At 37.4% G+C, this 68,909-nt stretch overlaps 1 protein-coding gene across 1 annotated transcript; it reads right to left on the bottom strand.

Moving 5' to 3' along the window:
- Positions 1–45,346: 45,346 nt before the first annotated feature.
- LOC143551612 (uncharacterized) lies at positions 45,347–53,354 on the bottom strand. Its single transcript, XM_077042009.1, has 2 exons — positions 52,593–53,354; positions 45,347–45,355 (listed from the first exon to the last, which is right to left on the bottom strand). Exons 1-2 carry the CDS (start codon positions 53,352–53,354, stop codon positions 45,347–45,349), a joined length of 771 nt encoding a protein of 256 aa, XP_076898124.1.
- Positions 53,355–68,909: the final 15,555 nt, after the last annotated feature.

The raw sequence follows: 68,909 nt of genomic DNA on the forward strand, positions 1-68,909 counted from the left end.
TCTCCAAATCTGTACGTTAAACGACTTAAAAAGATTAACATAGTCGAAAAGCTCAGCAGGTCCATTGCTTGGTTTTGGCGGTTGGTAACTTGTGATGTCAGTGTTACATACCACCTCCACCTTGCAAGTCGAAGTATTGAAGACACGCCTGTTGGGAGTCCCAACAACATAACCGACTAAGATTCCTTCATCGGCTACTTCTCCAAATTTCGAATTTGTCTTCAAGATCGAACAAGGAGACCCGAATGGTTCAAGACCACTCAAGTTGGGCTTCCTTCCATGCATAAGCTCGTAGCAAGTTTTACCAAGTCTCTTAACGGTTAACACTCTATTCAGAACATAGCAGGCTGTAGCGACTGCTTCAGCCCAGAACATCACAGGAAGCTTCGAATCTGCCAGCATAGTCCTGGCTCCTTCAATTAAAGTTCGGTTCTTCCTTTCAGCCACTCCATTCTGTTGCGGAGTATACGGAGCGCTGTATTGATGTTCAATTCCTTTCTGAAGACAGAAGATCTCCATTTCAAAATTCTTGAACTCTGTCCCATTGTCACTTCTGATGAACTTAACTGTTTTACTCATGACGTTCTCAACTTTAGTAATCAAACTCTTCACCATTTGAGCCGTCTCATCTTTCGATTTCAGAAAATATACCCACGAGTATCGCGAGTAGTCATCAGTGATCACCAAGCAGTAAGAAGTACCTCCTATACTTTTTACATTCACTGGACCGAAGAGATCCATGTGAAGCAGTTCTAGAGTACTGGCAATTGAGTTGACCTTCTTGGTGAGATGGGATTTCTTGTGTTGCTTTCCCCTTCTTGCATGCAATACATTTGTCTTCAAAGTTAAAACTTTTCAAGGGAACGCCCATCACAAGCCCATTTTTGACAATGTGGTTCATCTTCCGAAGATGAATGTGCCCCATTCTCCTGTGCCATAGTTCGGATTCTGATTCGCTTTCTTTCATCAACAAACATGATTCTCCCAAGGCCATTTCAGTAGACCTCATATCCATCACATACGTATTTGTATCACGTGGAGCTGTCATCACTATCCACTCTTCTGGTATCTGAAAACCAGGCTTCAACACGATCGCCTCATTCTTCGTGAAGTGAACAGTATACTCCTTATCACAAATCTGCGACACACTCAGCAGATTGTGCTTCAGCTCTTCCACAAAATTCACATTCTCAAGTGTCATATTCCCATTGGACACCGTTCCTTTCCCAGTAATTCTTCCTCCACTTTCACCAGCAAAACTAACTCTGGCTCCCTGAACAGGTTTTAAGTCGTGCAACAAGTATTTGTTGCCCGTCATGTGCCGGGAACAGCCGCTATCTACAATCCAAAGACTGTGGGCAGCCCTGTTCAACTGTTCCTTCACAATAAAGCAAACGATTAGAATCTAGGGACCCAAGACCAATTGGTCTTGGATCTATACATCCCGTACTTCTGCTTTCTGAAGTTAGCATTTGAATAATTCCTGTCAGTCCTAGTAGGAAATCTCATTGGAGATTGAATGTGAGGCCTTCCAAACCTATGTGTATTGAAAGTATTATATCTTACGGTTTGGTGATTAGCATTGTAAAACTGAGGTTTGTTTCTGTGAAAACCTGAATTAGTTATATTTTGAAACTTTAAAGGGTTTTCATTTTTAACAGTATTAGAATTACCAGTAGACTTATGCTCAGTTTTAATAGGCCTCCCACCTCTGAATTTCGGCGTCAGAGGACAATCTGCAACAAGATGTCCTACCTTATTACACCGAAAACAACACCTATATTCCATTTTCTTTTCAAATGTTGTTTTGGATGTAGAGGCAGTGTTACCAGCCTTTCGTCTCACATAAGGTGGGACGTACGGGTTGAGTGGAGTACTCTTTTTAGAAGTTTTATCTTTATCTCCACCAATGGGTAACACTACCTTCTCTTTTGTCTTACCAGATTCGGACAACTTATCCGAATCCGATGAGACCGGACTCGTAACAGAAATATTTACACTTGAAACAGGCGAACTCGTTTCGCCACTACTAACACTACTAACACTTGGTTCTTTACTTGTAACCTTGATAGGAACTGTCTGAGGAACTTCAAAATCAGCAGATTTCTGTACACTAGGGTTAAAAGTGTAATTGTGGTTATACGGTGGTGGAACCTCGTGATAACCAATTCCTCCTCTCTTTGTAGAGGTACCTTGATCACTAATAAGGTGATCAAGAATAGCTGAGGAATTTCGGAACTGCTCCAGTTTTCGGTTCAGTTCCACCACTTTCACCTGGTGGTCAGCAATCTGCTTTTCACGTTCAGCAATCAGTTTAGTCTTTTCTTCTAAAACCTCATAACTAAGATCAATAACTTCAATTTTCTCAGCAAGTTTAGTTTTTAAGCTTTTAACATCTTTTTCACATGCTTTAATTTTAACTTTGTAACTGTTTTCTCTTGCTTTTGTGAAGTGATGATCTTCTTTAAGAGTTTTAAATTCAGCATCTAAACAAACATACTGATCAGTCATGGTAGCAAGTTGCTCAGACAAATTCTCACATTTAGTACAAATAGATTTAGAACTTACCTCGGAGCGTTGATCATCGTTATCTGCCATGAAAGCTTTTTCCTTACCAGCAGCTTTCTCTTCTCCGGTAGTCTTCTCACGTTCTTCATTCTCAACCTTAGCCATATTTGCCTGTTCATTATTTTCATTCAAATGCAGGTTACAGTTGTATTCACCTGCTTCTCTGGACAGCATGGCATTGACTTCTTTAGTACTTCCAGTGTGCTGTGGGGACCGGCCCTGACCACGCTCAACTCTCTCGTTTCTGCAATCTTTGGCAAAGTGCCCGTTTTGTTGACAGTTATAGCACCTTACCTTGGACTTGTCGAACCCTGGCCTGCCACCAACAAACTTTCTCCCCGTCTTCCTCATGAACTTCTTCACTCGCCTCACTATCATGGCCATCTGCCATTGTAAATCCATCTCCTCCAGATCATCAGCATCGATCTGGTCATAGTCTTCATCAAGCATTGCCGGATCAACTACCTTTCCTTGAATATAGTTTTCGTATGAAGCAATAAATGAAGCATAGAGGCCAAACTGCTCTTCAGCAGATTTGACGCTCATTGGCATCTTTGAGTAATTATTGCTTGAGGAACTTGAAGATCCACCACTCTGGCTTGCGGTCTGTTGAGTACCACTTGATCCACCCGCAACAAAGCAAACATCCCCATTTGAATTTACTGACACATGCCCCTCCTGTGAAGAATTGGCACCCGACTCACCTTTCGAGTAGTAGGCGGCAGAGTCAGTTTTTGAACTTGTATTGGAGTTCACTTTCGCACCATACATGCTTGGATCTTGAACCTGATCCATAGATGTTTCTTTCCTCACCATATTAAGCTCAAAAGTTCTGAGCTTGTTGACAGCGGTTTCAAGATCATAAGTAGAGAAGTCCTTGTCTTCTCTCATTAATACAGTATACATCTCCCATTTTGGTGGGAGAGCATCGAGAAGTTTTTCTACAATCTCTTCTTCTCGGTAGGAAATGGAGTAGTTACTCAATTCAGTCATGAGATGATAATATCGAGTGATAATATCATCAAGAGATTCGTTCTTTAACTACTTAAAGACTGAAAATTGAGTTTTAAGCAGCTTTATCTTTGAGGCCCGAATGCCTACATTTCCTTCGAATCTGCTCTCAAGAGCTTCCCAAAGCTCTCTAGCCGATGTATACTTTCTGAATGTATGGAGGATCTCCTGCGGAAGAGCCATTGTGATTGCAGCATGAGCCTTGCTTTCGGCATCGTACATCTTCTTCTCCTCCTCTTCCATTTTACTGTATTTCTTTATTTGGTCTCGACCCTCATACTGCATGATTGGTGGAATATATCCATCTTGGATGCATACCCACATTTTTGCATCCTGGTACTTAACATACTGTATGAACCGATCCTTCCACGAAACAAAGTCGGTTCCTTTTAGCAATCTTGGGGCCTTTGTGGCTGACCCCGCTTCAACTTCCATCTTGACAAGCTCTGAGATGTTGATTGACGACATACTTCTTGAAGACTAAGAAACCCGAAAAATTCTGAAATGGGCGAAGTTAGAAAAATTTCTTCGAAACAGTACTGTAGGCGAAGTTAAGTATAACTTCGCTTAAGTAAAAACTTCGCTGGATCCTTTGTAAATTCGCGTAAATTGGCGAAGTTGAGAATAACTTCGCTTAGGATAAGCGAACTTAGAAAGTAAGCGAACTTGAAGAGAACTTCGCTGAACGAGGCGAACTTGAGAAGAACTTCGCTGAGTTAGGCGAAGTTGAGGAGGTAGGCGAAGTTATGAATAACTTCGCTTCTCCTTATATCTTCGCTGAAACCCTACGAATCCTGACGGCAACTTCGCCTGATGAACAGCAACTTCGCCTGATGAACTTGAACTTTCTGCAGATCTGAAAAACGGATTTTAACGACGATTTTGACGATTTGAAGGCTTAAACACACTGGTAGGAAGCTAGAATGAGCAAAAACACCACAAACTCGTCCCGGTAACACCCGAAATGGAACGAATTATACACCCGCGTGAATATCCCGAACCACACAATCGAGCAAAAGCTCTGATACCAATTGTAGGTTCCCTGGACGGATCTTACACGAGATATCCCGATATACACAGGTGCGGAATCCCTGTGTAGATCGTTACGGACGCAGAATATTAGCTCACGAACACACGTACACACAATACGAACAACCACACGTTATATTGATAACTCACACCGAGATGCTTACAGACTCACGTCAATAGACTCACACGTAACTGAACTCGATCAACCAAAACCTAAAATGACCAACACTGAAACAGTAACCCGTAGGTTACTTAAATACACGACAACTTCGCCTCAGGCGAAGTTGTCAATAACTTCGCTCGTTGAACAAGTTCGCCTAGGCGAACTTGTCAACAACTTCGCTTGGTTAACAAGTTCGCCTAAGCGAACTTGTCAACAACTTCGCTGTTACACAAACAATTACATAAACAATATTACAGACTCAATTACAGACTTTATACATATGAACTACTGACATCTATGCACCAACAGACACCCCCTTGGCAGTAGCTTCATATCTTGATCTTTCAGCTCTTGTCTTGTAATCCTGTATCTTCATGCGTGCACTCCTTCTCTAACACACACCGTGACTACTCGCTGATATTTCCTTGCTTCATCCTTCCAAGCAGGAATATAGAATATCTTCTTTTCGTTCAACGCTTGCAAATCAGCTTTCGATAAGTAGTTCATATGTATAAAGTCTGTAATCGAGTCTGTAATCGAGTCTGTAATATTGTTTATGTAATTGTTTGTGTAACAGCGAAGTAAGCGAACTTGTTAACCAAGCGAAGTTGTTGACAAGTTCGCCTAGGCGAACTTGTTCAACGAGCGAAGTTATTGAAAACTTCGCCTGCGGCGAAGTTGTCGTGTATTTAAGTAACCTACGGGTTACTGTTTCAGTGTTGGTCATTTTAGGTTTTAGTTGATCGAGTTCAGTTACGTGTGAGTCTATTGACGTGAGTCTGTAAGCATCTCGGTGTGAGTTATCAATATAACGTGTGGTTGTTCGTATTGTGTGTACGTGTGTTCGTGAGCTAACATTCTACGTCCGTAACGATCTACACAGGGATTCCGCACCTGTGTATATCGGGATATCTCGTGTGATCCGTCCAGGAACCTACATGTGGTATCAGAGCGTTAGGCTCTTATGCTATGGTTCGAGATCTGCGTTTTGGTGTTTCTGGCACGTTTCTGTGCGTTTCTGGCCGAACAGCGCCGTAGGCGAAGTTATTGTTCATCAGGCGAAGTTGCCGTCACTGTTCGTAGGGTTTCAGCGAAGATATAAGGTTAAGCGAAGTTATCCACAACTTCGCCTACCTTCTCAAGTTCGCTTATCTGTCAGGCGATGTTATGGACATGCGAAGTTATTGACAGGCGAAGTTTTAGCCGGGCGAAGTTATTGCCAGGCGAACTTTAGGCGAAGTTAACGAGAAAAAAAAAAAAAAAAAAAAAGTATTTTGGTGTTTTCGTCTGTATGGCCAGGTGTACACGATTATTGTGATACCGAAGATGTTGTTCCGTCAACGAGTGATCTTGTTATCTCTTGGTCTTACGTGCGAACAAATACGTGTCAACTCTGGATTTGGAGTTGAGGTTGTGAATGGGATATTGTTTGAAACTGGATATTGACACATATTTGGGTGTTTGTGGGCAATGAAATTGTTGTTGTTCGAGGTTGACCAATTGAAGAAAGTCAAATTGAACTGAAGGTTTTTGTCATTACTGGATTGCGGTCAGAGCATATTATTTATGTTATTTTCAAGGCGTTCGAGAATTGGATCCTGAAACGTGATGCTTATTTATTAGAGTGAAAATTCGGGAACAAGTTGGATTTAATCGGGAACTAAAAGTGTTTATGTTCTTGATCATTATCCCTGGTGATTGAAGATGCTTCGGATTAATTAATGGTCATGTGTTAGATTCTGTCAAGGTGGTTTTGTGATGAAATTGATCACTTGATGTTGAGTAGTTGAAGATTAAACCTTATCGTATGCCGACGAGTTGGTGAAGTTGTGGAGGAAGCCCAACTTCATGTGTTGGTGAAGTCAGATGGACTCACGTGATTGGTTGAGATGATCTATTGGCACGAGGATGCATGCATTTCAAAGACCTCAATCGTTATAGTCGGAGAAGCTTACACTGAAGGGGAGATCTGATATGGAAGACGCTGGGTGATTGGTAGATTTGTGAAGCTACAGGACAGTTTCAGACACGGCTGGTTGATGAGCAAACAGAAGATCATCAGTTAAGAGGGAGTCTGTTGGTGCATGTTTTGTAACAGATGATCTTTTGTGTTTGTTAGAATTGAGAGCAACGGTCAAAGGGGAGACTGTTGGTGCATTTTGTGACCGTCGCTATGCAATTCAGACCAGCGGAATGCCGCAGGCGAAGTTAGCACAACTTCGCCTTAGGCGAAGTTATCACAACTTCGCCATAGGCGAAGTTATGAACAACTTCGCCTACTGGCCCAAGCCCAAGCCCGAGAAGATGTTTTGTCTATATATATGTGTGTCTTGTTTAGGTTTTGTATCCAGAAAATAAGTGTAATTGTGTTATAGTTCATTTGTCTAGAGAGTAAAAGAGAGGAAGTGTCGTGAGGGACGACCCGAGGTAGAGCTCACCTCGGGTCGGACGTGTTTCTGTTTATGTTACGGTATGTAACGTGTTTTAATTATTATTATAAAGATCTGCAGATTTGATTATCTCGTTCTTGTGTTTGTTCGTGTATTTGTTCGTGTACGTGTTTGTGTTCTTCGTCTTTACACCAATAAACGAGTCTAGGAGGATTCCGCACTCCTAGACCTCGTGCGGATCTCGTATCGATCAGCGACGCCCCCGGGGGGACCTACAGTTCTTAGCGATTTTATGATTTTATGTTTTATTTGAACTAGATTTTGACCTGCGTGTTGCGCCGTGTTGGTTCTTGGTTATCCGTATGTTGTGCTTATTATGGTTAGGTTCGATCATGCTTTCGTATTTGTATTTGGAGATGTGCAGTTAAGGTTTTTGTTGTTACAGTCATAACGTAGAGCTACAAAATAGCAAGAGCAAACCATATATACATTAATTTGATAGAAATAGTGAAGGAGTGACATAGACAAAGTTTATACAAATAGTTTACATAGTTATATGGTAGCATTTGGCGTCACGGCGTTTTCTTGTCATGTCTGCGATTGCATGTGTCTTCAAAATGATTTTGTGCCGGCTTGCCTTATGTGATATGATTATGGGTCATGCTTCTTGGCTACTCAAGTCCTATACCAAGGTTGTCCTGTAATATATAGTTATAAGTGTTTTATTATGTTTGTGTGTAAGTTATTTTGTTTTAACCTTAGGTTGTCGAAAAAAGGTTTGTTTGGTGGGGCGGGATCAGTTCCTAGCCTCCTTTGATGGAGGCGTTTCGTGTTCTGCATATTTATTTATTTAGTTTTTTTTTGTGCTAGATCAGTTCGATGTTTGTAAACAATATTGAAGTTTGTTTGTTTGTTTGTTTACCTGTTGTTTCTAGTTGAGGCCTTTTGTTGCATTATTTCGTTGGTGTTGTTGGTGGTAGTTGTTTAGCTGGTTGTTTGTTGCTAAGTGGAGTGGCTAGTGTGTCTTTTATGCGCGTGACGATTGCGGAGTTTGGTTTCATGTTGATTTCTTTGTGTTTTTGCAAGCGAAAGTTTTTGCGGAATCCTTTGATCTGTTGGAATGGTTGTGGGAAAGTTGCGGGATCAGTGTACCCTTCTTTTTTAATGAGTTTTTGGCAGCTTTTACCCATGAGTGATGCCATTGTGTCATCGAAGAAAATGGTTGTGGTTTTTCCGTATTCGTCTTCTATGGTTGCTAATACGCAATACCTGTGTTTACAGATAGCATGTTTGTGAGAAAGTTTATGAGTTGTATATGTTTATTTTCGGTATACCTTAACATGACGTCAGTGACGATCGCATGATCTTCACATTTGTAAAAGTCCTTATTTCCCCAACTTGTTTTCCTTTGTTAGTTGTGTCAGCCTCTAGTTTGAATGCTTTATTTTTGCACAGGTTGCATGATCTGTAATACCAGGTATTGTTGTCAGCGGCGTTGATTTATGTGATTGTTCTGATGTAGCTTACATGTTGTTTCTGTGTGAGTTAAAGGAAGTGTAGTGTTGGTGTCGTTTTCATCACTTGATTTTATTTTGTAAAACCTATCAAAGTGTGTACCGTGGTCTGTTTGTTGAATAGTTCCATTGCTTCAGCTATTGAAAGTTTAGGTTCTTGTTTACTGGGTCTGTTGTGTGTGTATAGTTGGAGCGGTTGTGTACCCTAGGTCCCTATACCTGTAATTGGTTGTAATAAAAGCAGTAGATATATATTTTTGTAGAATAAGGAAATAGGCTATAGTGATACATTTTTCATATTATATATGATTTGTCATCACCGTAGAGGTTTTAAGTTGTTTACGTGTTTATTAATTTTGTTAGTTCCGGTATAGGAGGAATTATGACTATTGTGGTGGAAGGAGTGGAGCCATGCTGGATATCACCTGTTTGGGAAAATGAAATTAATTAGTCATATTGAATGAAAAATAGTTATCCGAAGCCGAAAAGCCGATAAATTTATACCGAAAAAACAAAGCCTAAACAAATAGATGGTTTGATTTTATGTTTTTGTAAGAACCGAACTAACGGTTCGGTTTTGTTTTTGTATGAAATTGAACCGAACCGAATTACTATTTTTAAAGTACTCTATAAGAATAATAAAATACCTTTATTTGTTAATTTTTGCCAAATTTTTTTGTTCCTAAAAATTTAAAACCATAATGGCACAAGAAACCGACGCGTAAAAACATAAAGCAAACGGTTTTAGAAATCCAAAAACTGAATTCATGTTTTTCGGTTTCGCACCACACATACCCCTAGTTAGGAGGTTGGAAATAGATAGTTTGGTTTGTTTGGTATTTGTTAGGTTACTTACGGATTAGATGCTGCCTTGTTGTTAATGTTACCGCGATAACAATTGGAGGTTCTCGGTTTGTTATTTTTGATTGATCAAAGTTGTTTGCTATTTTGGGCCACAATGGCACAATAATTGAGTTGTTGCTGGTAATAAGTAAATAGTTGTTAGCTTTAGTGGAGAATTTATAGTTGTGTTACCAAGGTTATTTACTTGTCATTTTTTTATGGTGAGCAATTTTTTGACCGCCTTGTTTGTCTCGTGTATTTTTTACGTGCATAGGACTTCCTATATAATCTGTCATTTGCCAGTTTTATTAGTTTATTGTTGCTGTTTAGTATAAGTGTGTTACGTGTGCATGTTATGTGTGGTACATGTTAGTAGATCGTGGTTGTTTGTGCGGGTACGAAGCATGTTGTGAGGTAGGAAGATAAAGTGGTAGCGTGGAATGTCCTCTTTCTCTATTAGAATTGCTGATGTGTATTGCGCTAGTCTGATTGAGGCTTCATTATTGACTGTCCTCATTGTGTATCGTTTTTTGGTGCAGATGTAGGTTTGTACTTGATAGCATTGCCCAATGTGGAGCGAGTTGATAAGAAATTCCATGTTTTTAGCAGCTGCTACTGCTTTAATGGCGTCACACGGAAACCAATTTTAAACATAGGAAGTTGTCGTTAGCAAATGATTTTTGTTCTTACGGAATTCAGTGCTAATGTGATCAAGTAGTGGTGAAACAGAATTACTTCATATACAATTTATCTTACATTCATATCTATTAGCAGGAAACATGTTTCTGGGCGCTTGAATAACTGCCATTTTTTATTATTCTTATCTCAAGTGGTGCATTGTTGCTGCCGTCATAGATGTCACGTATTTTCTAGAACCTCATCTTTTCGTGGAGTGCTTCTCAATCCTCTGCTGCATATGAACAACAAATTTCAGAAAACATACCAAGTGGTTTTATTAAATGCAATGGTAATTATGAATATGTTGTTCTTAGTTAACAGTAGTGTGTTGTTTTAGCAGTTTGCAATTACCTAGGTTTTATCGATTTCATCAAGAAAATATCAGAATATACAATGTTTTTCGTTTCGTTATTATTGTTTTCTTGGGGTTCAATTAGTATTATTAGCGTGCCGGGTGATGTTGCTCTTGAGGGTGTGACATCTAATAGACCATGGCTAAAAACTAGCGACGGTAGGTAAATACCGATGCTGTTCAACGATTGACCTTGGCTTTTATTTATAATCATTGCGTAACATAGCTTGATTGAGAAGTGTTTTCTTTTGAAGATGAAAGGTTTGTCTTTATCATTGTGGGAAATGCAGATTTTAGGTATATAGAGTTTGTGGCCTATTGATGTGCCCGTTATTACTCGTGTGACACTCGTCAATTTCAGGTTAACTCCGTTAACCCGAACTCCGTTAATTCAAACTCAAGATCACATGAACTATGTCATACCAGTTAACGCATTGCTTATTGCATTTAATTAGGGTTTAAATTAAATGTTACAATCATTAAACAAATAGTCTTTCGGAGTTTCACTGAACCACACACGAGTCGACTCAAACCGTTGGTAAACAAACAATAGTTAATATGAACAAATACTTGGTATGAGTACATATTATGTTATGATAATATATATGCTTATATGTGACTATGTGCCTTGTTTGTGCTAGAATTTGGTTAATTAGAAGGTTAGAGGGTAAGTTGTAACATGCTGAATATATAAAAAACTTATTACCCCAACCCTAATCCCTCCCCACCTCTCTCTCTCACGGCAACCCCCTCCCCTCTCCTTGATCGGCCGAAAATACCACGTACTCATACACCCAAGTTATTTTCAAGCTTGTTGAAGGATCCAAGGTGTTAACTAGGTAATTAACATTCTCTTTAGCCTTTCTATCAATTTTAATTGCATCACTAAACACGTTAATCAAAACCCTAAATCTTAAAATTGATGAATAATGATGAGTTGGGGTTTATTTTTATGTTTGTTGATAAACACTAGTGAATTGATTACTAGTTGTGTTGTTATTGATTGTCAATTGCATGTTGTTTGAAATTGAATCTTTGAGTAAACCCTAAATATGCATGAAAAGTGAAATTGAGATGCATGGTTGATGGATTATGGGTCTAGAGGGTTGTATGCATGATTAATTGTTCTTAGGTTATTACTTTGTTGGATTTTGTTGAAAGCTGATGCTGGACAGAATCATAGATGTGTGTTAATATACCTGTAACTTGATGTTAATGATATATTTTAAAGTAGTTATTAATTCCTTGATGTAGTATGTCGAGTCTAGTTTCCAAGGAATCCAAGTTTGTAATATTTGGACATGTGGAAGTCACTTTTTATTAATTTATAAATTAATTGTGCAGTTTTGATTCGGGAAGACTTTTTATAGGCTGATTTGTTAATAGCATATCTCACAAACGACAAAATTAATTGAGTTAATTCCACTTCTGGAAGTTAATAAACCGAGTGTGGAATTTAACCCAATTGGTCTTGCATTAATTGGATTAGTCATGTAACGGGACTAGTCAAGAACTTTTTGTTGCGCATACTAATGACTGCTGTGTACCTACTGTGTTGTTTTGATTCTTTTGATAAAACCGTATGTGATAAAAATATAATAAATTATTTCCCGAAACCTAACGCACGTGTTATTCTGTGGTAAATTTTGGCGATTTTATCTGCATATTATTAATAGTGAAATAGAGTAATCTTTGCATGTTAAATTATGTATCAGAAGACTTAGCTGCTGAATTGTTATTGGAATGTGTAAAGTTAATTGTTTGATTGATGTTGAGTTGTGTTTGACATATATGCCCTTATAATTGATGATGTACTGAAAATATATCATAGTAACATTAGATGCCATGAGTGATAACACCCATAACTTATCACCAACGTGTTGTCGAGTAGCACTTGTTTCACAAACGTAACACGAACACATCTCATGCATAACCTTTATGTGTCGAGTCTACAGACTCACTCATGGTTCAAAACACTTAGAAATCTCATTTTTTAGAGCACTAGTGAGGACTTCATTAACTTCGCAAACAGTGAGTTTCACGACCCCTTTTACCCTTTTTAACGTTTTAATTAGGGGGAGATAACATACTCCAACGCTATATATTTTATTTATTATGTATATATCACTTGTAAAACTAAGTGGCAACAAACCAACTAAGTCAGTGTTGAAATAATCGAACCGGTTAATATTGGATGACACCGAGTTAGTGTTGAGTAGTACTACAGGGTTTGACAAACACCACCGACTCTAAACTCGACTGTAGGTAGAGTGGGTATAATTTATGCTAACACATTACCATGGTCGTGGTTGACATGGTGGCAAGGCAAACGTATAATCAGTCAGCTTCGGTGTTGAACACTTAGTAATACATGCTTGATAGGTTAGCTACCTGTTGATATATATTGATAGGTTAGCTACCTATTAATTTACTTAAACCTGTGACCTCGCCAACCTTGTGTTGACACTTTTAGTATTTTTATCCCAGGTAGCCGAGGCCGGCGGATTAGGACATGCATGCACTATACTCTTTTGATTTAAATTTCTTTTTAACTTTATCATATCTCCTGTTGCTTTAAGTCATCCTGTGTTGACGCAACAATTTACATTACTATTTACGCTTCTGCACTTATTTTAGACTTGAATGTTTTTGTTGGTTTTTAAAACTTTGGTAATGATGTTTGATATAACTAATGACATCGATCCCGTTAGTTCACACCTTCTAACGGTAGGATTCTGTTAGTGGATTTTGAGGGTGTGACAACTTGAGCTTCGATCAGTCTAGGTAGGAATTGGATTATTAGAAGTCTGGTTCCGTTGCATAATCATATTTTTTGGTTGATGTTTCTTAGCAGAATTATGGGAACATTAACTTTCAATTTCAATTCATGTGGTGGGAAGCCGGAAATGTTAAGTGTATTAAGATACTCGGATGGGTATAGAATTCGAGATCTGAATGGTTTTTAATGTGTGGAACTGCCAGATCAGTGTTGTGAAACGTAGTTGGTGTGCCTGGCAACATATTAAGAATGCCATCATTGATTAAATAAGTTGTTCTATTTTCGGGCAAACTATTGCTTTCTGTGCAAGTTCTGAAGGGGTTGGTGATTGAAGGGTATCGTTATCGTATGAACTGCACAAGTTTCAGTATGAAATCTTTGTAATACAGAATGATGTATCTTTATGGTATATGGACAACTTTTGAATCGTTATTCATTTGATCGTCAGGACAATGGCATAAGCCGTTGCCTATGTCCAACAACCAATTAGAGAAATCAGTGATTTTAGCTACGTCTTCGGGGCTCATGTTTGGACGGAGAACACAGATGTTTTGGGTAAGCCTAAATATCTTGAATCTGGACCATAAGTATGACCGAGGTAATGAAGAGGATATAATTTCTGACTTTGAAGCATTTTTTCTAATAGGAAGTTTTTGTCTGAAATCACCGCCTAAAATAATTGATTTTCCACAGAATGGATCTTTGTCGTTATCAAGTATATCTTTAAGTGTCCTATCTAACGCCTCGAAGCACTTTCTATCATTCATAGGTGCTTCCTCCCATATAATGAGCGCAACCTCCACTAAAAGCTGAGACAATTGAATGTTTTTGCTGGCATTCCAATTCGAGTTATCCGTTAGGTCGATCGGTATTTTGAATCACGAATATGTTGTCCGACCTGATGAGAGGAGTAGTGAGGCAATACCAGATGCTGCAACTATCAGCACAACCTTTCCTTGGGATCATAGATAACTTTTTTTGTAGTCCATAAAAACGTCTTTCCAGCACATCCATGTCCATACACGAAAGCAGGTACTTGATTGTTTCCCTCTAAAGATGTCGTTACATGGTCATAGACTTCTCGTTGTTATGGGTGAAAACTTTGTATGTAAAGATTGTGTGAGTTCTTCTCGGTCATAATTCTTTTCCTCCATAAGTAGCTTGTTTTGTAGGCTACGGATTAAATTTGCATTGGGCATTGGAAGACCATATTTCATAAGAGATGAATCAGCTGCATAAGAATTTAGTAGGAATTCTAGCTCATCCAAGACATATTGGTGCAATGTTTCATCTGGAACATAGTGGTGTGTTTCAACAGCAAAGATTTTGGTATTTCTTGTGAAGGCTTCAGCCATTGACCTCCACAGATTCTCCCACGGTCTAACCAGATTCGATACCTCATAATGAAGTAATATGTGGGCGAAAAGTGTGCATAACTCTTTAGGTGTTGCCCAAGACTTAGTTTAATCAAAAGCTAGCGACCATTCATTGTCGTCCATAAGAAAGCCCAATTTTTTCACATGTCGCACGATAAATGTCGTATACGGTCCCATTGACGGTTCAAACATCAGTAAAGGATGTACATCCGGCTTGGAGACATAACAACATGCGAAGGTAAAAACTTTCACCACAAGAAGGATGTACGTATACAGGTCTACCAAGGGTTGTAACTAATTCGTATAAGCGTCGTATCCAACACTTCCCATTTTCGTACCATCTAAATTCAGATAGGTAATCGATGTACCGTAGATGACGATCGCTAGCGTCAAGTTCGTTATTAACGAACCATTAGGTTAGTGTAGTGCGCCTGGCTTGTGGGTAGTTAACAATGTTTTCTAGCTGTTGGTGGCCTCTGAAACTAATAGTTTGCATGTTTTCAACGTGCACAGCTAAAGTTTGAAACGCGGGGTATCTATGGTGTATAGGAAAACTTAGTATTATCTAAGTAGCTTCATGAGGGCATATGTATCTCCCATCAACGAAATTATCTATTTTCGTTGATGCTAGGTAAAGTGGAGCTCTGCGTGGATTGAACAGATGGGTCATTTTGACTTACTTTAAAACGAACACGATCGGTACCTTTAGATATATAGCTGAATAAGTGTTTAATCAGCATGCCCCCCGACAATATTCTACATTAATATGCGCATTAAAATGCAAGCAAAGCTTTTTATTGTAATGGACAACATAAGCGTTATCAATATCTACACCATTTTTCTTTACACAAAACCCATTGGCAGGCCTCTTATAGTGTACATATCCGTTTTTGTCGAACATGGTCCTAGGCTGATAACGCTTTGGGAAGCTTTTAGTACATGTTCCCTCCTTCATACACACTGCATTAGGTTTTGCTAACCCACAAGGCCCAAGCATCATTGATTAAATAACAACTTTGTACAACTCAGGTTCAGTGTTAGGATCTGGTACAACTACAGAAATGTGATTATCAAGATCTTCGAGTATAATAATCTTGTGTTCTGTAGAAACCCGGATAAGTATGTGGCAATGTGGCAACCCTAGTTTTTGAAACTCTATCGTGTATAGATCTAGATGAGAACACAGATCTAAGTGTGAGTATGTGTCTTAATATGCATCTAGTATTGTGTGACATAAAACGGTATATAAAAAATAACAAAATCTTACCGGCAATTACAGGCCCGAAAAGTTATTTACATTTGAGATACTTACGGAACGCCTCAACCTTTAGCCGGAAGAACTTGCTAATAATGACAGGTCGGTCTTGAGCCTTCAGACACGAAAACTGACTCTTAAAGCGAACAATTTCTGCCAACTTGACATTGCAAGTAAAGGTTATGAAGTATTGAGGAATTCCGTACGCACGACATATCGCCAACGCGTCGTGATAGTGTTTATACATATATCTTGGACCGCCGGTAAAAGACGATGGCAAAATAACATGCCTGTCGACATTATGCCCTTCAGTGTCTCCTTTAGACATAGCATCATATATTCCTTGTAGAAACTCGCTTCTAAACAAATTCTGATTTGAACGGATGTAGTCAAGCTGCTTGCCTCAATACAAATATAAGCATCTACTAAACACTGCTGTAAAAGACGACCGCCTCTCAATGAATGCCTATCGTGTATCATAAAGCTATAGTACATGTTAATTGTCAGATTCTTGTTTGTATTATTCCCATCAGATGTAAGACGCATATATGGAGACCAGCCACGTTCACCATAAATAAAAAAAAGCGGATATTGTAACCGCATGTACAAACTGCTTAACTTATTTATACGTTGTGGATGACCGTCTTTTTGGTGTACAAAAACATCAAAATCGTTAGCACCGGATACAGTTTCATGTACAATCACCCCTATAGTTTTAGGTGCAAGCATATCGCATGACACTTGCCTAACAGAATTGTACAGACATACATGAAATTCAGGAACATTGTTCGAGGAATAAAGATCCTGAGCAGTACGAAACAACTTCACTAACTCATTATGATCATCCAAAATATGAATTATAGATCGTATTATATCCTCCTTGATGTCACCGTCCTCTCCTTTATTAAATTGCGCAAGCCTATTACGTATCTCATTGGCCGTATCATAGACATACATCTGTAAAAACCTTGGGGGCTGACCATTAACTGGACACATACTACCAAGTCAATGAGAAATTTGACCCTGAACCTTAAACACATACGGGGCCAAACCGTTATTAACTGAACAGAAAACTTTCGCACCAAATGAAGTCATTACGAACATCGAATTATAGGCACGTATGCCATCAAGATAATCTTGTCGCTTAATAAGGTTTTTCATTCGCATTGGCGGATCAAGATGAAGTGGCAAACGAACATGACCACCTTTACAACACTGGTTATACCCAGGCCTTCTACTAAGCGGGACTGAACTTAGTCATCCAATATTCCAGAATAGAGCACCACAAAACTCGCACGACAAAGTGCAGTCTCCCAGATCGTTAAAGCACGAACTGGCTGAAGTCGAGCCAGACAAAGAAATGCATGGGTTAGGCTGATTCCGTAGATTGTTACGCGCATAAACAAACAAAGACGTGCTAAGGCTAGTTGCACCCAAACCCAAAAAAACAAGTTATATGACCACTAATTGTGTCACTAACGGGTGCTAGATCAGACATGTTAACCAAATGCACAACAGAAACTAATGACGTGTGCGTCTTTTTGGGGAAAACAGAGGTTGGTTAAGATTGCTATATGGGACCGAAATTAATAATTTAAAATTTCCCTCAATAATATTACGCTAAGACGGATTTATAAAAGCTTAGAATCAGTCGTAAAACATGTTCCATTGTTTGAGCATGTATTCTATGCTAGCAAGTTTTTTTCTAAATATAAACATGCCATGTTTATTTTAGTTGCATGTTACTTGTTATGAGTCTTTGAATCATAACACTTCATGAGTCATCTATTTGTGAAGCTTGTAAAACTCGTTAAGCGCTAGTCAGGTAGTGGGGTACCGACTAGCGATTAACAGTGATTAATTAAGATTAATCAGATTGCATTTTATATGTACTAAGTATTTTTTATCTGCAAGTTGTGGAGGAGTACGTTAAACGATTACATGTTCGTAATCTACTTGGCGTATTGGCATATATGTGGCAACAAGATGTTTAGTATCTGTTTGATCTGTTAAGATAAAGTATTGTGACCAGATTTGAAAGTCTAAAATTCTAAAAATGTAAACTTTTGTGACCAAAGTTGAAATGATAAAGGTTTTGTTACCAAAATTTCAAGGCTAAAAGTATTTTTGTTAAAAGATGAAAAAAAAAATTCATTACTAAAGTTAAGGGATCAATAGTAAAGAAGTAAATTAAAAAGACAAAAATTCTATTACTAAAGTGAACTTTTACTAAGGGTAAGAAAAAAATGTAAGTCCCGAATCTGGATCACTACAATATGATATCAACCAAACGAGTATTGGTGCGGAATACCAATCCTCGGTGATTCAAGAACACGAATAAGAATAGGTAAAGTAACACGGAATTGCTTCAAAACACACGTATATTATTGAATACGTCAGGTTCTTAAGCACTTACAAAACAATCAAACACAAACTGGAAGTCAACAACCTTTTCCCTATACATGATCTAGACTATATATGGGCAAAGCAAACAATAAGCCGGCCCAAACACCAAAAATCCCACCGAGAACACATAAGCGTTCTCGGTTTACATATGCACCCAAAACCCAAGCCCATCTAAGTATAAAATAATCTCAAACCATAAAACTAGGCCCAACAATCTCCCCCTTGGTTTGTAGCTTTGTCTTTACTCTTTCTCCATGTAGTCAATACCTGCATCCTTCAATCCTCCTTGCCAAAAGTTGTTATTTATGATAGATGCCACCATCCTCGTGTATTCTTTGGCGGCTGCTTCAAAAATACCATCAGCAACAATCCGATGCGTGCTGAGTGTCTTGATGTCCTTCTCATGAAATTTCAACAGATCCTTATGGTCAACAAAGCGATATTGACCTTTCCCCTTTTGTAGCTTGACAACAGCAGTGGCAGTAAAGGGATCAAAGAACCAGAATCTCATGTTATCCAATGTACCATCGGGAATGGCACCTGGTACGGGAATGTAAGTAGCTTTCTTTGTGGGAGGCCACATCACATTCACCATAGTTTTCCCAGTTCGTGGATCCAAGACTCCTTTGGCTTTCTTCAGGAAAGATTCAGCAGTTGGCATATTTGGAAAGCCTCTGTCAACTTGACGCTTGAGAAAGTTCCTGAAATCTGTGCCCCGTTTGTCGTGTGATGGATTTGAAAACGGAGCATTTATTAAGTCACTCAAATCAACTTTAGTCCAAGAACCAAAGTCCTTCATCTTTTTATAGTATTCCATTGTCCTTGACTTTCTCTTGACCCACACATGTTCTTATCTGCATCAAAACCCCAGGATAAAACTCCAGATCGATCACCGTATATGTCAGAGAACCCCTTTTGAAGTGTAACAACATATCTCTCTGGGTGATCTGAAGACACAACATTTGGATCTGAGTTCTTCATTACCAGCAGCTTATTCTTTCCCTTCTCAAGCTGTTTCTTCTTAATTCTGTCAGACTTTTCTTTTGTAACAGATGGTGCATCCAAGTAGCGTTTCAGAGAATTTGATTCTTCTTGTCGACTGACACCAATGTTATCATCTGGATGAGCATTAGAATCTTTGTCTTGATCAGCAGTGGGAGTTTGATACACCATATTTTCATTACTTTTGAACTCATCTCCAAACTTCTGAAATAGATTTTGTTGGAGATCCAGATACATAGCTATTAGACCTCCCATTCCGGACTGCAATTCTTTAATCTCGGAGTCTTTATCTGAATTGCTGGCCTCAAGCTCCTGAATACGAACATCCTTGATTACCGAATCCTGCTTGAGTTCAATAACTCGTCGTTGTAGAGCATGGACATCCACAGGAGTATTCTCGAGAACCACTCCTTTTCCTTTGTTCTGAAGATAGTTTTCCTGCATAGCAAGAATTTGAGCAACCTTATCAGAAACACCCGAACTTGACTAACCTTGATCAAATTTTCCGGCTGAACCAGAGAGAATATCTTCAGTATCAGTGTGTGGAATCTCTGCATCAAAATCAAAATCATCCCCGAAATCACTAGACAACATCTCCATAAATGTTGGCTCAGTAGTAGATGCAACTGGTTCAGTTTGTGATTCTGGGACATGTGATTCTGGCACACAAAAACAATTTATCTATCACATTCCAAAGGTTGGATCAATTTCCATTTGAAAATATTTTAAAGCTTCTAAAAAGCTATTAACTGAATAGTAATATCACTTCCCAGAGAGTTAAGTAAAACACACGCGTTAAGCATTAAGTCACCCCGGTCACTTTAAGCCTTCTGGTTAATGGCTATCCATTGTAACTACAAGTGGTTATTCGGACCAAACATGTATGAAAACACATGTCCTTCCGACTCAGAGTTACCGACATCATTTTAAGCAAAAGAAGACGAAACACAAACAACATATCATAATCGCCCTGGGTGCTTTCAGTTATTAGGTAAATGGCTACCCTGTGAAACTACAGGTAGAACACCGGACCAACCATATACAAGTATATGTTCTTCAAACTTGAGCAACCGACATGATTTTAAGCAAAAATGAATGTTAAAATATATATATATATATATATATATATATTTAAAAAAAAATAAAAGCAACGCATACACACTATTTTTGTCTTTTTGATTTTTCTCCCCATAAATTTTTGCAAATATTAAACAAAACAAGTACAAATTTACTCCCAAAAAGACTCAATCCTCGAAACGTAGCATTTTAAGAAAGCTCACAAGCACATTAAATATTGATGTTCCGAGCGGTTTTGTAAATAGGTCCGCCACGTTATTATCTGTGTGGACCTGTTCAAGATGAATCAATTTTCGATCGAAACAGTCACGAATAAAATGAATTTTAATATCGATGTGCTTGGTTTTAGAATGTTGGACAAGGTTTTTCACAATAGCAATGGCTGCATCATTATAACAGAAAATGGGAGTGTCAAGAAATTCCAAACCGTAATCCAGCAACTAATTTTGCATCCAGATAACCTAAGAGCAGCAAGCGGATGCAGCAACATACTCTGCTTAAGCTGTCGAAGTAGAGACTGTTTGTTATTTCTTACACTGCCATGAAATGAGCCGATCTCCGAGAAACTGGCAGCCAGCTGACGTGGATTTCATGTCAATGTCATGTCCACCATAATTTCTATCAGCAAAAAAATAAAGATCAAATTCTGATTGTTTGGGATACCAAAGACCTAACTTCGGTTGTCCCTTCAGATATCTAAAAATACATTTAACAACAATTAAATGAGAGAGTTTAGGATTAGCCTGGAAGCGAGAACATTGGCAGACTGCGAACATTATGTCGGGACAGCTGGCTGTAAGATACATCAGAGACCCGATCATCGATCGATAGTATGTTTGATCTACGGGACTCCCTTCAGGATCAGACGATAATAGTGGTCTTTCTGCCATTGGAGTGTTAGCACTCCTTGAATCTTGAAGTTCAAACTTAGCCAGCATATCTTCAACATACTTTCCTTGATGTAACAGAATTCTCGTTGGATTTTGTCAAACCTGTAACCCCAAAAATGTTGTCATTTCACCCAACGAACTCATCTCAAATCTTTTCTTCATAATGCCTTCAAATTCCTTGCACAAGTCAGCACTGGTGGAACCGAAGATGATGTCATCAACATAAACTGGACCAGAATCAAATCCTTCCCGACTGTTTTCCGGAACAATGTTTGATCAATCGTTCCCCGCTTGTAGCCGTGGTCAAGTAGGTGCGCGGTCAGTGTAGCATACCACGCCCGTGGAGCCTGATGTAACCCATACAGAGCCTTGTCTAACTTGTAAACATGATTTGGCTTCTTAGAGTCAACGAAACCCGGTAGCTGATCAACACAAATTTCTTCTTTGACCTCCCCGTACAAAATTCGGTTTTAACATCCATCTGATATACTGTGAAACCCATATACGACGCATATGCCAGAAAAATTCTAATTGCCTCAAGTCAAGTCACTGGAGCGTAGACTTCTGTGTAATCTAACCCTTCTACCAGGCGAAACCCGCGAACTACCAGTCGAGCCTTATTACGAACAATAACCCCGGTGTCATCTTGCTTGTTTCTAAATACCCATCTTGTATCAAGAGCTTTCTTCCCTTCTGGCAGTTTAACCAATCTCCATACTTTCAACTTATCAAATTGATTCAGTTCTTCATGCATGGCGTCAACCCAACTAGGTTCTTGAAGTGCCATTTCAACATTCTTTGGCTCGATTTGAGATATGAAACAGGAAAACATACAACTGTTTATATGTCCGGTCTAACTTCTGGTGGACACACCTGCTTCAATGGGACCTATGATGTTTTCATTCGGATGATTCTTTTGGATTCTTGACGGAATTAGCTGATCAGAAACATCCCTGTTAGGTTGAAGATTTGTTACGTTCTCCCCAGAATTAGAGAGGGGGTTCTTCCATCCAGACGTTGCTATACTGTGAGAGTACGAGGTGCCGGCAACGTATTCATCTGGAATGGCGTCGGGAAACAATGTGCTCCCGAATATCTGACGAACGGATTCTCCCCCTCAACATTTGCAGTATTCTCAGACGAGATTGGTTGTGAATGATCGGTCTCTGAAGATTGGATAGACTGATTATCGGTTGTGGTCGAAGCACAAGTCATCTCAATAACCTCATCATCCAGTGACGGAGAAATATGAGACAGTGATTGAGAACTGTCTTGTGTAATCTCCACTGTGGAACCACCTTGAGAGTCTGTGATGATGACTGGAAACACATTAAAAGGCTTGAAGAATTCATTATAGTCAAATAACCAATCAAGACCAACATGGGCATCAGTCTCATTTTCTTCTAACCAACGAACTTCATAGGATTCTATAATCTGTTTAGTGGACTTGTTGTAAACCCTGTAAGCTGTATTTCCCGCATATCCAACGAAGTAACACTCGTCTGCTGCAGCTCCAAACTTTGGAGTGGTTTCAAGATTTAGCAGCGTGCACGGACACCCGAAGGCTTTGAAATGTGCGACAGTGGGTTGATGACCATAAACGATCTCATACGGAGTCTTCATCTTAGAATTATTGATTATTACCCGGTTCGGAACGTAACAGGCCGTATCGATGGCTTCGGCCCAAGAAAATAATGGCAGTTTGGAGTCGCATAACATCGTTCTCGCTGCCTTGATCAGGGTTCGGTTTCTTCTTTCAGCGACACCATTTTGTTGCAGTGTTCTTGGAGCGCTGTATTGACGAAGCACCCCCTTTGTTGAGAAAAAATGATTTAGAACTGCATTCTTGAATTCCGTTCCATTGTCACACCTGATTCCTTTCAGTTTTAGGTTTAGTTGATTCTCCATTAATGCCACAAACTTCTTGATCAGATCTGCAGTTTCGCTCTTATTTGACAAGAAAAACACCCATGTAAAATGTGAGTAATCATCAATAATAACGAGACAATAAGTACTATGAGACAAGCTTAAAACATGAACTGGCCAAAGAGGTCCATATGAAGTAACTGAAAGACTGACGAGATGGTATTAATTAATTTAGGCTTATGAGATTTTCGATGATGTTTTCCCAAAGCGCAAGCCACACTTTTTTCAACAGTCACAAAATCTTTTATTGGCAAACCACGCACTAAATTGTTTTTAGGAAGACGATTTAGGTTTTTAATATTAGCATGACCAAGTCGACGATGCCAAAGCATCACATTATGTTCTGACACTTTTGAAAACAAGCATGTTATTTTGTCAGGAACATTTTTGTTCATGTCGATCACATAAGCATTATCTTTTCCTTGTGATCGAACAAGAATCCATTCTTCTGGTATGATTATACTAGGTTTCAGAATCAAGCATTCCTTTTAGTAAAATGAGTTGAAAAATCTTTGTCACAAATTTGCGACACGCTTAAAAGACTGTGCTTCAATTCTGGAACAAAATTAGCATTTTCAAACTTCAACACACCGTTACTTACAGTACCCTTTTGAGTGATCTTTCCTTTCTCTCCTCCCGCAAAGGACACATACCCACCATTAAAAGTATGAATATCGTGTAGCTGGGTGATGTCCCATGTCATGTGCCTGGAACAGCCACTATCAACATACCAAGGTCTGATGATATTCCTCCATAGCTATCCCTGCACGATGCGCGGGATTAATTAGATTTTGGTACTCAGTTGGGTGACCCTGACTTATCTATGGTCGACACTGACTGCCATGGCATGTCCTTTTGATCATCAAAAATAGAATGATTTGATGCTTTCGTCGGAGACTTAGGCAACCATTTATGTCTGGAAGATTTGGAATTATAAGTACGAATGGTTGTCATGATCTCCGGTGCTTTAGACGTAGAGTGATTATATGAAACCGTTTTCTTCTCCTGTTTAGGTCTAGTTTTAGTGTTTATATGAGATTTTGAACTTGAAACACCCTTACTAACCCTTCTTTTGATCATGTTAGGTTTGGTCTGTTGAGGATTAAACCTGCCAGATTTGTTTCGATTCCAATCATCGTCAAAGGAACTAGCCGAATAATGTCTAAACCTTTGCCTATATGCATTATGTGGAACATAGGGCATATTCCTTTGATAAAATCCATAGTATGGAATGTACGGACGATGTAGAGAGTTTTTGGCAATATGACCAGGAGTGCCACAGTTAAAACATGTCTGACGTTTTATGAAAAATTCACTCTGGTCAGCTCCTTGTCTGGACTGGTTGTGTGGACCAGTCTGTTTAGATTTGCGAGAATTCACATTTTCCTTTTTGAACTTATCACCTTGTTTGTTATTAGAGCATCCCTCCTTGAGAAACTTAGGTGCAACATATTTTTCAGATGTTTTTGAATTTTTTGAAATTTTGTTTTTGTTAGAAATCACATTATTAGAATTTAAGGTTTCAACCGAATCAATCACACAAGTATCCTTGCTCTTTAAAATAGAGCCCACACAAATAGTCGGAATAACATAATTCAAAACAGGTAGTTCTAAAGAAACATTAGAAATAAAATTATTATCAAAATCAAAACAAGGGTCGTTGTCACACCCCACTTTAGGGCCTAGGCGTGTGACCAATTGTTGGTACCTATTTTTTAAATACACCAGAGTTGCGGGTTTTATTTCAGCGGAAGTCTTTAAATAAAGTATTATTAATTTGAAAACTTATTAAAAAGTCGGGTTTTAATACCCGTTCTTTACATTACATTTATTTTAGAAAACATAATTTATAATATTTTCAAATAAAATATCTGAGCCATTAGATAGCATCTATTGACTATAACTCCAATCTTTTATTCCTTCTTGCTTGTCTAACCTTTCTTGTTACCTGTAACTTGGGGGAAAATACGTCAGCACAAAGCGGGTGAATAACGCTGACTCAAAAATCTCTTTTCAATACCTTTGCGAAACCAACAATAATACCTTTGTCTCTACTCATTAGGCACCCAACTCAATTGGGATCAAATTACACTAAGTACCATGTACAATTAATTATATACACAATATCATTTCTCTGAACAGTCCCGTAGACCTTCAGAGGCATGTTGATGATATGCATGACCTCGGGGAAATGCCGAGTCACCATGTATGTTTGGATCCAGACACATGTATACTCTTAATCAGAGTGTCCGTTTCTTATTATTGTAACACAAAGTTTTAAGGATTCGTAAATCCTATGCAAACATTCAGACTTATTATAAAAGGTTTGGGGCGTATTCACCTTTTCTGTTTATAATCAGTTTCTGTTATTGATTCTTGTTTTATGTTTCCTTCTTCTTGTTTTGTTACCTCGGACCTATAGTACGAGAATAACATTTGTATAAATAACTAGATCAACGATCTAGCTTCAGACCTTTAGTCCGTTTCGTATAGCTTTAACCTTGATAAAACGCATTTTTTTTATAAAACAATTTGACCTTTAGTCCCTTTCTTTATTTATCAATCATATGCTACGTTTCTTCTTAAATAAGAAACATCTATACATTATTCTTTGAATATCATATTTCTTATTAATAAAGAAATACTATTTATTATACCCTTGGTATATAATTACTTATGTTACTTAGTCAAGAAGAAACTATATTTTTAACTATAACCTTTGCTTAAGAAAAGTTATATATAACTCTTAATCATAATCAAGGTTCGGCTATACTTTCGACTTATGGTCTAACCCATTTATAATAATAAAATAATAACTTAGGTAAAACCCCTTACCTCGCATGGGTATTCGGAGTTATATATTCCTAAATTTATACAGGCAGCACTTCTACTTTATGCACGTCTATCGAGGTGTTGTTGGGTCGGTGGCACAGATTCGGCGCGTAAACCTTGGTAGAGAGAGAGTATGGGAGGTGTGTGGGAATGAGCCCATGGCCTCCCCTTTTATAGCTGATTTCGGGTCCCATCGCGGTACGCGATGGGCCCCTTCTCCAACACCGTCGCGTACCGCGACAGGTACATCTCTAAGGTCATACCACGTGTCGCCACGTGGCCTGACATGTGTGCCACGTGGTCTGACACGTTCTGCCACGTGTCCTGGTGTGTTGCCACGTGTCACCCGGACGTGACACGTGTCCGTGAGTCATCACGGCCCATCGCGTTACGCGATGGCCGTCTTCTTGGACTCATTGCGTAGCGCGATGGGTCCCTGAATATTATTTTTCGTTTTCAATCCTTCATCTTTGATAGCTTGTCTTTTCTATTCTAATTCTCGTTGTCCAAATAGACTAAGGTAGCTCTTAAAGCGGCTCGCGGCGAAGCGAGCGTGCGAAGTGCAAAGTGCGCCATCAAAGCGCCACGTTGCGCCCAACGCCCTTCGCCGTCGCCGTCGCCATCGTCCTCTTCCTCTCCCGAGCCCAATCGCGAGCGCGTGCGCGTCGGGTGCTACGCACCCTCCACTAGGACTACTTGGTGCATGATATTCATAAAAGAATATTACTATGGAAAATCTCTTCCTTATAAAAAGCTTCCATTTCTTTACCACTTTCCATGTGGGATGGATTCCATCATCCTTATTTATACCCTTGGTGGAATTCTTCCACTTTCTTACATCTTCCAATATGGGATGGAATTTCTTTCATGTAAGTAAACTTAAAATTAGAAAATATTTTTATTTCCTTATTTTTCTTATATTTCCTTATTTTATATTTTCTCATGACTTGTTTCGATATTATTTTTGATCCCTCAACTTTCCTAGGTTGTCAAATTTGGATCAAAATTTTGGGGATGTTACATCCTCCCCACCTTGAAATGAATCTCGTCCTCGAGATTCGTTGTTTGAAGTATGAATGGTTCTTACCTTTCAAATATTCATTAGATTCTATCTAATCTGGTTCTTATATGCAAGATGACTGTTTATTTTGTTGCTAACTTACATCCTTGAATGATGTAACCTGTCAATGGTTCAGAATGTCATTTAGTAATTGTAAATTGATAAACACAGTGATTAGTTGTGTTTAACTATTTACCTTATCATTTGTATTCTAAACATTTACTGATGTTAACTACACTGTTGTTTGGATTCAGTCTGTCGAATCTATTCCAGTAAGTTGTTGTTTTAGATTCAGTCTATCGAATCCATTATATCCTTGATCTCGATCAATAACATCCTTTATATTCTAACAGTACTCTTGCACTTTTAGCTTAATTTCATTCGCTATACTTAGCGATTGTATTTCTTGAATATCTTTGAGCTCTTTTTCTTGACTTTTTGATCAACCTTACTAGATAGATATTATAATATTCTTGAATGAGCTCCTTTTGATAATATACTTGTCCTTGCATATATATATTTTCTAACGTTTGGTATATCATCCTCCTAGATGATAATTTTCTCAACGTTTTCTTTATTATAAGTTCAGATAAACTTTTCAATATGTGAACCTCTTGATTGTTCTTTAGAGGTAATGAATATAAGCATTCTTGTGTATTAACACGATCTATATGCTAATATTTTATTTATAACTTATGGAATTAAATACCCTTCTTTGATTACAAAACTTCTCGTTTAAGAACGAGTTACAAAAGTTAGCTAATCTATCCTGACATTTTCTTGATGTGATCTTGTCATTAATCTTGACTAGCTTTTCTTTTCGGGCATTCAGTTTTAAAGTGACCCGTTTCTCCACAAGTAAAATATACTCCTAGCTTCTTACGACATTCATCTATTGTGTGTCCTTCTCTCTTGCAGTATGCAAAATTGTTTGAATTTTCTAGTCGACACTTTCCAGTATGTTTTCTTCCACAAGTCTTACAAGCTGACTTGGGAGTACTTTCTTCTTTTCCTATCTTTCCAGAATCTTTTGATTTCTTTGTTTTTTTATCATTCTTCTTTTCTTCTTCTTGATTCCTTATCATGCTGTTGATTAAGTATCCGGCCAATTCCATAGCCAAATCAACTATTTCTGGCATATTGGATCGTACCATGTCTCTTATTTCTCTTGGTAGTCCATATATGTAACGAGTTACTTTATTATATTTTGGAGTTACTAAATGTGGAACCAGTCGGCAGTATTCTAGGAATTTAGTGTTATATTCCCTAAGATTTGTACCAACAACCTTGTGATTCCATAACTCTGTTTGAATTTTATCTATTTCATGAGTTGGGCAAAATTTCTTTAATATTAGACCTTTGAATGTTTCCCAACTTAAGTTATACATCACTTCTCTCCCTTTGCTCATCAATAGAGCATTCCGCCACTCATGCGCCTCTCCTTTAAACATTAAGGCGGAATACTGAATCTTCTATTTATTAGTACACTTACTTGTTATTACTATTGTTTCCATCTCCTCAAGCCACCTCACGGTTGTGATGGCTCCTTTATCTCCGTGAAACTCCTTTGGTCCATAATACTTGAAGTCTTTGAAAGAACATCCACCGATTTTGAGTTTCTTTCATTTCTTATTATTTGAATGATTATCAGCCGTAGAGCTATCATAAGTTTCTTCCTTTCTTGAATGAACAGATTTACTTCAATTTCTTTTGTTAAATATTGGTTGACTTTGACTTGTAGATATGTCATTGATAGCTTCCTTAATCATCTTTTGAATTCCCTTTATATATTGAGCGGGAATTTCATTATCCTTATTTTCAACGTTTTCTACATTTACAATTTTCTTGGGAGGACTATTGTGAGAGTTTGCACTTTCTTCTCTTGACATACTACAATAAAATTTTAAAAGATAAGTCAAATATTTGAAGAATTTAAAACATAACTTTTATTTATTATAGTTACAATAGTGCTTTTTATTTGTTACAATTATATTCTGTAAAATTACAAATGTTCTATTTCTTCCAGCGAATGACTAATTTATTAATGTTGCTATCTTTCTTGATAGTCTCCTTTTCTTTTTCTTCCACTTCCATCTCTTTCGTTGTTTCTTCGTTTTGAGTGTGAGGACAATATCCTTCTCTGTGAGAATATTGTTCCGGATAGGTCATTACTTCTTTTTCCTTTGGCATCATTGGTTTCTTGGATCAACTTGATCCTGCTCCATACGTGTTTGAAATTATCTGAGCTAGCGGAATGTCAGAATCATATGAATTCGAATCTTCCTCCACTTTTGTTTGGCATGTACATTCATCACTAGATATAGGAATTTGGGAGAAAGGACGTTCCATAAATCCTTTTCATTTACCAGATCGAGGCTTAACGGATTCTTCGCTAGATTGACAATCGGACATCTGCGTGAGATTTAAATTTAGGGATAGGTAGACACTCCTATCTTATTTGTTATATCTTATCCGTATTAGTTTTGAATGATTTCTAAATACTTTTGAACTAAGTATCTATGTTACTTTAATCAAAATCAATATAATAAGTTTGTCAAAACTTATCCTTAATCAAATCCTAGGTATAATAATATACATAATTCGCTAAGATTGATGGCTCTGATACCAACCTGTCACACCCCACTTTAGGGCCTAGGCGTGTGACCAATAGTTGGTACCTATTTTGTAAATACAACAGAGTTTCAGGTTTTGTTTCAGCGGAAGTCTTTAAATAAAATATTATTACTTTGAAAACTTATTAAAAAGTCGGGTTTTAATACCAGTTCTTTGTTTACAATACATTTCTTTTAGAAAACATAATTTATAATATTTTCAAATAAAATATCTGAGCCATCAGATAGCATCTAATGACTATAACTCCAATATTTTATTCCTTCTTGCTTGTCTAACCTTTCTTGTTCCCTTTAACATGGGGGAAAATACGTCAGCACAAAGCTGGTGAATAACGCTGACTCTAAAATCTCTTTTCAATACCTTTTTGAAACCAACAATAATACCTTTGTGACTACTCATTAGGCACCCAACTCAATTGGGATCAAATTACCCTAAGTACCATGTACAATTAATTATATACACAATATCATTTCTTTGAACAGTCCCGTAGACCTTCAGAGGCATGTTGATGATATGCATGGCCTCGGGGAAATGCCGAGTCACCATGTATGTTTGGATCCAGACACATGTATACTCTTAATCAGAGTGTCCGTTTCTTATTATTGTAACACAAAGTTTTAAGGATTCGTAAATCCTATGCAAACATTCAGACTTATTATAAAAGGTTTGGGGCGTATTCACCTTTTCTGTTTATAATCAGTTTCTGTTATTGATTCTTGTTTTATGTTTCCTTCTTCTTGTTTTGTTACCTCGGACCTATAGTACGAGAATAACATTTGTATAAATAACTAGATCAACGATCTAGCTTCAGACCTTTAGTCCGTTTCGTATAGCTTTAACCTTGATAAAACGCATTTTTTTTATAAAACAATTGGACCTTTAGTCCCTTTCTTTATTTATCAATCATATGCTACGTTTCTTCTTCAAGAAGAAACGTCTATACATTATTCTTTGAATATCATATTTCTTAATAATAAAGAAATACTATTTATTATACCCTTGGTATATAATTACTTATGTTTCTTAGTCAAGAAGAAACTATATTTTTAACTATAACCTTTGCTTAAGAAAAGTTATATATAACTCTTAAACATAATCAAGGTTCGGCTATACTTCCGACTTATTATCTAAGCCATTTATAATAATAAAATAATAACTTAGGTAAAACCCCTTACCTCACACGGGTATTCGGAGTTATATATTCCTAAGTTTATAGGGGCAGCACTTCTACTCTATGCACTTCTATCGAGGCGTTCTTGATCCCCTTTCTTGGTACGCAAATCGAGGCAATGTTCGGTTGCTGGGTCGTGTACGTACTTCGAGGAAAACACCGGGTTTATGGCACGGATTACGAGGTTATGATTGTCGGGTCGGTGGCACGCAAAATGATGTTCGACACACAAACCGAGGTAGAGAGAGAGAGAGTGAATTCTAGAGAGAGAGAGTATGGGAGGTGTGAGGGAATGAGCCCATGGCCTCCCCTTTTATAGCTGATTTCGGGTCCCATCGCGGTACGCGATGGGCCCCTTCTCCAACACCGTCGCGTACCACGACGGGGTACATCTCTAAGGTCATGCCACGTGGTCTGACACATTCTCCCACGTGTCCTGGTGTGTTGCCACGTGTCACCCGGACGTGACACGTGTCAGTGAGTCATCACGGCCCATCGCGGTACGCGATGGCAGTCTTCTTGGACTCATCGCGTAGCGCGATGGGTCCCTGAATATTATTTTTTGTTTTCAGTCCTTCATCTTTGATAGCTTGTCTTTTCTAGTCTAATTCTCGGTGTCAAAAAATACTAAGGCGGCTCTTAAAGCGGCTCCCGACGTTGCAAGCGTGCGAAGTACGCCATCAAAGCGCCACATTGCGCCCAACGCCCTTCGCCGTCGCCTTCGCCATCGCCATCACCATCATCCTCGTCCTCGTGCGCGTCGGTTGCTACGCATCCTCCGCTAGGACTACTTGGCGCATGATATTCATAAAAGAATATTACTATGGAAAATCTCTTCCTTATAAAGAGCTTCCATTTCTTTACCACTTTCCATGTGGGATGGATTCCATCATCCTTATTTATACCCTTGGTGGAATGCTTCCACTTTCTTACATCTTCCAATGTGGGATGGAATTTCTTTCATGTAAGTACACTTAACTTAGGAAATATTTTTATTTCCTTATTTTTCTTATATTTCCTTATTTAATTTTTTCTCATGACTTGTTTTGATATTATTTTGGATCCCTCAACTTTCCTAGGTTGTCAAATTTTGATCAAAATTTTGGGGATGTACAGTCGTCATCCTTATCAGTCCATTCCTTCACAATTAATTTTTCTGCACATGAAGTAGACACGTTAGAATCAATCATACTTGAAGTAGATGAATCGGCATTAGGAGAACGAGTCCCCTCAACTTTATCTTGTTTACCGTACTTCAAATCCTTTATCTTTTCTTCCTGTTCTTTGGTAACAGTAGTAGGAACATAGTTGTGGTTGTATGGTGGGGGAACTTGACTGAATCCTATCCTCTCACCTTCATTTTCCTTCCACCACAACTGATTCTCAATCATTGAGTTGACAACTTTACTAGACCCATCGAATTTCTTAAAATCAAGTTCAGCCTTTTCAAACTTGCTAGTCAAATTTAAAATTTCAGATTTGGCGGTTTCCAGTTTAGCAGTCAACTCAGCGATTTCTTGTTTAGCATCAAGATAGTGACAGCTTTTAATACTAAAATCAGACTTAAGTTTCTTAATGTCTTTGTTGAGAGATTCAATTTTGTCTAAAAACCCTTTTTCATTTTTCTTAAGTTTAAAACTCTCTGATTTTATTCTTTCCATATCTCTAATTAGACTGTCATTAGAAGTTGATACATCTCAATTTTCTCACCACAATTTATAGAACATGGTTGAAAACGTACCTCAGATGAATCCGAAGAAGTGAACGCCATGTATGCAAATTGGAGTTCCTTAACCTTCTCCTCAGCAGTGTTTTCCTCTTCAGATTCCTCAACTGTTGCAAAATTAGCAGTTTGATTTCCAATGTTCAGCGCAGCCATCTAACCTTCCCATGAGAACGTTTGAGCAACCATACCTCTTTCATCATTACCTGAACTACCTCCAGCTTCACCTCGAGTATTCCCAACTGGAACCAAAGCCCTTTCCGTATTCCCATCCTTAGCTGGATTAGTACATTCACGAGCAAAATGACCCGGCTCATGACAATTGTAGCACCTGAGAGTTTCTTTGTTAAAACCCACCTTTTGATTATTTGGCATGTTCCAGTTATTTCTACCCGTCCTCTTAGTAAACTTCTTTACACGGAAAACTGCCATGGCAATTTGTCATGAGATGTCCATTTCTTCAACATCATCGGGATGAATTTGATCTAGTTCAGCAGTAACCACCGGTTGAACCAAGTCTCCGGCAGAAAAGCGTGGTAGCAATTCATAAAACCCGCCATTAGAGCGATATTCTATTGAGTTTCCTTAGGTATAGATGGAATCTGATTGGGGGTTGGACTAGAAGTGGCCTTGATAAAATCATTTGTAGACTGAGCAGATTTGGTGAAAAATACTGGAGCTGGATTAGGTGAAAGTGATGATGATGATTGACCAAGAGTGGATGAAAACATCTTAAAGTTTCCCTGTGGTGGTTGTTGAGTAGGTTTGAACAGTGAGAAGCTATCTTGAGACATGAGGGCATTATTAGAGGCAACGTTATAACCAGCAGCACTATAAGAACTCGCATGATTTATTGTCTGTTGTTTATCATCCATATCGCATGTTTTAATTGTGGCAATCATTTCAGTCATGCTCATTCTATTGAGATCTTTGGTTTTTTTGATACCTGCAACATTCATATCCCAATTTTTCGGCAGAGAGTTCACTAGCTTGTTGTTAATTTCTGAGGTTTGTAGAAAAATCCCAGCAGTTCTTATTTCAGTTACGAGGGATATAAACCTCTGAAGTTGAGATCCAATGTCTCTCCCAGAACATGATTAAACATATTAAACTTTTGTCGCAACAAATCCTGGCGACTTCTCTTTATATCCTCATTACCCTCATAAACTTCTATCAGTGCGGCCCACAACTCCTTTGCTGATTGGAGCTCTCTAAACTGGAGAGCAATCTCGGGTGAAAGTGCCATAGTTAGAGTTGATAAAGCTTTCTCATCTTCTTCAACTTTTGCAAAGTCATCATCATCGTATTGAACAACCGGTTTCACAAGAACCTTAGTTGAACCAGCCCTTTGATAAGTAATCCTATGAGGTCCCCTTACAATACTTTTCCAAATCTTTGAATCTTTCATTTTGGCATAATGTTCGAAACGGAATTTCCACTCATTGAAACCCTCGTGGGATAACAAACGGGGTATGCGAGTAGCAGTGCCCATAATGGAGTCAAGTTCCTGGTGAAGTGACGAGTTGGTTGAATTGCTACCATTAGTTAATTGTGCCATTTCAAATTTGTCATTGATTAAAACTTGTACTTTGGTCCGTTGAAATTAAACCCAGTAAGATGATCCAAGTTCAAAAGTAACAGGCCCAAACAGAAACCAACAAACTGAACAGTTGACCGAGAACCCGGTTGGTTGACTAATTCTTTGACCGAGAACCACACTTATCGACAAAAATTTTGACCGAAAACTCCCCTTGACCGAGAACTCAAGATGTTGACAATTCGTTGACTGAGAACTACCCTTGTTGACCAAAACAATTGACCGAGAACTGACAGTGGCCTAGAACACTCAGTCACCGAAAACGACCAGTCACCGAGAACAATAATGAGCCGAGAACACAAAAGAGCCGAGAACAACAATGGCCGAATACTATGAAATACATCCGAAAACTAATCTTGTCCGAGAACTCAGTTTACACCAGCAGTCAATCTAGACGTAACAAACTTCCGAAAAATATGGGATTTGATTTCCTTTCCAAACCAAAACCTTACCCTCTCTTCTTCTCCGATGAACAGTCCGCCGGAAACACCCCTTTTAACCTTGCAAATGATATTCTTGAATCGTTGATACCACAATAATGAGCCTGAATTCGTCAGAGGCTCTGATACCAACTGTAAGTCCCGAATCTGGATCACTACAATATGATATCAACCAAACGAGTATTGGTGCGGAATACCAATCCTCGGTGATTCAAGAACACTAATAAGAATAGGTAAAGTAACACGGAATTGCTTCAAAACACACGTATATTATTGAATACGTCATGTTCTTAAGCACTTACAAAACAATCAAACACAAACAGGAAGTCAACAACCTTTTCCCTATACATGATCTAGACTATATATAGGCAAAGCAAACAATAAGCCGGCCCAAACACCAAAAAGCCCACCGAGAACACATAAGTGTTCTCGGTTTACATATACACCCAAAACCCAAGCCCAACTAAGTATAAAATAAGCTCAAACCATAAAACTAGGCCCAACAAAAATAAATGAAATTATTAAACTAAAAATAAAAAGACTTAAGTTTTAATGCTAAATTTAAAAACTAAAAGTAAATAATTAAACTAAAACTAAGGGGTGTAAAATGTTATCTTATAAAACTTTTATGGCACACCTTCAAAAAATAAAACCTTGGAAGTTGTCTTTTAATATATAACATTTTTTTCAAATTTATATATAATTTTTTAAACCTATTAATTGGATTTGATTAATAAGTATGATAATCAAATACTTCAAAGATTTTGATCGGTTCTGAACAAATTTGACTTATTTTAACTAAAATTTGACTGTTATTGACCAATTTTGAACAAAATTTGACTGGCTTGACCGAATACTGATTTAATTCAATTTGCATCGGCACCACAATGCTTAGCGAATAACCGCCATCTATAATAATGGGATATCGTTTGTATTTATTTGAATATTATAATAATAGCTTTAGAAACCCGTGTATTATACGGGATAAATTAATGTATATATTACAATGAATATTTTAATACAAATAAAAAAAGATAATTAAGTCTCTTTATATTATGTAAAAAAAATGTATTACAAATATGGTAGTTTTATATTAACAAATATATTTGAATTTTAAATTGAGAATGGTTGTTCTACCATTAGTATACAATAATGAAGCAATGTCACTGGAAACATCATTTAAAACAATGAGGTCTTTCAATGTGAAAGATGTAACAAAAGTCTTTAACAAAAATGTTATACGTTTCATACCCGGCCATAGAAAAAAAACCAAATTTTCCTTTTTAAACATCTTTCATTTGTCCTTATACACACACTGTTGTTCAACTATCATAATAGTCTTATAATAAATTTAAAAAATGGAAAATTTGTCTATGATTTTTAAGACTAAATATTTGTAAAAATAAAATAAAAAAACTATTATAGCTTTCTTCAATATAAAGATGTCTCAAAAAATTAAATGTTAATATACTTTTTAAACATAAACTCTTTTATATATACATTTCAATCTTAAAAAAATGTATTTATGACACATAATTATTATATTAATATTTTTTATATTAAATATATTTAGAATATAATTTATTATTTTATCAATCCATTAAAATAATGAGATTATTATTTGTACTTTTTAAAACTCCAACTGTTTAGGTTCTCACTAGACCTGGCTAACTGGGCGGGGTTGGATTACGAGTCAAATAAGGTTTAGGTTAAAACGGGTTGAAGCAAAATGACTTCGGGACAATATAAGTATACTAACAATATCTTATTTTGATAACTCTCTATACACTCTTAAAACTTTTTAAAATAATGAAACTGATATTCGTAATAAAATTATCTTCTTTTTATTACCATGCTGATGTAAAAAATGCATATTCTTTTGCAGTTGTTGAGGATACTCATGCAGTCATGCATGGTGCATGAAGGCTAAAAGTTTGCGTATCCTTACCAAGATACCTCTACGTTTCAAATTTTTTAATAATTGTGTTACAACATTTATATGCTACTAAAAATGATGAATGAACATGTTTACTACTTGCTATTGTTCCTGTTCTTTCTTAACCAATCGCCTATGAAATTCGGGTGGTCCCGTTAAACATAGAATGTTTTTGCCATTCATTTTATGTTATATGTGTTTTTAGAGTAAAGTATGGTTTTAGTGCCTACGGTTTTCCAAACTAACCGTTTTAGTCCAAAAGTTTTAATTCAGTTTTTTCACTCACCGTGGTTTTGCTTTCATTTCAGTTACACCCAGACGTTTAGCACTGTTCAAAATTAGTTAGTACGGTTAAAATGTCATGTAACGCTCATAGGCCTTCCAACTCAGGTGTTTTTATTGGTTAGTTGGGTCATTCAAACTGCCATGGAAAGCTTATGGGGGGGGCCACACACAAATTATGTTTCGTTAGTTTATTGTAAAGTTAACTTAATCAAATAAAATTTTAATTTTTAAACTTATCTAATCTCCTCATTTAGATATCACACATTAATAATAAAGAAAAGAAATCTTTATTAATAATAAAAATATACATATATACATTAAACATATTTTTAGTTTAAAATAAATATTTAAAAAACATCTCTTTATATAATTTATTCAAAATTTTATAAATATTTATTTAAGTATTTATATATTAATACAAATATAATTTAATAACTTTTATAAAATAAATTGTAACTCTTGATTAATCGTTATTATCTCTAAACTCGAATCTATAGAATCCATTCGCTAATGTTTAGTATCTCTCCTATTACTTTTATTTAGTCCATTCCATTGATCTATTTCAGCGAGTGCGACTCTTGTTTGCTATCGCATTCATTTACATTTGCTTATTTACCAATGTGAGTATTTCACTCCCCTATTTTACTCATTTTAACCTTTTGGGGACATATGTGTATTTACAGTACTTTCTTCTTCTTATTATTCACATTAGCAATTATTATCTTTGTGTGTATATTAGTTTATGCTTAACTTGTTATTTGCTTACTTTCTTTATTTTACCGCATTTGGAGAGGTCCATCATTATAGTATGATCATCCGACCGTCGTAGTGGCCGACGCCCAATAGCATGACAGTGGTTTCACCGACAACTCATTTTTGGTAACCAATGCCCGATTCGCATGGCAACCGTTTAGCCCTTTCTTTATTAGTTGTTCAAATTGTGTACATGATATGCTTTAATTGGTTATCTAACAAGAACAATTTGCGATTTTTTTTTTATATTATATCATATCTCAAATTAACTGGTGTTTTACTCACTCAGTGTCACACCCCAACCTACGACGGAAATGTTGATTGCTCACAGCTCTCAAAGTACTATCATGCAATATTTAAAATAACAAAATCTATTTAATTCAATTAAATATCCAGATAAATTCAAATACAAAATACAACTCATTAAACAACCAACGAAAATAAATCTAAGCCTTGTTTATAATTCTTATAACTTAAATATTCACTAAGTCTTCACAAAATCTTGCAACTAGTTCAAACAATAACCTGCATATGCGTATAAAAAAAGAAAAGTTTGTCAACAACACATGTTGAGTGAGTAAAACACCAGTTTAAGACACAACAATAATAATATATATTAAATAAAGAAATATGCAAATTGTTCCTATGAGAATAAACAGTTAAGCCATATCACAAAGACAATCAATCAAACCATAAAGAAAGGGCTAAACCATTGCCATGCGAATGGGCATTGGTTACCAAGAATGAGGTGTCGGTGAAACCATTTTCAATGCGTCGGACGCCGGCCACTACGACGGTCGTATGATCATACTATAATGTGAACATGTTGGATATCTCTGAAATGTATTCAAATAAAGCAAGTAAGCAAATAACAAGTTAGGCATAAACTGATATACACACAAGGATTAAACAATTGCGGTTTGGAATACTAGATAATTAAAAAAAACTGTAAATACGCATATGTCCCCAAAAGGATTTAAAATAAGTAAAGAGGGGAATGATTACTCACCTTGGTAATTGAGCAAGTGAAAATGATTAAATTAGAAACCGGCAAATCAAGTTTTTTGGGATTTACCGACAAGAATCCTATTTACAATAATTGAGGAAATAAATATGGATAGAATAACGAAGCTAACACTAGATAAAGTTTCGGGATTTGATGATCGGGCATCATCTTACGAAAGTTAAATATTACAAAGATTTATTATGAATATTATTACTTTTATTTAACAACGGTTTATCATAAATAATATTATTTTAATTATACAAAACTACATAAAATACTTAAGTAAATATTTATAAGACTTTGTATAAATTATCTAAAGAGATTTTTTTTTAAATAATTACTTTAAACTAAAAATACGTTTTATACATTTATGTATATTATTATTATCAATAAATATATCTTTGTAAATAAATATCGTAAATGATAAATAATAATAATAATATTTATATACAATATGAACTTATAAAAAACTCAAAGTATATTTCTAATATATTAATTAACAGATCACATTGAATATATATTTTAAATAAAAACTCTTTTTATATATTAAAACTTTAATCAATTTAAAAAAACTAACATATATATACATATATATAATATATGTATATATGACCTTTAACCAAGGTTCGGAAAAATTACTCGACTAAATGTCGGTTTTTATAGAATGTCATTTTTTATATTAACTATACGGTTTATAAAAACCTTTTGACCATTTAAACAACTAAAGAAACAATATAAATAAAAAAATAAAATTATAAGAACAACTGCCATGGCCGGGACTTGAACCCGCGCCATGGCCGGCTCAAGGTATTAACGCACACACACACACCTAGCCAACTTAGCTAGGTGTGTTAGTTGTTACGAACCATAAAAGAAAGTTTATAACCAGCAGGCTAAAATAACCCAAACCCTTGATGAACCTTAGAATCACCAATCCATTAATCTCGTTTATACCATATTAATTAACGATAGTGGTTTTGAACAGCAAGGTATGACGACAAGAACCATATATGCATTTACCTGATTAGTTTATTACAAACTGGTTAATTAGGATGAACTAAAGCCGGCCAGACGTGTCAAGAACGGCTAATCAAGCGATTGATATAATGTAATTAAACTCACGGGTTATTGTAACATCCCGAAATTTCCAAGTAATATTAATTATGTTACTTAATAATAGAGAGAAAGTTTACCCGGGTTATCAGGAAATAAATAATAGAATAGGAGTTGGTATGGGTCGGGCTAGTGTTGGGTATTGGATGTGGGCTGTGGACTTGGATTAATTAGGATGGGTTAAATGAGAATGGGCCTTAGGTCCATGGGATCTCAGGGATATAAATACCCTAACACCCCAAAATATCTTCACTCTATCTTTATCCAAGCACACTCCACACACACATACACTAACTTCGCCGGAACCGGGCCGAGCCAAAGGAAGAATCGGAATGATCCGATAGTGAGAGAGGGCGACTAGTTGCGTTAACAAGTTAAAGGAGATCCAAACAAGCCCAAAAAGGTATGATTCTTGATCTTTGAAGTTTAAAGATCCAAGCTTTTAGTGTATAAACGACCAAAAAATGGTCGGGTAGCGTAGTGGGTGATATTGAACCATAGCAAGGGTGTTAAAATCGCTCGAAATGCCAATCAGAAACTAAAACAGCGGCTGCCTGGGCAACTTCGCCTTCATCTGGGCAACTTCGCCTTCAAAGTGACGAACTTCGCCTGCAAGCTAAGTTCGCCTGATGAACTTTGCCTGCAAGCTAAGTTCGCCTGATGGCAACTTCGCTGTAAAGTTAAGTTCGCCTAACTGGTAACTTCGCCTGAGGCCAAGTTCGCCTGATGACAACTTCGCCTGAAGCCAAGTTCGCCTGATGGCAACTTCGCTGTAAAGCTAAGTTCGCCTAGCTGGTAACTTCGCCTAAAGCTAAGTTCGCCTAAGGTTAACTTCGCCTAAAGTCAAGTTCGATTAGAAAATAAATTAAAAACCTAATGAAAAATGTGTTAAGACAGCTCGACCCCAGCCAGGGGCTCTGCCCCTTGGACCCTGCTAGGGGCTGCCGCCCCTAGACCCCGCTGCCAGGGGCGCTGCCCCCGGACCCCCGTTCGTTGTGGGTAGTAGTTAAGACTGGAAAGATGATATGAGTAGTGATAGTTGTTTGATACGTGTACTTGTTATACAGTCAGCCGTGCACAGCTGAAGAAAGGGATTACGATTAACGGTGAACGTAACCGTGTTCAGGTGAGTTTCTAGCCCCATTCCTTGTTATGTTTTCGGGGCTGTGTGCATACTCGATGTGTTGTTAATACATTTATCCTAAGTGATAAGTGTATGTCATATGTGATATGTGTGATAGATATTAATGATTGTTTGTCGGTACGCGAACGATCTTCGGATATTGCGCGTACTGTCAGGTTAAAAATAAAGGTACTAACATTATATATCGAAGATGTATGAATATTTCAAATGAATACTTGTCGGGGCGTGAACGATCTTCGGATATTGCACGTAACGACAAGGGGTATGGTTGTTAAATGAATGAGGTAAAGAATGCCTAGAGTGTTCTTATGTTATAATGTAAGTATGTGTATATAGGTACACGAATGGCATGTGAGTTCTACGTTCGACATAGTAAGTTAGGATGGCAAATCCCTCTAGCTTCTGTCGGACATAGACTCGGCTGGTAATGGCGTAGTTAAGGACTGCGAGCCTTATACGTGAAGTAGATGATATATGTATACGTAGATAAGGACTGCGAACCTTATACGTAATGTAGATAGGCGTCAGCATAGGAAAGGACTGTGAACCTTATACGTGCTGTATTTGTAGCATAGGGGAGGACTGCGAACCTCGTACGTGCTATGAATTAGGTTGCAACATAGGGAAGGACTGCGAACCTTGTACGTGTTGTGGATGTATTTCAGCATAGGAAAGGACTGTGAACCTTATACGTGCTGATTTTGTAGCATAGGGGAGGACTGCGAACCTCGTACGTGCTAAGAATTAGGTTGCAACATAGGGAAGGACTGCGAACCTTGTACGTGTTGTGGATGTACTATGGTATAGGGAAGGACCGCGATCCTTGTACGTACCATAAATGGTGAACATAGGTAAGGACTGCGAACCTTGTACGTGTTCACGACCTTGAGTACAGGTATAGACGGTGAACTATGAACGTACTCTCGGTGGACTGAGGTTAGTGATTGTAGATATGTATGTATGTATGGTAGCAAGTATGTATGTAGAACAGAAGGGTAACTAGTGAAGTATGGATATGTATCTACAGATATGTATGTATGTGTATGTATTGTATGGCGTTCGATTATCTAGAACTTACTCAGCATAGCTGACTTTTAGTATGCACGCAGGTGAGCTGATTATAGAGTTAGCATGAGGATGACACACGGCATGGATTGAACGGCTGGCATCTGAAGAAAGAAGTAAAGATGTTTTAAATATAAAGTTTTGTGTTATGGTATCAAAGAAAAGATTTAATGTTTTGTAACAAATGATTGATGTTTTATATTCCGTGAAAAGTTTTAATAAACTCTGATTTGAAGAACTGTGTTTATGAGTAAATCCGACGCTAAAGTAGGGTCACCGGGTTCGGGGCCTTACAGTTATGATTGCGGCGATGGTGTAATGGTGCAGACGAAAACAATTGAGTTATCATGATTGTTATAGGGTATATTACAAAACGGGTTACGTCGGCCCAACGAGATACGTAATACGAATAGTTTTTTATTGATATAATAAAATTAGGCGTGTCGATACGCCGCAATTGGTAAGATTAACAAGTCCAATGATTCCATTCCTTGTTACGATGAAAATTTTGGTTCAAGAAATCAAAACGGGTATACGATATGAATATGGATACGGGTAACCGGGTTTGGTAAATGGGTAAACGGGTTTGATGAGTCTAATTAGCATAAATTGCAGATTGGCCCTTTAAGATTATAGACGGAAACATAATTAGGTTATATTATAGTTTGGGTTAGAATTGAATATGTTTCAAAGTATTTTTATATATAATAAATTAATATAATAGCAAATATTAATAAAATAATGTTATCTCGAATAACGTGATATTTTTACTGATAAAATTTCCCGAACATACGTGTCGGGTAATGGATATAAAATATTAATTTTGAAAGTCCGAGTTGTTACAGTCTCTCCTAATTTAGGGAATTTTGTCCAGAAATTAAAGGGATACAATAACAAAACCATACGATTTGAGGAAATGAAAATATTAAATATAAATTTTAAAATTAATCATAATACAAAACTTTGAATAGTTAAACCAAATGAAAATCCGACCAGGGCACTTATATATGGGACGTACCAGCGTCGTATCCACCATGTCTTTATCATCTTTATACTCGTACTGTTATCCAACCACTTTCAATTCTATATTATGACACACAATCTTACGCATCATGATTTTCATGCGAGGACTTCGATAATTATGTTCCGGACCATAGTTATTTTCATCGTCGGAAGGTCCACATGATTCGTCCCATCGTGTAGATTTACAAAACGTTTGAAAATATAATTCTAAGAATAAAATTCCATTAGAGAAAGTAGTTTTACGTGAGACGTCTTTAATAGACAAAAGTTCAGTTTGGTTAATTAAAATGGGGAATTTTATAAAAACACCTTTCGATAATTTTAAACTTTACTCGAGGGTCATAATAATAGAACATCTTAGTTAATACTTCAATAATTCATGAAAACTTTAATTTAAAATTTATTAAATAGTCGATAAAAGATAGAAAAGTTAAATTCAAGTAAGATAGAATACGACGAGCGGCAAAGTCATGTAATAATTTAAATATTCAGTTGCGCAAGACTTGGAACCTTGAAACTTAAGCATCTTGGGTGGTTTGATCCATGAGGCTTGAGCAGTCGTGGTAGATTGATTCGGCATTGCTTGAATAACTTGAGGGTGAACAGTATGCAAAAGCGTTGCTTAATTAGATTAGGGTTGGTAAACTTGAGCTTGCGGGTGCGGAAACTTGATAAGTTTGGGTTATGTATGGTTGGTCCTGATTGATGGGAGAAGCTTGGAGGATGTGGGAATGATAGGTTTGGACTTGATGGGTAGTGTAGTAAAGTGTAACTATAGTTTGAACTTGATTAGTTTGGATAATATGAGGGCACATATCGCAGAGAGGTTAGGGTCTCCTGAGTGGTAGCAAGCACGGGTAGTAGGGGAATCAGGTTGAGCATGAGAGGTAGGTTGTTTTGGGACGGCTTGTGCTTTAGGCGGGGCCCAGCAAGCATTAGCAAATGGCCATAACGGTTACATTGAGTGCAATGACGGCATAGGGATTTAACTGGGTGATGATGGTTACAAATAGAGCATAACAGGAAAGGGTCGTGGTAAGGTTTCTTGCTTGAGGAGGCTTGCGGTTGGTTATGATTAGTTGCAGCAAGGTTCTTACATTTCTTGTGTTAAGGGTGAGTAGAGGTAAATGGTTTGCATTTACCATGAGAGGGGTTAGTGGAAAAGGTTGGACCGATTGCATTGATGTCTTGAATTTGGGTTACTATCCTAGGGATCGCAGCAGCTATTTCCTTGGCGATACAGGCGGCCAAACGGTAGTCACGAGAAATGGACGATTGATATCGAGGACGACGGTGGTTTCTTAGGTGAGACATTCTATGAGGACCAAAAATAAATATTATAAGATTAAGGATAAGTTGAGGAAACTAACTAAATAATAAAAGTTTAACTGTCTTATAATAACATTGTTTTTCATAAATGAGGGATTGCGTCATATCATGAGGAATAAAGATAAAAGTTTTTAAGATGAGGGGTACATAGAGTAAATAGTTATTAGATAATGTAGTCAATATGATTATGTGTTATGATTAAATGAGGAGGTGAGGTCAGTTTAAAAGTTAGTTTTTATTTGATTAAGTCAATTTTACAATAAACTAACGAAACATAAATTGGGTGTTAGCCTCCCATGAGCTTTCCATGGCAGTTTGAATGGCCCAACGAAACTTATGAATAAAAGTAACTGAGTTGGACAGCCCATGAGCGTTACATGGCATTTAACTGTCCCAACTAATTAAAGAATTAACAATACAATAAAGTTTGTCGGTCCATTAGCGTTGCATAGCGTTTTAACAGACCAAACTAAATAACAAATAAACAAGAGAAAAATATGAGTAGCTGGAGCATCCCGTGAACCACCGTGTATGATGAACTCCAAGAAAATAACATTCAAAACATGATGAGCAATGGATAGTAGGAGAGCCCATGGATACCATGGATTTTTCACCCAACTAACCGATTAAATAACAAAACACAATAATCGGAATTTACCGAATTTAGCCACGAACCACGTGAATTCGGTTTAAAATCAACGTAAGGTGTCGGTCGTATGACAGTTGTGTTCCTCTTTGGCCAAGAGGAACTTGTCATACTACCTAGTCATAAGATGAAGGAGTAAAAACAAAAGAAGGGAATTCTTAAGGAATTTCCCAAAAATAAAAAGCAATATACTCTAATTTAAAATATTTAAGAAAATTTTTCTTTGAAGGTTGAGACATAGCCTTAGATTTTTGTGTGTGTGCATAACAATATAATAATAAGAATAATCATTATTTAAACAGTTAAATAAGTACTTAATCTATCAAGTAATTACGTAAGCTGTTAACAAACAAATAGAACACATTAGATAAACAAATAAGCACGTATGAGGTTTCTAAGCAGGTTACTAAGGCACCACTAACGACCTAATCTTATATCTTCAGCTCTGATACCACTCTGTCACACCCCAACCTACATAGGAAATGTCTGGGCGTGAGCTGATTGCTCATAGCTCTCAAAGTACCATCATGCAATATTTAAAATGACAATATCTATTTAATTTAATTAAATATCTAGATAAATTCAAATACAAAATACACCTCATTAAACATCCAATTAAAATAAATCTAAGTCTTGTTTATAATTCTTTTAACTTAAATCTTCACTAAGTCTTCACCAAATCTTGCAAGTAGTTCAAACAATAACCTGCATATGCGTATAAAATAGAAAAGTTTGTCAACAACACATGTTGAGTGAGTAAAAAATACCAGTTTAAGACACAAAAATAATAATATATATTAAATAAAGAAAGATGCAAACTGTTCCTGTGAGAATAAATAGTTAAGCCATATCACATAAACAATCAATCAAACCATAAAGAAAGGGCTAAACCGTTGCCATGCGAATGTGCATTGGTTACCAAGAATGAGGTGTCGGTGAAACCATTGTCAATGCGTCAGACGCCGGACACTACGACGGTCGTATGATCATACTATAATGTGAAGATGTTGGATTGTAACATTCGTTACTTTTCAAACCCGAAAATCTGACCCTTTTTAAATTTTCGGTTTTTATTTATAAATATATGTATAAAAACATATTATAATATCCAACTCCATAATAATATATACATTCAACATTTCTAATCCCCGATGTGACACCCGACATTTTTAGTTAAATCTTGTTGAATGTGTCAGTAAACCCAGTTAGTTCTGTTAACTAAGTTAATGAACTTCCACGCATATGGTGTCATGTATGCATACATTGAGTCAGTGGTGTCGTTGGTGACCTAAGTGAGAGTAACTAGTTATTGATAACTAGAATAAAAAACTTGTCACACATATTATTATATATGATATGTTATAATAAATTTGTCACACATGATATGTTACATGTATTATATGTGGTGGGTGAAATTGTGTTACATGCTACACGATTAGTTGTTGTATACGTATATGTTGTAGGATAAGTGAATAATTAAAATAACATGACCTATGATATATTACATGAAAGTAACAAAAAGACTAGTATACAACATATGGTTACTAGAAAATGTTTATAATAGAATGTAACATGTCACATGTAATAAAAACTGCCATAACCTAAAGTTTAATAAAATTAATTATGTCTTAATGATTGTGTTAATGATGAGTAAATAACAATTAAGGTTATAACTTTTCTTTGTCTTCCTTTTGGCCATCCATATCACATCACACACACATACATTTTATTTTTATAAAACACTCTCAAAATATCATAATCAAGTTAGGTGATCCTTGGAACAAATAGTGATATAGCATTGATCAAGCAAGTAAGTTAGCATGGCTAATAAATATTTTGTTTATGTTTATTTGATTTGGGATTGTGGGATTGAGTATCCAAACACATGTAATCATAAGAAATAAAAAGATGATCAAGTTGATGGTTTAAAAGAAATTGTGTGTCTTGTTATAAAAGAAAATATGAAAACCTTTTGTACATAAATATTATTTTATAAATCAGTAAAATAATGAAATACCTGAGATTTGGTTATAAAAAATAGTTCATTGATGATTAAATATCATAAGGATATTAGAATCATGATTTTTGTGACTTTTGGTTTGAATCTTCTTGTTGACAGATTCTGTGTTTTAGATTGTAGATTGTGTAACTTGATGATACGTTGTTGCTTCTGATTGATTTGTGATACTATAATTAAGTACTTTGAATCTAGTTTTTAAAACGTCAAGAATCATAATTTTTGGACTTTTGTTGACTAGTTTTTATTAATTTACAAAATCGGGCTGCAATCCTGATTGAAAGAGAAATTTTCTGAGCTGTGTTGTAAATTTTATACCTTGATATTGAAAATAGATATGGGTGTTATTCCACTTCTGGAATGTTTTAAATTGAATTAGTAATCCAATCAAATTGGTCTTGCTTCAATTGGACATATATGGAATTTTTAGCAAATATTTACATTATGTTGTGCTGATAAGGTAGCTGAAAATAGGTTGCTGTAGTGTATGAGTTTTCATGATGTTTGTGAGTGTTGAAATATTACAAAAAAACTTTATGTTGTTACTAATACTTGAAAGTATCTGTGGGAATTATTTGGTAAATTATTTTTATGTTTTGACTGGTTAGAAAAATAGGTTTTGGTGTCTTAAAACCTGCCAAATTTATCCAGCATGCTGTTTGGTAAAAATAGTTGTAGTTTGTACAAAGATTATTGTGTTATATTGGAATTTGACTTTATTGGTCAGCTTGAAATTATTTGACTAAATTCTTGGTCTTACTTATGAGAAATGAAATTGGTAAAAGTGTGACTTAGTCATAGGGTTGCATGAAAAATGATTAACTGCAAATTACATGATCGATTGTTAGGTTGCGATTATTAATATCCTATGATTATTTTAAGTCTAGATATTGGTCAAAAGCCACCAACGGGTCGTCGGTCAACATTTAGGGTCAACAGTCAATATTTTGGTCAACAATATTTTTAGTCAACGGTCAACAACATGGACCTTTTGGTCAAAAGTCAATGAAAGTCAAACTTTGGTCAAACTTTTAATAATCCGTGGGATTGTTTGGATACTAAGGATTCTAGGAATAGCTTAGAAAATACTTATAGTTCTTGTATAAATCTCTACATTTTATAAGTCATCAGTTAATATTAATTTTTATGCTTTTAATTCTTGTTCGTGACGTTCAATTGTTTCGATTTCATTTACGTACTTTCGGTTTTATTTCATGTTTGTCTTCAACATCAAGGTGAGTTTCTCACACCCCCTTTTTACCCTTTTTAACTATTTTGGGGGTAGCATATATATCCTATCAACAATTCAATTTCGTTTATTCATTATTTACAAACTACAATTCGCTACATGAACTTGTGTGTTTACTTGTTACTTGCTACAAATTACTTTCTCATGGATTACTTCAAGATAGTATGATCATACGCCCTCCTTTGGGTTCAATACATTTGTTGTTATGAGTGGAAAAGGGTTTCATTATCCGAGTACGTTGGTGCACAATCCCAGCTGGAAAGGACCTTACTTGCGCTTATCTGAGTACGCTGGTGCACAATCCCAGTTGGAAAGGACATTACTTGCTTATTTACAATTGTTCATGGAATGGTATGATTTTTATATACGTATATCAAAACTTGTGTGAACTCAGCAACTATTCATTTAGTTGACTTTATTTTATATATATGTTACAGGTATAATTATTAGAGGATGAAACGGAGAAGACACTAGAACTTAGGTTATATTAATAAATGGACAAGTTGTTAATTGTTTTTGTATTTCTTGTTACAAACTTGTGTACTTAATGTTTAAATTAATTAATGATATTATTGTCACTTAATAATGCCACATGTGATTTGGGCAACCTGTACGTCACACTCGGGCGTATTCCGCTTTAGCCGGGGTGTTACATGGATCTCTCCGAAATGTATTCAAATAAAGCAAGTAAACAAATAGTAAGTTAGACATAAACTGATATACACACGAGGATTAAACAGTTGCGGTTTTAAATACTAGATAATAGATAAATACTGTAAATACGCATATGTCCCCAAAATGATTTAAAATAAGTAAAGAGGGGAGTGATTACTCACCTTGGTAATTGAGCAAGTGAAAATGATTAAATTAGAAACCGGAAAATCAACCTATTCGGGATGTACCGACAAGAATCCTATTTACAATAATTGAGAAAATAAATATGGATAGAATAACGAAGCTAACACTAGATAAAGGTTCGAGATTTGATGATCAGGCACACTCTTACGAAAGTTAAATATTACAAATATTTATTATCAATTTTATTACTTTTATTTAACAAAGATTTATCATAAATGATATTATTTTAATTATAAAAAATTACATAAAAATACTTAAGTAAATATTTATAAGACTTTGGATAAATTATATAAAGATATTTGTTTTAAATAATTACTTTAAACAAAAAATATGTTTTGTATATATATGTATATTTTTATTATCAATAAAGATATCTTTTTAAATAAGTATCGTAAATAATAAATAATAATAATAATAATAATAATAATATTTATATACAATATGAATTTTTATAAAAAGTCAAACTATATTTCTAATATATTAATTAAGAAGATCAAGTTAAATATATATTTTTAAATAAAAACTCTTTTTTATATATTAAAAACATTATCAATTAAAAAAAACTAACATATATATACATGTATAAAATATATGTATATATGATCTTTAACCAAGGTTCGGAAAAATTACTCGACTAAATGTCGGTTTTTAATATAATGACATTTTTAATATTACCTATTTGATTTATAAAATCCTTTTGACCATTTAAGCAACTAAATAATCAATAAAAATACAATAAATAAAAATTAAACAACAACTGCCATGGCCGGCTCAAGATATGAATGCACACACACAACTAGCCAACTGAGCTAGGTATGCTAGTTGTTACGAACCAGAAAAGAAAGTTTATAACCAGCAGGTTAAAATAACCCAAACCCCTGGTGAATCCTAGAATCATCAATCCATTAATCTCGTTATACCGGGTTAATTAACGATAGGGGTTTTGAACAACAAGTACGACGAAAAGAACCATATATGCAGTTACCTGATTAGTTGATTATAAACTGGTTAATTAGGATGTACTGAAGCCGGCCAGACGTATCAAGAACGACTAATCAAGCGATTGATATAATGTAATTAAACGTGAGGGTTATGATTGTGGCGATGGTGTAATGGTGTGTACGAAAACAATTGAGTTATCATGATTGTTATAGGGTATATTACTAAACGGGTTACGTCGGCCTAAGAGAGATACGCAAAACAAATCGTTTTTATTGATATAACAAACTTAGACGTGTCGGTGTGCCGCAATTGGTAAGATTAACAAGTCCAATGATTCCATTCCTTGATTACGACGAAAATTTTGGTTCAAGAAATCGAAATGGGTATACGGTATGAATATGGATACGAGTAATCGGGTTTGGTAAAAGGGTAAACGGGTTTGATGAATCTTATTTGCATAAATTGCAGATTTGTCCCTTTAAGATTATACATGGAAACATAATTACGTTAAATTATAGTTTGGGTTAAAATTGAATATGTTTCAAAGTATTTTTATATATAATAAATAAATATAATAACAAATATTAATTAAAATAATGTTATCTCGAATAACGTCATATTTTTACTGATAAAATTTCTAGAACATAAAACGTGTCGGGTAATGGATATAAAATATTAATTTGGAAAGTCCGAGTTGTTACACTCAGCATGTGTTGTTGACAAAATTATTCTATTTTATACGCATATGTAGTTTATCGTATGAATTTAATGTTAGTTGGTGAAGACTTAGTAATGCACTTACGTTAGAAGAATTTTTATCAAGGTCATTATAAATATAAATGTGTTTTTGTTGTATATATGGATTATGTACTTGTTTGTATTTAAGTTATTTGAATATTTATATAAATTAATAGATATTGTCACCTTTATTATTGCATAATAGTACCTTGAGAGCTATGAGCAATCAGCTCACGCCCCAGCATTTCCGCCTTAGGTTAGGGGGTGACACCTTCCCACTTCCATCGGGAACGAGAGGTTGCTCGAGTAAGCTAAAGGGTTGATGATGTTCAGCTTTTACTTTGGAGCATGTGAGATATTTAGAAAAATAGAGAGCAATATCTTTCTTCACCAATAAATGGAACGAAGATCGGCGTACATCTTATCCGCACCGGGATGTATGGAATATCGTGACTTATGGGGTTCGTCTATAATAAATGTGCGAAGGTCGTCACGATCGGGAATCCATAAACGATTAAGAAAGTAAAGAAGACCACTGGGTTTGGTTTCTATTTCCGTTTCAGCACCACACGACATCTCGTCATACATGTTCACTTCGGTGAAGGATTCGTGTTGGGCGCGAGAATACGCTTTTCAAGATCATTTTTTACTAGAACACAAGTACAAAGTATGGATTTAACTTGCTTCTTACGACTGAGAGTATCGGCCTCGACATTCGCTTTTTCAGGGATGATAACGAATCTCGCATTCGTAGTCGCTAAGCAACTCGGCCCATCGACGGTGTCTCATATTGAGTTCTTTTGATCGAATATGTGTTGTAGACTCATATGATTGGTAAACAGCACACATTTCGTACCATAGAGGCAGTGTCTTCAAATTTTAAAGGCAAATACGACGGCACCAAGCTCGAGATCATGCTTCGTATAGTTTTTCTCGTGAACCTTGAGTTGTCTTGAAGCGTATGCGATAACCTTGCCTCGTTGCATGAGGACACAACCGAGACCTTGGTTTGAAGCGTTACAGAAAATGATGAAATCTTCATTACCTTCGGGGAGTGCAAGACTATGAGCATCGCAAAGAATGTACATAAGGGTTTGAAAGGCTTCTTCTTGCTTTGACCCCCACACATAGGGTTTACCCTTGTGTGTTAAAGCGGTGAGGGCAACACAATCTTAGAAAAGTTTTGAATGAAACAACGGTATTATCCCGCCAAACCAAGAACAGATCGGACTACAGTGGGAGAAGTCGGTGGCTTCCAATTTTTAACGGCTTCAATCTTTGAGGGGTCGATATGAATACCCTTGTCGTTGACAATATGGCCCAAGTATGTACTTCTTTAAGCCAAAACTCGCACATAAAAATCTTGGCGTACAATTGTTCCTTTCGAAGAAGGTCAAGAATGACATGAAGGTTCTCTTTGTGGTCGTTCTAGGATTTTGTATAGATCAGGATATCATCGATGAAAAGAATTACGAATTTATCCAAGTAGGTTTTACACACACAGTTCATGAGATCCATGAAAACCGGTGCATTGGTTAGCCCAAAAGGCATAACACGGAATTCGTAATGCCCATACCAAGTACGAAAAGCAGTTTTGGGGATGCCGTCTTCAATAACGCGAAGTTGATGATAACCCGAACGTGGATCGATTTTCGAGAAGCATGCGGCTCCATGAAGTTGATCAAAAAGATCATCGATACGAGGAAGCGGATAACGGTTCTTGACGGTAAGCTTGTTGAGCTCACGGTAATCGATGCACATCCGGAATGTACCATCTTTCTTCTTGACAAAACAAACAGGTGCACCCCAAGGAGAAGAACTTGGGAGAATAAAACCCTTGTTCGAGAGTTCTTGTAGTTGGCTTGAAAGTTCTTGCATTTCGGAGGGTGCAAGATGGTAAGGGGCTTAGCTACGAGGTTAGCTTCGGGTATAAGGTCAATCCGGAATTCGATTTGGCGAACAAGGGGAAGATCGGAGACATTATCGGGAAAATTACGCATAATTAGAATGTCGGATGTCTTCTTCTCTTTGCGCTCTTTCTCCACCACGAGGGCTACAAATGCAATATACTTTTTACGCAAATAACATTGAGCTTGAAAGCCCGACATAAGATTAAACTTAGATGTAGGCGTATCACCGAAGTCTTTAATAACACGACCATTCTTGAGAAGTATACGGAGGAATTTCTCGAAACATACAACTTCAGCACGATTAAGAGTTAACCAATCCATCGCTAGAATAACGTCGAAACTGCCCATTTGCATAGGAATGAGGTCAATACAGAACTTGAATTTATTAAGAGTTATGACGCAATCCCGAATTACCGAGTCAATAATAATAGAATTCCCACTAGCTACTTCTATGGAAAAATGCTTAGATAACTTATCCCGAGGCTTATTAATAATATACGCAAAATTCAAAGAAATAAAACTCTTATCGGCACCAGTATCAGATAATACTGGAGCATAATGATTATCAATGTGGAACTTACCATTCACCACGTCGCTAGAGCTTTGAGCTTGATTCACATTCATCCTAAAGGGATGACCATAGACCCTTAAGGGGTTTGAGCTATTTGGTTCAATAGGGGAGCTTGAATAGCAGGGCCTTGAGTTTATGGAGATGGAGGAGCCATAAGCAAATAGCACTGGAGGAGCATAGGTTTCCGGTCTATAAACTGGAGGAGCTTGGGGTTGGTAGGTTTGCACTTGGTAAACTTGAGCAGCATAGTAAGGTTGTAACATCCTACTTTTGGTTATAATAATAAAAGAGATTCGTTTATGCAATAATGTGTCGTGTATCGGTTTAGATAATAAATTCTAAGAGGATGGGCTTGGACTTTAGAAGATGGAATAAGAAATGAAGTGGGCCTTAGGTCAATGGGCTTAAGGGAGTAAAAATACTCCTTAAACTCTAATTCTTTCCATTTTTATCCATCTCTAAACCATAGCCTACAGCATCAAAAACACACACAAACACTATCCTATAACCCGAGCCAAGATCCGAAGGTGGAAACCGGACCCGTTGGTTCTAGAACGTCGTGACGAACCAAAACAACATCAAGACTATACCGTTTTCGTAAAATGACTCATTTAAGGTACGCTTATATCGAGAACTTGTTCGTTTAGGTCCGGATTACGTCTAGAAATCTTATATCTATGTTTAAATGGTAAAAACAAATACGATGCAACAAACCTCACTGAAATTCGTTAATATTTGAAGGGTTAATCTATTGGTTAATGAGCCGTACGTATATAGCTGTAAACCGAACCATGTAAAACCTAATAGGATGGTTGATGGATTGGGGTTTGTTGGCACTGAGAATACGAATTCAATGGTACCAAATTATTGTTGTTTCGTTAAGAATCGAATGTTTAATTGTAGATCTGGCTTATGTTGACCAATTCTTGTTCTTGACGATTTTGACTTTAACCCTTAGTCAAAGTCTGGATATGAACTGTGATAATTCGTTATGACTGATCATTCGTACGCGGTCATAACGAATGGGACTCATTCGTGTGACTTGATAACGAATGAACCTTTAATTCGTTATCTATCCATTCATTTTATTAAGATAACAAATCAGGTCATGTCAAGAGAACGAATTAGGCTAACAAACTAGGATAACGAATCAAATCGTGTTAAGATAACGAATCAGGTGATTCGTTACTCACCAATTCGCTATGTTAAGATAACGAATCAGGCCATGTTCTGATAACGAAATAGGCCATGAATCAGGCTATGTTCATATAACGAATTAGGCTTAATTTTTTACAACTTAACCCCAGCCAGGGGCTCTGCCACTTGGACCCCGCTAGGGGCTGCCGCCCCTAGAACTTCGCTGCCAGAGGTGCTGCCCCCGGACCCCCGTTCGTAGAGGGTTATAATTAAACTAGAAATACGATATGGATAGTGATAGTAATTAATACACATAATTGTTATACAGTTAGCCGTGCACAAATAAAGAAAGGGATAACCATTAACAGTGAACGTAACCGTGCTCAAGTGAGTTTCTAGCCTCATTTCCTTGTTATGTTTTCGGGGCTATGTGCATACTCGATGTGATAGTTAATACACTTACCTTAAATGGTAAGTGTATGCCATGTATGATTTTTATGTTAATTATAATTATATTGGATGTGAATGAAAGCTTGTCGGAACGTGAACGATCTCCGGAAATTGCACGTGCTGACAAGGGATGTATGTATATGAAAGATGCATGTGTATGATAGATATATGTACAACATATGAGTATGAATAAATGAATAAAGAAAGTATATGTATGTTACGGGTATGTAAAGACAGTTTGTACGAAGATGAAGAAGTAAGGGATCAGACCCTAATAATATCTGAGATAGAGAAGAAAGGGATCAGACCCTAATAATATCTGAGATAGGGAAGTAAACAGGGATCAGACTCTAATAATATCTAAGATAGACAAGAAAGGGACCAGACCCTAAAATATCTGAGATAGACAAGGCAAAGAGGGATCAGACCCTAATAATATCTGAGATATAATGAACAGTAATTATATAGTATGAAAGTAATAAATCATGAACGTGTGTATGAAATATTGTAATGAAAGTAAATTAGAAAAGTAATTATTATGTAACTTTGGATGCATGATTGAAGGTAAGTGTATGTATTGTATGATGTGTGATTAGCTAGAACTCACTTAGCGTTGCTGACATTTAGTATGCACGCAGGTGAGTAGGATGAGACAGTTGGCTTGAGCGAGGACACATGGTAGAAGAAAAGGAGTCTGGCATCTGAAGACTCATGATGTTTTATATTTAATGTTTTAATTTTGAAAGACAAGAATGTTTTAAGACATGTTATGAATTATTATTGCAATGTTATGAAAGTTTTATATTCCGCATAAAGTTTTATTTAACTCTGATGTTTAGAACTGTGTTTATGAGTAAATCCAACGTCCAAAGTAGGGCACCGGTAACAGGTCCTTATAAAGGTGCGGGGTACACTTGGGCTTGTGGTGCATGGGTGACATAGTGGGGTGCATACATGACATGGACTTGATGAGCATGGACAAGAAATAGGCAAGTGTTGTGGAGCTGGTTAGGGTCTCCACAATGGTAACAGGCGCGGGTATTAGGAACACCGGGTGGAGCAGGGTTAATAGCAGGTCTAGAAGTAGATGGTGCAGACTGTGTTTGAAACGCTTGCGAACCAAGTGGTGCACGAAAAACGTTAGCAATATGACCCTAACGATTGCAATGGGTGCACAGTCGGCAAGGGGATTAAGCAGGGTGATGAAGATTACATTTGTAACAAAGGGAATGAGGACCAGTGTAGGCTCTTTTGTTTGGGGCATTGGGGTTAGGTGATAACATTCCAAACTTTTTAAGAATAAACAATTAATATATTATTTATTTAAGATGGAAAAGTTAATTGAGTTAATAGAAAAATAGTAACATAATAAAGATGGAAGGATAAATAGGCTAATTAGATGTAATTGATTATGGATCAAAAAGGAAAGATGGGCCTAAGGTCCATGGGCTTATGGGAGTATAAATACCCCTTAAAACCCTACTCCTTTCCATTTTCATACATCTCTACACCATAGCCTACACCATCAAAAACACACACTTCTTCAATTCCCGTTTTTGAGAAAACCACCCACAAAGACACAAATATTCCCGGAGATATAACCGTCGAATCGGTCTCAAATTTTAACTGAGTGTTCACGGTATATAAATGAAGATTCCCACCAAATAGATCTTCGATCAGAGGTCAGGAAATCCAGTGTTTATCAGCAAAACCATAGCAGCTCAAAAGTGAAGATTCCGGCAACTGTTCAGCTGTTCTGGCGACTGTAGCGGTGGTTTCCGGTGAAGGCGAGCTGATGGGTTTATAGATCGGGACAAGAAAGTTCCGTGGCCGCTTGAATCACTCAAATCGGAGTTCGTTTATTATGGTTTTGAGCCTCTCGAGTGATTTCAGACAAAAACCTCAAAGGTACGTTTTTGTTAAAAAGGCTTACTTTTCATGAACGAATTTACATGAAAATTGGTAGGATGATAGATCGGGTCATGGTTATTGATATAGTAATGAACTTGAATGCAAACGGGTTAGTTTGTTCGTTTCGGGTAAAACAAGTAGTGTTCGGTTTGTGAAAAGAACGGGTAAATGAAGTTGGTTTTGCATAAAACTTAGTAGAATAGTAAATCGGACCTTATTATGTGATAAAGTTGCAAACTTTATGATTAAAATGGGCCTAACGAATTAGACCGTTTTAAGCCATAAATGTCCAAGCTTTATGGTTACACGGGTCAAGTTTTCGCCGAAAACGGTAAAGGAAATGATTATGGGTTAATACCAAACCTTAATAAAGTATTAAAGTCAAGAAATGTAGTAATAAAGGTGATAAACGGACCAAATGGCTACAGCTCGTTCGATTACATGCCCTATGGTCGATTACATTTGGATGGTTCTATTACACTATCCATACTCGATTATTAAGGGGTAACTCGATTACAAAGGGTAAACTCTCTTACATGCGTATGGTTCGATTACATTGAGATAATCGATCACATTTTGGGAGTCGATTACATGTTAATCTCGAATACATGTTAAGTTCGCTTACAATGATACAATCGCATACAAGTGATCTAGTCGATTACAATCCGAGAGTCGATTACAAAGTGTAACTAGATTACTTTGATGTGTTCGATTACTTTTAGACAATTCGATTACAATGGGAGTTCGATTACAATCTGAACTCGCTTACTTTATGACTCTATTACAATCTGAACTCGCTTACTTTGTGACTCGCTTACATCGAACACGATTACAATGTACTCGCTTACTCTGTGACTCGCTTACATTGAACTCGATTACATTGTACTCGCTTACATTGAACTCGCTTACAATCTTGAGACTCGATTACAATGATTCATTAGTTTAAAATGTTCATTAGCTTACAATGTTCATTAGCTTACAATGTGATCATTAGAATACAAATGCATTGGGGTTTAAGGAATAAAATATTCTAAGTAATTGTAATCTAAAACAAGCCATTAGATTAGAGCAGACTTAGCAATTTTGGCTGAAATACAATTACGACAAGTATTGATATGTATAAATTATATACAGTTAGCATAGCTCAATTAAAAGGGATAACGGTTAACGGAGAGTGAAACAGGATCCATGTGAGTTTCTAGCCTCATTCCTTGTTATGTTTTCGGGGCTGTGTGCATACTCGATGTGATAGTTAATACACTTACCTTAAATGGTAAGTGTATGCCATGTATGATTTATATTTTATTTATGTATGTATATTTTGAATGTAAATGAAAGCTTGTCGGTACGTGAACGATCTTCGAATGTTGCATGTATTGACAAGGGAGGTATGTATATGATAGTTGAATGTGTATGTTAGATATATGTATAACATATGAGTATGTATGAATGATAAAAGAAAGTATATGTATATTACGGTATGTAAAGACAGTATGTACGAAGATGAAGAAGTAAGAGATCAGACCCTAATAATATCTGAGATAGAAAAGAAATGGATCAGGCCCTAATTGTTGGTATATGATGTCAGTAGTTCAGTATATAGTGTCTGTAATCGAGTTAGTTGGATTAGTATTTTGTAATAAGCGAAGTTAGCTCACAAGTTCGCTGATATAGGCGAACTTGTAGAGTAAGCGAAGTTAGGGACAACTTCGCCTGAACCTGCCAGGCGAAGTTGTTGTTTTATATATAGATTAGGTTACGGCTTAGAAGTTAACAAAGTGTTGATCGAGTTGTAACGAGTTGTCCAGTGTTTGTGATTGATATCACGTGTTTCCAGTTGCAATACAACGTGTCTTTGTTTATTGTAACGTGTGTTTAATCGTGTTAGCTCGTATCGTCTTCTACGCTCGTAACGTCTTACGTAGGGATTCCGCACCTACGTAGAACGAGATATTCCGTGTAGATCCGGCTGGGAACCTACAATTGGTATCAGAGCTTTTGCTCGTGATTGTGTGGTTCGGGATTATCACGCGGGTGTAGAAATCGTTCCGTTCAACTATTCGCGGGACGAGTTTAACTAGTTTTTGTGTCCTACTCACCTCCCACCATCATAAACAACCCTTTACACCTTCGCATACCTCGCAAAATCCAGAAATCAGACCAGCAAAATCATCGTGTTCATCAGGCGAAGTTGCCGCTACTGTTCGTAGGGTTTCGGCGAAGATATAAGGTTAAGCGAAGTTATCCATAACTTCGCCTACCTCACAATTTCGCTTATCTCAAGCGAAGTTACCCACAACTTCGCCTACCTCCCAAGTTCGCTTAACTTAAGAGAAGTTATTCTCAACTTCGCCAAATCAGGCGAATTCCGAATTCAAGCGAAGTTCAGACTTAAGCGAAGTTATCCACAACTTCGCCTACAGTACTGTTAAGAATAAAATTTTTATTTTTCGGGTTTCTTTGTGTTTCGTGAAAGAAGACTTCAATAACTATTTTGGAACTGGTGAAGATGGAAGTGGAAGCGGGTTCAGCTACTAAGGCGCCGAAGATGCTTAAGGGAACCGATTTTGTAGCGTGGAAAGATCGGTTTGAGCAATATGTCAAATACCAAGATGCTAAGATGTGGGTGTGCATTCAAGATGGATACATTCCACCAACTGCTGAGTATGAGGGTCGTGATCAGATTAAGAAATACAACAAGATGGAAGAGGAAGAAAAGAAAATGTATGAGGCTGAAAGCAAAGCTCATGCAGCAATAACAATGGCTCTTCCACAAGAGATTCTTCACACCTTCAGGAAGTATAAAACAGCTAGAGAACTTTGGGAAGCGCTTGAAAACCGATTTAAGGGTAATGTGGGGATTCGTGTATCAAAGATAAAACTACTTAAAACCCAATTCTCGGTATTCAAGTACTTGAAGAATGAATCACTTGATGATATCATCACGAGATATTATCATCTGATGACCGAACTCGGCAGTTATTCCATTGCTTACAAAGAAGATGAGATCGTTGAAAATCTTCTTGATGCTCTCCCACCGAAATGGGAGATGTACACTGTCTTGATGAGAGAAGACAAAGAGTTTGCCGACTATGACTTGGAAACAGCAGTCATCAAACTACGAACGTTTAAACTTAACATGGTTCGAAAAGAGACACCAACTGATCAGGTTCAAGATCCAGGAATGTATGGTGCAAAAGTTAACTCATCTGCTTACTACTCTAAGGGAGACTCGGGTGCTAACTCAACACATGAAGGTCATGTATCTCTCAACATGAATGGTGATGTGTGTTTTGTAGCTGGTGGATCAAATGCTTCTAAACCTCAAGCAACCAAGGGTAGTTTTTCCTCAAGTGTTCCTAACAACAACTACTCTAAGATGCCCATGAGTGTTAAATCTGCTGAACAGCAGTTTGCTCTCTATGCATCTTTAATTGCTTCGTATGAAAATTACATTCAAGGTAAGATTGTTGACCCTGCAACTTTAGATGAAGACTATGATCAGATCGATGCCGATGATCTGGAGGAGATGGACCTGTAGTGGCAGATGGCGATGATTGTGAGAAGGGTTAAGAGGTTTATGAAGAAGACAGGTAGAAAGTTTGTTGGTGAAAGACCAGGTTTTGACAAGTCAAAGGTGCGATGTTATAACTGTCAACAAAATGGACACTTTGCGAAAGAGTGCACAAATGAACGTGTAGAACGCAGTCAAAACAGGTCTACACAACAGAGTGGGGGTGGTAATGAGAATAGAGCCATGATATCCAGACAGAACGGAGAGTACAACTGGAATCTGCATGTTGAAGAAGTGTTCGAACAGGCCAATTTGGCGAACATCGAAACTGCAGATAGTGAGAAAATGAATGGCGAAAATGAAGCTTACATGGAAGAAGTGACAGACCAGCTCTCCGAGGTAAGTACTAAACTCCCTTGTACTAAATGTGAAAATCTGTCTGAACAATTGATAACTATAACTGATCAGTTTGTTAGTTTGGATGCTCAATTTAAAACATTAAAAGAAAATCATCATTTCACTAAAGCTAGAGAAAATAGTTACAAAGAAAAATAAAAGCTAGTGAGTAAGATATTAGAAGTCTTAAAGCAAATCTAGCTGAAAAAATTCAAGTAATTGATCTTAGCTATGAAGTGTTAGAAGAGAAAACCAAACTAATAGCTGAAAGGGATAAACAGATAGCTGATCACCAGGTGAAAGTGGTGGAACTTAACAGAAAGCTAGAGCAATTTAGAAATTCCTCCGCTATACTTTATCACCTCGTTAGTGATCAAGGTTCCCCAGTTAAAAGGGGAGGAATTGGATATCATGAAGTTCCACCACCTTACAATCATAACTATACTTATGATCCTAGTAATCAGAAATCTGTTGATGTTGATTTTGGTCAGACAGTTCCGGTTAAGGTTACTATTAAAGAACCAGAAGTTAGTAAAGGCGAAACAAGTAAGCCTGTTTCGAGTGTTAAGATTTCTGTTCCTAGTCCTGTCTCATCAAACTCGGACAAGTCATCCAAGTCGAGTGAGACAAAAGAAGAGGCAGTGTTACCAAAAAGTGGAGAGAAACATAAATCTAATGAAAAGAATTCTCCACTAAGCCCGTATGTCCCACCATATGGGAGACAAACGGGCAGTAATGCAGCCTCAACATCTAAAACAACTATTGAAAAGAAAGTTGAACACAGGAGTTGTTTCAGATGTAATCAATTAGGACACCTAATTGCTGATTGCCCTCTGAAGCAGAGATTTAGAGGTATGAGGCCTTCAAAAACTTAGAACAGAACTAACAGTAAGTACAATAATGGTAAGAATGAAAACTCATCAAAGTTCAGAAATTGGACTAATCCAGGTTTTCCAAGAAATCGATCTCAGTTTTTCCCTGTTAACAACCAAATCATGAGTAATAATTCATTTAATTCATGAAGGTTTGGATGGCCTCATAGTCAATCTACAAGAAGTTATCCTTTTAGGACTTACAGAAATTATTCTGATACTAACTTTGGACAGCCAAAGTACGGGATGTATCGACCCAAGACCAATAGGTCTTAGGTCCCCAGATTTTAATCCTTTGCTTTGATCATGCAGGAACAGTTGAACAGGGCTGCAAACAATCTATGGGTTGTGGATAGCGGCTGTTCCCGGCATATGACGGGTAACAAGAGTTTGTTACATGAATGGAAACCTGTTTAGAGAGGAAGAGTGAGTTTTGCTGGAGAGAGCGGTGGAAGGATTACTGGAATTGGGACGGTGACTAATGGAAAAATGACTTTAGAGAAAGTAAATTTCGTTGAAGAACTGAAGCATAATCTGCTGAGTGTATCGCAGATCTGTGACAAAGATTACACTGTGCTCTTTACCAAGAATGAAGCGATCGTGCTGTATCCTAGTTTCAAGGTACCAGAGGATTGGATAGTTATGAAGGCTCCAAGAGAAAAGAATACGTATATTATGAACATGAGGTCGACAGAGATGGCAACAGAAGAATCGTGTCTTCTGTCAAAAGCAACTGAATCGGAGTCCGAATTATGGCATAGAAGAATGGGGCATATTCATCTTCGGAAAATGAACTACATTGTCAAGAATGGGCTGGTGCAAGGTGTTCCCTTGAAGAATTTCAACTTTGAAGACCAATGCTTATCGTGCAAAAAGAGAAAGCAACACAAGAAATCCCATCACACCAAGAAGGTTAATTCAATCGTCAGTACCCTAGACCTACTTCACATGGATCTCTTCGGTCCCGTGAATGTAAAAAGCCTAGGTGGAACATCATACTGCTTGGTGATCACTGATGATTTCTCTCGATACTCTTGGGTATATTTCCTGAAGTCAAAGGATGAAACGGTTCAGATGGTAATAAATTTGATTACCAAAGTTGAGAATATTATGGGGAAAAGAGTTAAATACATCAGGAGTGACAATGGGACTGAGTTCAAAAACTATCAGATGGAGATCTTCTGCTTACCGAAAGGGATAGAACACCAGTACCGCGCTCCGTATACTCCGCAACAAAATGGGGTGGCTGAGAGGAAGAACAGAACGTTAATTGAAGGAGCCAGAACCATGCTGGCTGATTCGAAACTTCCTGTGGTGTTCTGGGCTGAAGCTGTTGCAACAGCCTGTTATATCCTTAATAGAGTTTTAACTGTTAAAAGACTGAATAAAACATGTTATGAACTTATGCATGGGAGAAAGCCCAACTTGAGTGGTCTCGAACCATTCGGGTCCCCGTGTTCGATATTAAAGACAAATTCTAAATTTGGTGAAATAGCCGACGAAGGCATTTTAGTCGGATATGTTGTTGGGACTCCCAACAGACGAGTCTTTAATATATCGACCAGCAAGGTTGAGGTGGTGTGTAACACTGATATCACAAGTTACAAGTCACCAAAACCAAGCACGGGACCCGCTGGGGTTTTTGACTATGATAGGCTTTTTAAATCTTTTAACATACCTTACTTGGATTGTGTAGAAGTTGATGAAAGAATAGCTACGAAGATGCTTTACGATGAGGAAGACAATGTTGTGCAAAGACCGCTGTACGATGAATGTCAGCCTTCCTCGTCAAATGCTGTCGATACCCCTGCTGCCTCTACTGAAGAGGAATTCTTCAATCCATTTCACTCTCAGCAACAATCACCCATTGATGAGCTACCTTCGAACCTGGAAGACAATCTGCAAGTCAGTTCGGTTCCGACTACGAGAGTTCACAAAAATCACCCTTTGGAGAATGTGATAAGTGATCTGTCCGACGGTGTACAAGCAAGTCAAAGCTTGAATGAGCACACCTGTGTTTACACAAGCATTAAAGATACGGGCATAATCAACGAATGCTTGTACACCTGCTTCATCAGCCAGATTGAACCAAAGAACTATCAAATGGCTCTCAAGGACAGCTCGTGGGTTGAAGCCATGTAAGAAGAGTTAGCCCAGTTCAAGAAGATGGAGGTATGGAATTTGGTTGCAAAACCGAAGAATGTGCTTGCGATTGGCACCAAATGGGTTTTCAAATGCAAAGAGATGAAAAAGGGATAATCATCAGGAACAAGGCGAGGCTGGTTGTAAAAGGTTTTAATCAGCAAGAGGGGATCGATTAAAATGAGGTGTTTGCTCCTGTGGCGAGATTGGAAGCCATTCGATTGTTTTTGGCATTTGCTGCACACAAGGAGATGAAGGTCTTTCAGTTAGACGTGAAGATTGCGTTCCCTAACGGTAAAGTCGATGAGGTTGTGTACGTTGAGCAACCTCCGGGTTTTCCTGACCCAGACTTTCCTGATCACGTGTACAAGCTAAGTAAAGCACTGTATGGGCTACATCAGGCCCCTCGTGCCTGGTACTCAACTTTATCCGATTACTTGCTTTAGAATGAGTTTGAAAGGGGAAAGATCGATAGCACACTGTTCTTTAAGAGAAAAGGAAGCGACTTTCTTCTGGTGCAAGTCTACGTGGACGACATCATCTTTGCTGCATCAAAAGTCGCCATGTGTCAGGAGTTTGAGGCCGTCATGAAAAAGAGGTTTGAAATGAGTGCTATGGGTGAACTAACTTTCTTTTTAGGGCTGCAGGTTGATCAGAAGAAAGATGGGATGTTCATTCATCAGACTAAGTATGTCTATGATGTTCTCAAACGCTTCAAGATGGAGGACAGCACTCCATTTGATACTCCAGTCTGCGTCAACCATAAATTGGGTGCTGATTCAGACAACGATGCAGACGTGGACCCAACCCAATATCGGGCAATAATAGGTTTTTTAATGTACTTAACTGCTTCTAAACCTGATATTATGTTTACAGTTTGTCTTTGTGCACGCTTTCAGGCAAACCCAAAAGAATCTCACTTGAAGGGTGCGAAGAGGATATTGCGCTATCTCAAAGGCAAACCTAAGCTGGGGTTGTGGTACACGAAAGGAGGAGACTTGGAGTTGGTCGCCTACACAGATTCTGATTATGGAGGGTGCAATCAGAGTCGGAAGTCAACAACAGGTGGATGTCAGTTTCTTGGAGGCAGATTAGTGTCATGGCAGTGCAAGAAGCAGACCTCAGTCGCCATTTCAACCTGTGAATCAGAATACATGGCAGCTTCGAACTGCTGCTCCCAGGTTCTTTGGATACAACAGCAGTTGCGCGATTATGGTCTGAATTTCACTCATACTCCTATTTGCATTGATAGCACTGCTGCTGTCTCAGTAACTAACAATCCCGTAAAGCACAGTAAAACTAAACACATTGACATCCGTCATCATTTTATACGGGATTGTGCTGAGAAGAAATTGTTTGTGCTCGAAAAGGTTGATACGTTAAATAATTTCGCTGACTTGTTTACTAAAGCGTTTGACGAAACTCGTTTTCAAACCCTTGTTGAGCTGAATGGGATGATCAATCCAGAGTAACCGTGTTTTTCATGTATTTATTTTAAAAAAAAAAACGTCACTATCGCTTAGAATTATGTCGGTTGCCTCAGTTTGAAGGACATATCTTCGGATATGTTTGGTCCTCATTTCTAATTGTAGAATATAAGGATAGCCATTAACCAGATGACTGAAAATGACCGGGGCGGTTTATGATGTGTCTTTATTCTTTCGCTGAAAATTAGTCGATCATACTTAGTTAGAAGGACACATACTTGTATGTGGTCGGTCCAGCTGATCCATTGGATCTTCAGGATAGCTGTTTACCTGAAAACTTCAATTTGATCGGGGCGATTGAAGTTAAAATTTTTTTTTTGGGAGATGAAATTATTTTTCAAGTCTACTACTTCGTAAGAAGTTCCTTTACTATGTTTAACAGAAAATTGATCCAACCTTGGAAAGTGATAGATATACTGATTCTGTATGCTTAACTAGTGAAGTTATTAGGCCTAAAAGACTTTAGAACAGTCATTGTATGTCATGGTAGCTTTTTATGGTGCGTAAAAGTACAAGTGATACTAACTAAATCTCCTCGATTTTACGTGGAAACTCCTTAAGAGTTGTGCATGTCTCCATATATATCTTTCCGAATGATAGGCAGAAAAGCGATTACCCAGTCATACACGAGTCCGTGAGTGTTCTGATTCCCGTGAAGATAGCGTGTCAAGAAACTGCAGTGATCCAGATTAGGGACTTGCAAGTTGTTTAATACTCTGAAGTTGTGTAACTACTTAAAAAAAATGTGTGTTATTGAGACATTCTAGAGTTCATAATGTTAATACTTCTCAATCAAGATGTAAGAAAGAGAACGGGAAGAAGAGTCTAAAGATCGACATGTGCTTACTATTTAATCAGACACTACGGGTCGAGGTCAACTCGGGGTGACTTGGGGAAAGCCAAATACGCTTTGAGAATAGATAGGAGGCATCATAATCTCTGAGTTGTTGCCCACTTAAGTTTTGAGCTTAATTGAACCTAACCCGTATCATAGAAACGATGAAAACCATTTTAAGTTATTTACCTGCTTACAACCTGTTTCTTTATGTCATAATACAGCTGAACACGGATCTGTGTGACAGTCACGTAATTAGTATGATTCCTGTTCGGATCTTTTCTAAAACGTAGTAGTCCCTGTCGAGACTGAAATTTGATCCCGTGTACTTTATTTTTAAATTTTTTTTTTACTTATGTAGTTGTATGATTCTATACCTGGTTACTTGGTCTTGATCGTATCATTTAACTCTTTAAAGGATGTTTTAAAATTTAATTGCAAATTGTTCAAATTATGGGGTTTGTTTTGAAAATTTTAATATCGGCGAAGTTGTGCATAACTTCACCTGCAATAGGCGAAGTTATCCATAACTTTGCCTGTATAACTTTGACCCTATATATAAGGATTTTAATTGTCAGACTTGTTCATTATTTTCAAAAACCAGCGAACTTATCCAGTAACCCTAGGCGAACTTATAGCATCAATCCGATCTGTGTTATTTTCTCGATTCTAATCCGATCTCAAGGTGCGTAGGGCTGTAGTATCATATTATCGCCATCATTGACGTTAATCATCGGTCGTTTCGACCCGTTTCATAACCTCCGTATTTCGAAACCTAACCACCCCGATTTTCAAACTTGTTTTTACGTGGTCGTAATCAACTTGATCGTCTAGATCGTCATAAAATCATGTTTTACGAGATCCTCAATCTCCAAATTCACCAACTACACGTCGAATCGAAAACCTAACTGTTGCCGATTCATATTCAGGTGAACTTACAGTTTAGGCGAAGTTATCCGTAACTTCGCCTAAGGTTTAACTTCGCCTGATAATTAATTATGTAACAGTATATGAGGCGATGTTGTGGTTAGGCGAAGTTATGATTAACTTCGCCTGGCCCTTTTTACTTAACTGTTATATGGCGAAGTTCAAGTTGAGGCGAAGTTGTTCCCAACTTCGCCCCACCTCTAACTTTGCCTATACAGAATAAATCACAACTTCGCTCATGGTAACAGGCGAACTTGTGATTTGCCATGACATTTATCTAACTTAGCCTGTTTGTTGCCGAAATGGCTGCTGTAGCTGGAGCAGGCGGCGCAGGTGGTGATGATGGAGGAGACAACCAACGACAGTTCTTCCCGGGTCATAACATTTACATAACATTAGACCCGGATGCGAGCGGTATTGATGATTTCCGCGAGATCATCACGTTCTTACTCCGCTCGCGTATATTCCAAGCGATTACCACAACACTGCCGATATCCTTGCCAAACATTGAGGATTTTTGGCAGACAGTAGAGTGTGACTGTCGCGTCGAGCCCCCGGTGATGCGAGCAACGGTCAACAATCAGATTGTTCAGTTCTCATCTGAACAGATCCGGGCGGCTATGCGGTTTGGAGACGAAACGAGAGACGATCCGACAGACTTTGTAGCTCCTTTCCAAGATGGAGCGTTTCTGAGAATGGGATACTCTGGTCCCTTGGGAGATACTCAGAGACGCAAGGGGTTCTTGCTAGACCAGTGGCGCTTTCTCATGCATGTGATGATTGTGTGCATGTCAGGGAGAAAGGCTGGTACTAATGGGATGGGCGCGACCATGCAGTCGGCGATGACTGCTCTGACTTACAATAAGCGTTACAGCTTTAGTCAGATGGTCTTCTACGAGATAGATCGACAGAGAAGAGCGGTGGCGCGTGAGAGATTTCTTATGTATCCAAGATTCATTCAGATGATCTTGAATCACGTTGCTCCAACGTTACCTCAGCGCCGCCCAATCAGATATGTAGAAAGTGTGAGCAAAAGGATCTTCGCTCAGTGCAGATCTTCCAGTGCGAGGAGTAAACCTGAGCTTCGTCCTCGACATACTCCTTTATTCGGGTACTTGATCAACCCAGAGCCCGGACGAGTTTCGGGATCCTCAACCACAACAGGCTGGAGCGCCTCAAGCTATACCTGCTGCTCCTGTTGTGTCACCGGAGGAGAATGTAGACCTTGATGCTGCATTTGGTGGTCAAGGCTTCTTTGATATGGATCGGGTTGATCCTGAAGAAAATGTGCAAGTATCATTTGAAAGGGTTTCGAGTGTGAATGTGACTAGGGCAGCTACAACGGTGGCTGACTCTGATTCTGATGATGAAGTGGATGAAGCAAGACGAATTTTGGTAACTCAAGAACGAATTCATGGGAAAAGAAAGAGAGCTGATGATGACAGTGAGTCAGATTTTGAGGAAGAAGTACATCAGCTGATTCGTAGATCAAGAAGGGAACGGGCAGGTGCAGGTTCAGGAGCTGGTGAGAGCTCAAGGGTGGTACGTTTCACTCCACCCGCACTGTCCGGTATGACTATTGTACCTTCATCGTTGCCAGTTACCAGGCCAAGCGCCACGGATGTTCCCGTGGTGGCTACCTTATCCTCATTCGGCCTCCCACCCACTACATTCCAACTTTCGGCTCCTGAGATTGTATCGTTGCCGCCTCCAACTGTTACTCCAACGGAGGTCGTGGCAAGATTTATTGAGTCGACGGTTGTAGCGACTGCAGGGTTGTCAGTTACGTTGCCACCTGCGGTTACGTTTACGCTTACTTCTGAGGTCCCGGTTACATTGGAAATCCCTCCTCAGTACACTCAAGATATATCACATCTGAGGTTTGATTTCGATGCAACCTTATCAGACTCTGAACGAATAGCAGCGCTTGAGAGGGT

Source organism: Bidens hawaiensis, unplaced genomic scaffold, assembly GCF_021521415.1.
Source record: "Bidens hawaiensis isolate Kalapana, Puna unplaced genomic scaffold, B.hawaiensis_p1.1 tig00016466_1, whole genome shotgun sequence".
In the NCBI taxonomy this organism is placed as follows: domain Eukaryota; kingdom Viridiplantae; phylum Streptophyta; class Magnoliopsida; order Asterales; family Asteraceae; genus Bidens; species Bidens hawaiensis.

What these genes read in the sequence shown, in the direction of transcription:
- LOC143551612 (XM_077042009.1), bottom strand. Translation starts at nt 53,354, where the DNA reads ATGAATGTGAATCAAGCTCAAAGCTCTAGCGACGTGGTGAATGGTAAG.